General features: G+C 34.4%; 2 protein-coding genes and 2 non-coding genes across 4 annotated transcripts; 1 reads left to right on the plus strand and 3 right to left on the minus strand.

Moving 5' to 3' along the window:
• Positions 1 to 24,289: 24,289 nt before the first annotated feature.
• Positions 24,290 to 28,199, minus strand: LOC131639625 (myosin-binding protein 3-like). Its single transcript, XM_058910110.1, has 4 exons — positions 26,805 to 28,199; positions 26,457 to 26,684; positions 26,175 to 26,303; positions 24,290 to 26,087 (listed from the first exon to the last, which is right to left on the minus strand). Exons 1-4 carry the CDS (start codon positions 28,012 to 28,014, stop codon positions 24,844 to 24,846), a joined length of 2,811 nt encoding a protein of 936 aa, XP_058766093.1. The 5' UTR covers positions 28,015 to 28,199; the 3' UTR covers positions 24,290 to 24,843.
• Positions 28,200 to 45,952: 17,753 nt separating this feature from the next.
• LOC131639613 (senescence-associated protein AAF, chlorolplastic-like) lies at positions 45,953 to 50,416 on the minus strand. Its single transcript, XM_058910095.1, has 13 exons — positions 50,189 to 50,416; positions 49,171 to 49,557; positions 48,945 to 49,043; positions 48,757 to 48,830; positions 48,460 to 48,536; positions 48,284 to 48,355; positions 47,914 to 47,982; positions 47,761 to 47,807; positions 47,285 to 47,414; positions 47,120 to 47,188; positions 46,922 to 47,025; positions 46,750 to 46,825; positions 45,953 to 46,488 (listed from the first exon to the last, which is right to left on the minus strand). The coding sequence occupies exons 2-13, from the start codon at positions 49,494 to 49,496 to the stop codon at positions 46,351 to 46,353; spliced, it is 1,281 nt and encodes a 426-aa protein (XP_058766078.1). The 5' UTR covers positions 49,497 to 49,557; positions 50,189 to 50,416; the 3' UTR covers positions 45,953 to 46,350.
• Positions 50,417 to 69,739: 19,323 nt separating this feature from the next.
• On the plus strand, positions 69,740 to 69,813 carry TRNAN-GUU (transfer RNA asparagine (anticodon GUU)). The gene has a single exon. It is a non-coding gene; the product is annotated as a tRNA-Asn (tRNA).
• A 77-nt stretch (positions 69,814 to 69,890) lies between these two features.
• TRNAS-AGA (transfer RNA serine (anticodon AGA)) lies at positions 69,891 to 69,972 on the minus strand. The gene has a single exon. It is a non-coding gene; the product is annotated as a tRNA-Ser (tRNA).
• Positions 69,973 to 72,089: the final 2,117 nt, after the last annotated feature.

Raw genomic sequence — 72,089 nt, forward strand, 5'->3', positions numbered from 1 at the left:
GGTTATGTGCAAATTTTATTTATTTCGTCTAAAAAAAAAAATTTATTTCAGAGATATTATTATTATTTTGAATTTTGGTGACATATATAAATATTTAATAATACTCTATTTGAGAATATAATGTTTTTGGGTCATATTCTCAAAATTTCAGCCTGAAATTTATTGTATTATTTTTGCCAATTCTAAGAGAACATGAATGTTTGGCTATGAATCGGTGTTTTCTTAGATTTGATTAATGTTGGTAGCGTTGAAAATTATTTGGGAGAAAATTCGCTTGCTAGTTATTAAAGAAATCACTGTATTTCTTGATTTTTACTTTTATTCCAGATTCTCTTGTCAAATATAGTATATGATAAATAGTGTGATTAATTATAAATTATATTTATTGACTTATTGGTATTTATATTATTGATTATTAAAACCATCATCCTTTAATATTCTATCCTTTTAAAAATGTTTGTTTTTTATATTATAATTAATAATTCTACCATGAAATCCATTTGGATACATACACATATTTTATTGACGGTAAGTCTATGCTAATTTATAGCATAATTTTAGGAAATTTTAAAGTTTTTCTAAATCCACCGTATTTGTGATGAAAGAAAATGGTAACATTCTTGAATTAATCTTTATTGGCATTAATATTGCAATAATATTATATTAATTTTGTTAATTAAATATAATGTTAATAATGTTTAGTGTGTATTCTTTGTTTATTGGATACATAATTTTTCCTTCTATTATGTGTCAATAAATTGATTTTAATCATATTCTAGTAAATAAAATTTCTAAGAATTTTATTTATAAAGTTACATTATGATTTGTTATTAATTTATGAATTATTTAAGATGACGCTTTGATATCTTATAAGTCATTAAAATTTATTGGTTGCTCGGACAAAGATGAATGTCACATTCTCTTTAAAGGGGTTAGTTATAATTTAATTATTATTTTTAAATATTTTGTGACATATTATATAATGCATATAAGGAGAAAATTGTTACTAATATTTTGTACTCCTTTTAAAAAAATATAAAATATGCATTTATATAAAATTGTTATTTTTCTAGAATATTGTGAAAATTAAAACTCTATTTATTATCATAAATTGATTTTTTGTTATATACTCAAATAAATAAAATTTAATCTTATAAGTATATTTGAAATCTTATTAATTTGAGAGTTTTATTCTAGATAATACCGCTTAATTTGTATAATTGTAATCTCACCTATCGTGGATACAATTATACAAATTTTTCTATTTTGAATAAAATATAATCAATCTTAATTTGTATGATTGTAACTCACCTATCGTTGGTATAATTGTATAAATTTTGTTTACTAAAATAATTAAAATTATTTTAATTACAATTATAATAAATATTATATTTATACCCTATCGGGTTTGTTATTACTAATGTAATTTTTATTCAATGTACTTCTAATGTATGATTATGTAAATTATGATTCGAATATCCTATTGGTATTAGAATTTTGGTGACATAATATTTGTACATTGTTGTTATATTTCCCTTTTTAAGACATGTAATATTTTAATTTTATGAAATCCAATAAATTATTTTAAATATATTTTATTAAAATGGATTTCAATTCTCTATGTATTATGTAAGTGATTGACATACCCTATCGGTGTGACATTACTTGACATGATCATTGTGTGATAGAGAAAATAGTTGAATATTTGTTTAAAGTTTTTTAAAATTTTTTAGTTAATAATTCAACTATTATTCTCTATCAAGTGGGAGAATTTAACATGTCAATTGTATAGAAATGAGAAATAAATATTATTTATTTAACATAATATTATTTTATGGAGACTTATATTGAGGATAGTGTAGTCTTGTGTTATTGAAGGAAATTTACGACTACTTGTGTTGTATCCTCAAAATATTAATTGAATTAAAGTTTTATATTTTCCGCTGCGTATAACATAATATGTTTCTCAAATGTGTGTAGTTATATACTTATATTTGTAGGATTTGAGTTTTGAGTGAATTATTAAGATGTTGTATATAATCCTATGTTTAAAATTATATGGATTTGATGTCACTCAAATGATGGAAAACCTTTTATATGACCATCATATTGTTTCATGTGAAATTATATCTATAATGATATATTATGTTTATGTGCAAAATATGTGGTTGAGTTTGTAAAACTCTAGTGATGATATATTATACAACCACTTCTCTGTATAATTTTGCACTAAAAATAAAATTAGTATCCCATTGAATAATCAGAGTATTTAATATTAGTGGGCTCTGATAAATGTATATCCATTGTTTTATTTTGGATCAGTGGGAGTGCATGTGTACACAAAATAATATAATCAAAAAAAAAATTATTATTCTCATATTGTCATATATTCTTTTATGCAATATAAAATATGACATATTCTAAAAAGACTTCAAAATGTACAATAACTCTAAGTCTTATTCTAGTATACTGAGATATATATTATTCTCTTAATCTCAGGAAACATCATAATTGGATGTTTGGGTCGATATTGAAAAGACACAATAATTCCCTAACATGCAATAATATTGTGTAATTCTATCTTCAGTAGTCCACTCTTGTCAGGTCATAATATGAAAGTACAAGTAAATATTCATACTCCTATCGAGTATGATATTGTATTATGAAGGTACTTATGCTTAAATGTAATTACTCTTGTAATAGGATATTCCTATATGTAATTACTATTCGTAGACCTATGTGGATATTCTATGACCTATAATTTAAAACTCATTAGTATAATCACTTCCCAAGACTTATACACATGAGTAAGTCTTATGATATTTTGGGTTAGTGGGAGTTTATTAATAGCATTTTCATATGCTTGGGCCATTGTTTATAACATATTACTTTTAACTTAAATATGTTACTCTAAATTCATCGTTGTTGATTTAAGTTGTGAGTTTAAACTTGTATGATTTGTCTTCCCTATCGGATACAATTTCTGCAACATTGAAATTTACTCCTCTTTGGATTGATTAGTGTTTTGACCATTATTGGTATTCTAATATTAGAATCAATATTTTTAATAATTAATTATTGTCATCCAAGTGGGAGATTGTTAGATTAATTATTTAATTAATCAAATATGGATTGAAATAATTAATTATTTAATTAAATATATTATGGTCAAATGTTATTAAACACTAATTCTTGATGGATTGTTTGATTGGGCTTTGTGCCTGAATGGACCGCGATGGGTTGGACCATTCAGTTAAGCCCAATGAGAGGTCTCTGCCCTCAACCGTTTAGTTATTTAAGCGTTGCCCCATTAGACGATTAACACACTGTGAAAACCCTAGACGACAATGAGGGTAGTAATCCTCTCATACTCATTCTCTCTAACGGTGTCTCAATTCAAAAGGTCTCTCATAATCTCTAGCCTGAACCGATATTCTCTCCAATACATACAAGGTACACGGTTATTATTATATTGATTATTCTTTGATATATGATATGCTATAATTTGTATCTATTCGATTAAGTTAAATCCATCATTCCCAACCAGGCCTATACAGTGTCACCATTTTGTAGCATACATACAAAACCAAATCAGCCCATGTCCTGATACATTCATAAAGAACCATATAATTCAAGCCAAGAAATCAGCTAGCAATACACATTACCATACACTATCAGTACATTTATACACGATTTGGAATCTTCATCAATTTGGGGTTTAGGGTTCTTTACCAATTTGGGAATTTAGGGTTCTTCACCATTTTTCAGAAGCTTCTACGTTCAAAGTTTCCACGTTTAGAAGCTTGAGTGTTTGAAGTTATTAAAAGTTAGAATTTTGAAACTAAAATTTGAACGGTTCGGTTCGTAATTAAATTCAAAGTGGTTAATTGATTATCGGTTTGGTTCTAGAACCATTAATAAAATATAAGTTCGGTTCACTAACTATTATAATGGTTTAATTAATGTAACTCCAGTTCGGTCCGGTTTGACGTTTTTTTTAACAGTCATAGGTACGTGAGTGCCCGTCTGTCTGTCTTTTTAATGCGCATCCAGAAAAACATATGCAATATTTTTTATTTAAATTCAATTTAAAAAAAATCATGTAAAAGTTGATAGTAAAAAGTTATGTGAAAATTAATATAATGATTTCAATGAGACTTATTATATAAGTTACACAAAAAATAAGAGTAAATACTTATTATATAAGTTACACAATAAATAAAATAAGAGTAAATGTTTAAAAAAATGTTACACCAAAATCAAATATTCTCTTTATATATTTTATAAATATAACATTGAAGATTTCTAAACAAATGAATTGTTATTTTAATTTTTTTAGTTTTAATAGATTTATAAATTTAAAATAATTAGATATTAAAACAAAAAAAAGGCACATAAACAATCATATCATATTAAAAAGTTATTTGGAAAAAGCCATGTGACAACATAATATAATATTTAGAGTTTTTTTTTCTTAAATGACTCAAATACGTATTAATATTAAGATAAAATTTAGATACAATTTTTTATTGTAGTTTATATTATATTTTAATTAAAATATGATTAGTATATAATTTCCTCTGGTTGTTTCTTCCTATTTTCACTTTATAAATATTTGTTATATTTTGATTGAAAAATTCACACCTAAAAGAATATATATAAATTTTCTACTTATAATACTAACCCATTATTATGTAATAAATTACTATTCCTAAATGGAACTATTATTTTATTTTTGATTGTTTCTCATCTATTTTTTACTTTTATTTTTGTTTTATTTAAGAAGATTTATTTTTATTAGGTGTCCTATATTATTTTCAACTTCCATTTTTCAACCCGAATGTCTAGAATGCATGGAACCTGTAATAAAATATATTCTCTTAATTTTTTTCTTGGGCAACCTAATAAATTCTAAATAAAAAAAAGATAGGCACAAAAATTGCAGGCAGGAAATCATACGTGCAACAGAAAAACTAAATAATATAAACTCTCCAAAATATCATATGCAACCACAATCAATTACAAAAACACATCGAATAACACAACACAATTTTATCGTGGAATAACCTTCGTTAACTACAAGTAAAAAAACTACAAGACCCGTAAGCCACTTAAAATCTCCACTATAATCAACAATGGATACAAACAAGGTTTTCTCTAACACTAGTTAGAGGTATACATCAATATCATCACGATTTGCAATCAATCTTAAAATACAAGAATCAAGAGAGACAAAAACAACCCAAAAAGATCAAGAAATTCTGACCTCAAAGATGGACTCAACAGACCGACATAGAAAGCTTAGAATCCAATCACCACCGTTTAGAATATGCATCTTATAAGTCATGAACATTGTGTCGAAATTTCAAGACGACCCGACCATTGGATTTTGCGCAAGCTCCGATTTTGTGGGACTGAACAGTGTTGAAATTGGGGATGCGGGATTTTGATGTGGTTGCTGATTTTTCTCTCTTCTCACTACTTTTCTTTTGATTTTTTCGCACTTAAACCCTATTCCGCTTTGTTGGATAATAACAGAGACTTATACACATATGGGTCACTAACCCACATCCAATTGGGCCTCTCCGAATAGGATGGATAGCCCAACAAGCTCCCCCGACCGACTAGTTGGAGGGCAGCACCAATCCGGCTACCATGCGACAAATCTCAAACTTTCCCATAGGCAACACTTTTGTCAACATATCTGAACCATTGTCATCAGAGTGAATCTTCTCAAGCTCCATCAACTTGGAATCTAATGCATTACGAATCCAATGATAACAAATCAATATGCTTCGACCTCGAGTGAAAGGAAGAATTCTTCGATAAGTGAATGACACTTTTATTATCACAAATACTTTTCTTGTTTCACACAAAGTTCCATTGTAAATTTCCTCAACCATAACAACTCTTTTGACGCTTCAACAACGGCTATAACCTCGGCTTCGGTAGTAGAGAGTGCAACACATTTTTGCAATTTTGATTGCCTAGCCACGACTCCCCCAACAAAATTCACCATATATCCCGAAGTAGATTTTCGATCATCCAAGCTCCTGGCCAAATCCGAATCTGTATATCCAACCAACATAGACTTCTTGCATCCCAAAGTTAGTCCCAAATTCAAAGGCCACGCAAATATCTCATAACCCACTTCACGGCCTCCCAATGATCTTTTCTCGGATTTGAGAGATAATGACTAACCATTCCCAGGACATGAGAAATATTGAGTTTTGTATAAACCATGACATACATCAAACTTCCAACGACCGACGAGTACGAAATATTCTTCATACTCAACTTTTCTTCATCTGTAGATGGACATAGTTTATGACTAAGCATGAAATGAGAAGCAAGTGGAATGCTCACCGCTTTAGCCTTATCCATACTAAAACGCCGAAGGACTTTCTCCACATATTTTTCTTGTGACAAGTACAACTTCTTTTCATTTCGATCTCGAACAATTTCAATACCAAGAAATTTCCGAGCCTCTCCTAAATTCTTCATGGAAAAAGATTCACTCAAAGTGTTCTTCAACTCTTTAATTCTTGAAATATTCTTTCCAACAATTAGCATATCATCCACATAAAGCAAGAGAATAATGAAATCACCTTCAAAGAAATTCCAGAAAAACACACAATGATCGGACTTGGTCATCTTGTATCCATGTTTAATCATCATGAGATGAACTTTTGATACCATTGGCGAGGTGCTTGTTTCAAACCATAAATACTTTTTTTTACCAATTTGCAAACATAGTCTTCTTTGCCCTTTTCTAGGATTCCATCTGGTTGCTCCATGTAAATTTTTTTATGTAGATCACCATGAAGGAAAGCCGTCTTCAAGTCTATTTGCTATAGTTTCAAATCAAGACTAGCGGCTAGCCTAAGAACCATTCGAATATATTGCATCTTCACAACTAGAGCAAAAATCTCGCCAAAATCAACACCTTCTTGTTGTTTAAAACATTTTACCACCAAACGAGCCTTGAATATTCTTTGAGAAGTACACTCATCTCGCTTAATCTGATAAACACATATATTCTTTACTGCTCTCTTACTCTTTGGAAACTTCACTAACTCAAAGGTATTATTCTCTTGCAATGATTGCATTTCATCCTCCATGGCATCCATCCACTCCTTTTTGTTCTCATCCTCCAAATTTTTTTTGAAGTTTTTGGGTTCTCCACCATCGGTAAGAAAAACACACTCGTTCGAGGGGTATTAAACAAATGGTCTTTTATCACGAATAGACTGCCCAACTCATTAGAAGCAACTAGTTGCTCAACACTTTCAACCTCTTGATCAACCTCATTTTCAACATCTTTCGTAGCACCTACATCAACAATATCATTAGGATTTAAAACATTATCAATTCAAATCCATACCTTGATTTTCAATTGGAACATCTTTGAAAGTGATAGGGGTAGGAGCAATAGTAGTTGAGTCTGTATCAACCATTGCTTCATCTTCAAAAATTGGATCTTTATTCTCAACTTTGTCGATGTTCTCAATGGTATAATCCTCCATGAATACGACATCACTACTATGAATAATCTTCTATTGAGCTAGATCAAAGCATCGATACCCAAACTCATCAAGTCCATACCCAACAAACACACATTTCTTTGACTTCTCATCTAATTTTGATCTCTCATCTTTCGAAATATGCACATACGCCATGCACCCAAACACCCGAAGATGGTCGTAGGAAACACCTTTACCACTCCAAACATGATTTGGAACATCAAACTTCAACGGAATACATGGAGTGAAGTTTAAAAGATGTACAACTGTGCTCAATACTTCTCCCCAAAAGTATTTCGGCAACTTTGATTGAGAAAGTAAATATCTCACCCTTTCCACCAAAGTTCTATTCATTCTTTCGGCTAACCCATTCAATTGTGGTGTCTTTGGAGGAGACTTTTGACGACGTATACCTTGATCTTAACAATACTTGTTGAAAGGTCCTATATACTCTCCCCCTGTATCAGCTCAGATACACTTGAGTTTTCTCCCTGTTTCTCTTTCAACTGATGCTTGAAACGACTTGAAGGTATCTTACACTTAATCTTTCGTGCCCACTATAATCAAGCTTTATATGTGGATTTTGCGCAAGCTCCGATTTTGTGGGACTGAACAATGCTGAAATTGGGACTGCGGGATTTTGATGTGGTTTCCGATTTTTTCTCTTCTCACTAATTTTCTATTGTTTTTCACACTTAAACCCTATTCCTCTTTGTTGGACAATAACAAAGACTTACACACTTATGAACCACTAATCCACATTCAATTGGGCCTCTCCAAATGAAGGGATAGCCCAACAAAAATAAGAAGACTAAAGTCAATATCACAAACCTAACAAATTCTAAAATTAAAAAATCCTAATTTATTTCTACTGAAATCCACACCTAAATTAAAATGTTCCTCTTAAATTTAGAATAGACAACAAACAATCAAAATGACGAAAATATTTTATTAAATATTTTTGATTAATTTATATAGTATTCGATTGAAAAATATTTTATTTTATTTTATTTTTCTTACGGTAAGAAATCATTTTTCTTTAAGTGTTATAAAATACTTTTTGTTTACTAAAATGTTAAAAAGTATTTATTGAAAAGAAATATATTTTGTAGTTTTTAATTAATTGTAATAAAATTTTAATCCCATTAATCTTTTTCCGATTTCTATATGCGTAATGTTTATTGAGAAAAATTATTTTATATAAAATACAAAATTATATTTTTAATTTTTTTTCTTTTCTTTTATATTTATCTTCATCTTTCTTTCCCTTTCTCTTCGTTATATTACATTTTTCAACCATACAAAGAGTAAACAATATAATAGGACCAAAATAATTTATTTTTGAGTTAATAGTAATTTACTTCTTATAATATTAGTGTGTTTCGGTTTATCCCCATTGTTATCAAAGATAGATTTTGACAACGATTTTTTTGAAAAAACCGTTGTCAAAAGGTAGGGAGGGAGAAAAGTAAAATTCGTGGTATTCCAATTTAGCTGACTACTATGAGAATTCATTGATTATCATGATGTGGAAGTTATATGATTGAAATGAATCAAAAAGACTTGAGTATGAAATCTGTGCTCATATATTCTCTTTATTCTACTTTTCTTTTTCACAAAATTCTATATTTAAGAGTCTAACTTGATTACACCATGAAAAAGTGGAGAGAGCGCCGCCTAACAGTTAGGTGGCTATTCTCTTTCCTTTAGACGCTTTTTTTTTTTTTTTTTTCATAAAAAATTGTTTTCCTTTGGTGCAAGGGCACATATTTTATTTGCTTGTTTAGCCGAACAGAAATTAGTAATAGATTGAAGAAAATGATTAGAAAAGGTTTTCCGGGACAATGATAGAAGTCATGATAATTAGAGAGTATCTACAAAATTAAGACTACACTCAAATAAGTAAATAAGTGTCGTGAAATTTGCAAGTTTGTGAATAAGTAATCTCTCAACGTTACTCTGTGTCACATATATATAGAACCATCACGAGTTGATTAAGCACGAGATATGGGAGATTGTTGAATAAATAACAAAGGTGGAGAAGAAGGTGATGCCTTGCTTTAATGCGGTGTTTCAATTAGAATCGTTTAAGTTTTTTGAGGCCTTATGTTGATTAGTTATAGTTCAACCATAACAAAAATATTAGAGGCCATATTTAACCAAATTTTAATAATGACATGGATTTATGAGGCCCTTTTTAGGTATATTTTAACAGTAAAAAAAAATTGAGGCCCTGTGCAGTAGTCCACATTGCACGCACTCAAAGATGGTCTTAGTTTTAATGTAAACGTCTACATGACGATCTCTTGCTATTGGATTGAGTTGATTTTATCAAGTCTCTGGTTAGTCTGAAATAGTGCAATGCCACATATTTCAATTATGACTCCTATTGTCTATTATGGTTGAGAGTAGTTAGGTTTTAAGAATATCAATGGTTTTCTTATTCATTCGATTTGCTTGTAGTCACAAACAACTTAATTTTTCATTTGATCTACATCCAATGTTTATTTAGATACTTGAAATATTAGAGAAAAAACAAGGGTTCCTATTTTTGCTTTGCTAGGGCGTGAACGTCCTATACCATTGGCCATGCATGATCGTGTAATTGCTGGTAATTTCGAAACCGTTAGTGGAACATTTTCTTCCTCTCGTTCGTTTGCAGAGATTCTCCTTATAATAAACTTCCCCAACCTTGTATCAAAGTGATTCCATTTTGTGTTGAGATTAATCAACGATCGCCATGTGGTGGGATTTAAAAACCATCTCCATGGTTGGTTTGCAATGAACAAGGGAGTTAACCCCCTCATTGCATATGACTCGTGATAGAGTTAGAAATCTGGTCTAGAGAGTTCAGTTTTTTAAATTTTAATTAATAGTTATAATAATATATATTAACAAAATTTTATTTATACAAAACATTACAAGAAAAATGGACTCTAGTGATGTGATATTGCCATGTGAAACTACGTCGCTAAAAAAGGATGTTGCCACGTGATTTTTACGTCGTTAAACATTTAAAGTAAAAAATAATGAAAATAAGGTTTTCACACATCGTGGTGGTGGTTTATGCACCTATCCTTATGTACATGAGTGACGTGATTTTTTACGTGGCAAAGTTGTGGCGTGATTTTCACGTCCATAAACATTTAAAATTATTAAAAAAAATGAAAACCAAGTTTTCACGTGGTGGTGGTAGTTTCTGCACCTATCTCTATGTACATATTAGTGACGTGATTTTCACGTGGCAAAGTTGTGACGTGATTTTCACGTCGCTAAACATTCAAATTTTTTTAAAAAAAATATGAAAATCAGGTTTTCACGTTGGGGTGATTTTGAAATTTGGGAAAAAGACGTTGTGACGTGAAAAACACGTCGCTAAGTTGTTTTGAAAAAAGAAAACAAAAGAATACATTTACTCTCTCTCTCTTTCTCTCTCTCTCTCTCACACACACACACACACAAAATTCATTTCCACCATCCACCATCCACCTTCCACCATCATCTTCCTTTTTCTCCATTCTCTCTTCATCACCTTCCATCATTTTCTTCCTCTTTCTCTCACACATTTTTTCAAAGAAAAAGACAAAAACAAAAATGTTTCAAATCGGCAACCCAAATAAACGGTTTCAAATGGTGGTGATGGTTTCAAAACGAATAGCAATAACAACAAAAACGTTTAAAATCGACAATTCAAATCAACAGTTTTAAATGGTAATGACGGTTTCGAATTGAACAACAACAACAAAAACATTTCAAATCAGCAACCCAAGTTGTGGTGTTTTGAAACAAAAACAACGACATAAACTTGAGGAAACGTGGTGGTGGGAGTTTTTGCTCCATTCCCTATGTACATATTAGTGACGTGATTTTCACGTGACAAAGTTGTGGCATGTTTTTCATGTGGCAAAGTTGTGTCGTGATTTTCACGTGGAAAAGTTGTGTGTTTTTCACGCTGATAAAGTTGCGACTTGTGTTTGTTAGAACAAGATTTGTTCTTATCAATTATCTTAGTTTTGATGATAACAATAATATGAATTTTGCTTAAGATAATATGGTACTCTAATCCAATGCAATTTCCCTTTCAGGAAATATATAAAGAGTACGCATAATTCAGCGCTCAGAAGATGTGTCTCAAGTGGTTCAGCATGCAACATCAGAACATGGTCTGGCAAGACATCAGAAGATGGTCGAAGCAGAATCAGAACATGGGTCTATGAAAGCATCAGAAGAACAAGAGATCAGAAGCACTGAAGATCAGAAGATGGTATCACGCTCAGAAGCACTTCAAGATCAGAAGATCAGAAGATGCTGTACACCAAGCTGTTTGACTCTGATGATATTCAAACGTTATATTCACAAACATCAGATCAGAAGGAAGTACACGTGGCAGACTACGCTGACTGACAAAAGGAACGTTAAAGCTACTAAAGGCAACGTCAGTAGACACAGCGTGAACAAGGCTCGAGGTAGTTGACAAAAGCGTATAACATTAAATGCAATGCTGTACGGAACACGCAAAGCATTAAATGCACTCAACGGTCATCTTCTCAACGCCTATAAATATGAAGTTCTGATGAGAAGCAAGGTAAACGATTCTGCACCAAAACAACTTATATCAAACTTGCTGAAACACTGTTCAATCAAAGCTCAGAATCTTCATCAACTCACTACATTGCTGTTGTAATATCTTAGTGAGATTAAGCTTAAACTGTAAGAGAAATATCACAGTTTGTGATTATCGCTTTTAAGAAGCATTTGTAATACTCTTAGAATTACATTAAGTTGTAAGGAACTAGAGTGATCGTGTGATCAGTATACTCTAGGAAGTCTTGGCAGTTGGCTGAGCAGTTTGTAACTAGAGTGATCAGTTGATCAGAATACTCTAGAGAAGTCTTAGGAGTGAACTAAGCCTAGAGTGATCAGTTGATCAGAATACTCTAGAGAAGTCTTAGGAGTGAACTAAGCCTAGAGTGATCGTGTTGATCAGTAGACTCTAGAAAAGTCTTAGGAGTGAACTAAGCAGTTGTTCCTGGAGTGATCAAGTTGTGATCAGAAGACTCTGGAAGACTTAGTCGTGGACTAAGTGGAAAACCATTGTAATCCGTGCGATTAGTGGATTAAATCCTCAGTTGAGGTAAATCATCTCTGCGGGGGTGGACTGGAGTAGCTTCGTTAACAGCGAACCAGGATAAAAATAATTGTGCATTTTATTTTTATCGTCCAAGATTTAAAGTTACACTTATTCAATCCCCCCCTTTCTAAGTGTTTTTCTATCCTTCAATTGGCATCAGAGCGCCGGTTCTAAGGTGCAAGCACTTAACCGTGTTTAGAAAAGATTCAGGAAGAGAAAAACGCTTCATTTAAAAGATGGTTGATGAAAGTGAAAAGTCTACACCTACACCTGCATCTACATCTGGCTCTGCTGAGCAATACAACGGTAACAATGGTTATACTAGACCGCCGGTATTTGATGGTGAAAACTTTGAATACTGGAAAGATAAACTGGAAAGTTACTTTCTGGGTCTAGATGGTGATCTATGGGATCTTCTGATGGATGGTTACAAACATCCAGTAAATGCCAGTGGCGTAAAGCTGACAAGGCAAGAAATGAATGATGATCAGAAAAAGCTTTTCAGGAATCATCATAAATGCAGAACTGTTTTGCTGAATGCTATCTCTCATGCTGAGTATGAGAAGATATCTAACAGGGAAACGGCCTATGACATATATGAGTCCTTGAAAATGACTCATGAAGGAAACGCTCAAGTCAAGGAGACAAAAGCTCTTGCCTTAATCCAGAAGTATGAAGCCTTCAAGATGGAGGATGATGAAGACATTGAAAAGATGTTTTCGAGATTTCAAACTCTGACTGCTGGATTGAGAGTTCTTGACAAAGGATACACCAAGGCTGATCATGTGAAGAAAATCATCAGAAGCTTACCCAGAAGATGGGGTCCGATGGTGACTGCATTCAAGATTGCGAAGAATCTGAATGAAGTTTCTCTGGAAGAGCTTATCAGTGCCTTGAGAAGTCATGAAATAGAGCTGGACGCAAATGAGCCTCAAAAGAAAGGTAAGTCTATTGCATTAAAATCAAATATCAAGAAATGCACTAACGCTTTTCAGGCTAGAGAAGAAGATCCTGAAGAATCAGAATCTGAAGAAGAAGATGAACTGTCCATGATTTCCAGAAGGGTAAATCAACTCTGGAAGAGCAAGCAAAGGAAGTTCAGAGGCTTCAGAAGTTCAAAGAGATTTGAACATGGAGAATCTTCTGATGACAGAAGATCTGACAAGAAGAAGGTCATGTGCTATGAATGCAATGAACCAGGACACTTCAGGAATGAATGTCCAAATCTTCAGAAGGAGAATCCCAAGAAGAAGTTTCATAAGAAGAAAGGTCTTATGGCAACCTGGGATGAGTCAGAAGATGAATCAGAAGATGAGCAGGCTAACTGTGCGCTGATGGCGACAGAAGATGACGGATCAGAATCTACATCAGAATCAGATTCTGAAGAGGTATTTTCTGAACTTACTAGAGATGAGTTAGTTTCCGGTCTAACTGAACTTCTGGAACTCAAGTCTCAGATTAGTCTCAAATACAAAAAGCTGAAAAAGCAATTTGAATTTGAAACAAAGAAGCTTGAGTTGGAGAATTCTGAATTAAAAGAAAAACTTTTAAAATTATCCAATAATGTTGGATCTCCTTCTAATTCAGAAAAATCCACTCCTAGTCTAAACCATATTCTGAAAGAATATGATTTAAGTTTCAGGAAGTTCTTATCTAGAAGTATTGGCAGAAGTCAGCTAGCTTCTATGATATATGCTGTGTCTGGAAACAAAAGAGTTGGCATTGGTTATGAGGGTGAAACCCCATACAAACTTGAACCTGTTGATGAAATGAAACTCACATACAAGCCATTGTATGATCAGTTCAAGTATGGCCACTCTCATGATATTAGGCACACTTCACATGCACAAAGTTTTCACATAACACACACCAAGAAGCATGTGACACAACCTAGGAAATATCATGAAACTCATATTAAAAATTATCATGCTGTTTCTCCTATTGCTTATAATGTTAAACCCAAGTTCAATCAGAACTTGAGAAAATCTAACAAGAAAGGACCCAAGAAAATGTGGGTACCTAAGGATAAGATTATTCCTATTGCAGATATCCTTGGCTGCAAGAAGGACAAAGCACAACATGTCATGGTACCTGGACTCTGGATGCTCGCGACACATGACAGGAAGAAGGTCTATGTTCCAAGACCTGGTGCTTAAGTCTGGAGGTGAAGTCAAGTTCGGAGGAGATCAGAAGGGCAAGATAATTGGCTCTGGAACTATAAAGTCTGGTAACTCTCCTTCCATTTCTAATGTACTTCTTGTAGAAGGATTAACACATAACCTCTTATCTATCAGTCAATTAAGTGACAATGGTTATGATATTATCTTTAATCAAGAGTCTTGCAAGGCTGTAAATCAGAAGGATGGCTCAATCCTATTTACAGGCAAGAGGAAGAACAACATTTATAAGACAGATCTGCAAGATCTTATGAGTCAGAAGGTGACTTGTCTTATGTCTGTTTCTGAAGAGCAGTGGGTCTGGCACAGGAGATTAGGTCATGCTAGTTTGAGAAAGATCTCTCAGATTAACAAACTGAATCTTGTCAGAGGACTCCCTAATCTGAAATTCAAATCAGATGCTCTCTGTGAAGCATGTCAGAAGGGCAAGTTCTCCAAACCTGCATTCAAGTCTAAGAATGTTGTTTCTACCTCAAGGCCATTAGAACTCTTGCACATTGATCTGTTTGGACCAGTCAAAACAGCATCTGTCAGAGGAAAGAAATATGGATTAGTCATCGTAGATGATTATAGTCGCTGGACATGGGTAAAATTCTTGAAACACAAGGATGAGACTCATTCAGTGTTCTTTGAATTCTGCATTCAGATTCAATCTGAAAAAGAGTGTAAAATCATAAAGGTCAGAAGTGATCATGGTGGTGAATTTGAGAACAGATCCTTTGAAGAATTCTTCAAAGAAAATGGTATTGCCCATGATTTCTCTTGTCCTAGAACTCCACAGCAAAATGGAGTTGTAGAGCGAAAGAATAGGACTCTGCAAGAAATGGCCAGAACCATGATCAATGAAACCAATATGGCTAAACATTTCTGGGCAGAAGCAATAAACACTGCATGCTATATTCAGAATAGAATCTCTATCAGACCTATTCTAAATAAGACTCCCTATGAATTGTGGAAGAATAAAAAGCCCAACATTTCATATTTCCATCCTTTTGGATGTGTATGTTTTATTCTGAACACTAAAGATCATCTTGGTAAGTTTGATTCCAAAGCTCAAAAATGTTTTCTTCTTGGATATTCTGAACGCTCAAAAGGCTACAGAGTATACAATACTGAAACATTGGTTGTTGAAGAATCAATCAATATCAGGTTTGATGATAAGCTTGGTTCTGAAAAACCAAAGCAGGTTGATAATTTTGCAGGTTATGATATTGACATATCAGAAGTTGTTGAGCCAAGAAGCAATGCATCAGATGCAGAGCTTCTCAGAAGCAAAGAATCTGAAGATCAAGTATCAGCTTCTCTGGAGGATCTAAGTATTTCTGAAGAACCATCTGTCAGAAGATCATCCAGACTCATCTCCGGTCATTCAGAAGAAGTCATTCTTGGAAAGAAGGATGATCCAATCAGAACAAGAGCATTCCTTAAGAACAATGCAGACTGTCAATTAGGTCTTGTATCTTTAATCGAGCCAACTTCTGTTGATCATGCTCTAGAAGATCCAGACTGGATAATTGCAATGCAAGAAGAACTGAATCAGTTTACAAGGAATGATGTTTGGGATCCTGTTCCTAGACCAGATGAATTCAATATAATAAGCACAAATTGGGTCTTCAGAAACAACCTCAGAATGAGAAGATGAGAAATTCTTACGTTTGAGTATCCTTTGAAATGAATTTTTTTTTAAGAAGTTCTGATAGAAATCAATTAGAAATTGTGATTCAGTTATTACTAACGTTTCAGTGTCTAAGTTGATTCAGAATCTCTATAAAAGCAAAACAGCTATAACTGGCTATCCAGATGGTAAACACGTGTTCACTATTTCTGGACAAGCGTGCGTGCAGTTGAGGGGACGTCTACTTAGGTAACTGTGCAAATCACGTCTTTTGTCATTATTATCTCTCCTCATGTCACGTAACATTAAATGCTTTTCATCATTTACTCTCTTTCAGTTTTCTTTTTATACTCTTCAAACGTTTCTTTTCCCTCTCATATCTCTCTCTCTGCATCCGGTTTATTTTTTCGTCTCTCTCTCTCTTTTCATATCATAAACCCTAGCAGTTTCCAACATCTGAAAATTCATCATGAATCCATCGTCAAGCTCTGGGAATCAAGACAATGATAGGAAACAGAAGAGAAAGGCATCTGCTGAACCAGAAACCAAACCTAAAAGGGTCAGGATCTCCTATGACCCTCTCAGAGTGTATCAACCCCTTGACGGTTCCTCTCAACCAACCCCCTCTTCAAAGACCTCCACCACCTCTTCCTCCTCATTCATCCTCTCGGAACCATCTTCTTCACCATCTGATATCTCCTCTCCTTCAACCCTTCCATCAGATATTTCTTCATCTCTCTCATACCCTTTTCCCACAAGAACACCTAATCCCTATAGTGTTGTTCTTCCCGACTCAAGGTTCACTGTCAACCCTCCAACCCCTACCACTCAAACATATCTGGAGCTTTTACATGCTGATGTAAATGGCTGGTTGGAGATCCTGGGTGCTGCTTACCTTAACCATCTGGATATGTATGCTATGAGCAACCTCTGGGATACCTTTCTTCAGGACTTTCTGGTGAAGGCTACTGACACTAAGAGAAGGATCTTGTCTGAAGCTCCTGGTCCTCGTGGTCGTCAGTTGGAAGTGGGTGAAAGCAGCCACCACTGTCTCATCAGGAACAGAAGCGTTCTTGAAGAGAAGATACCTGCAGATGAGTTGGGAGAAGAAAATCTCTGCAGAGATATTGTGGTGTGGAAACCCCGGTCTTCTGTGCTCTGGTTTCCTGTGCTGACTGGAGATTTTCAGTGGCTGTTCAACTGGTTCAGAATGAACCCCTCTGAAAGAGCACCTCACATGGTCTTCCAGTAGTGGTTTATCGTGCTGGAGATGCTGGTCCTTCTCCTCCAACCAACCTAGCAGCTATTCTTCAAGCATTGGAAGATGGAACTTCTGAGCTGCCTGAACCAGAATATGCCAAGGCTCCTTCTGAGTCAGTCTCAGATGAGGAAATGGAAGATGCACAAGCTGAAGATCTTCCAGAAGATCACCCTGCTGAGATTGCTGTCCCTCTGGGCAGAAATACTGGTGCTTCTTCTTCTGGTGAAACCTCAGCTCTGATGGAGACCTTGGAAACTCTTCATCAGAATCAAGCTATGCTGGCTTCTCGTTTGGACGCGCAAGAAGCAGCCAATGCTGAGTTTCGTTCCTTCATGACAAGGCAAGCTACAAGGACTGACGGGATTCATGATGTTCTGGCGCGGATTTTGCGTAGGCTAGGATCTTAGTTTTTTGGTCTTTGTAGTTTCCTTTCCTTGTTGCATCTGTTTTCCTACATTCCTGTCTTGTAAACTTTTTGATTATCAATGAAAAAAGTTTCTTTGCTTTCACATTGCAGTGACTCTATTTGTCGTTCTATGCATCTGAATCTTTTGAAATATTCTTTTTGATGTTATGACAAAAAGGGGGAGAAGATAAATGATAAATGATTTGATTAAATCTATCAGTTGCTGGGTAAGGCTCCCACACATTCACTAACAAGAACTGCAAGTTCTATATGGTTTAAGTGTTTTGCAGGTACAGAGAAGTGAAGTGAATCTTCAGAAGCAAACACTAGAAGCAAAACCATAAGAAGCGTTATTCTGTAAAAGGAATAAGCTCTTGGAAACTGAAGCAAGCTGAGTGCTGTCAAGCTTCAGAGATCAGAAGCAAGAAAGAAGAATGAATCAGAAGCACTAATAATAGAATTTGAATATCATTGTCTATCCTGTTCTGACAAAATTCTATTTGCTCTGATACATATAATGTTATGGCTCTGATACATTATTTGCTCTGATACATGTTTTTAGCCTAAATGCTCTGATACATTTGGCTCTGATACATATCATGTATTTGAATATACATTTTATGTTCTAACTCGTTCATGCTGACTTTTGTCGTTTAGTTTTTGTTCTGTAACATTTCAGGATGTAGAGATGCTCTGATGATGCTCTGGTACATTCAACAATGTTCTGATACAAATCTAGCATGAAGTGATGTTGGTAGACATTCAAAGTTCTGAAGCTATCCGAGGGAAGCAGAAATCAGAAGATGTGAATGTTCTAAAAGATCCAGAAATTCAAGTTCTGAAGCTGTCCTGAATGGAAGCAGAAGTCAGAAGCTGTGAATGTTCTGAAGATCAAAGAAATTCAAGTTCTGAAGCTGTCCACGATGGAAGCAGGAATCAGAAGCTGTGAATGTTCTGAAGATCAAAGAAATTCAAGTTCTGAAGCTGTCCAATGGAAGCAGAAGTCAGAAGCTATGAATTCTCTGAAGGCAGAAGCTTATATGATTATCTCTACCGAAATAATCAGGGAAGTCTTTTATCAAAGTTCTTCGAGTATTTATTTCAGGGGGAGATTATTTATCTCAGGGGGAGATTGTTAATCTCAGGGGGAGACATATTCATATGCTTATGCTATAGCTGTGTAATTTGTCTTTTGCCGTCTATTCTTTCTGATCGCAAATTCATATCATTTATATATGTTTTTGTCATCATCAAAAAGGGGGAGATTGTTAGAACAAGATTTGTTCTTATCAATTATCTTAGTTTTGATGATAACAATAATATGAATTTTGCTTAAGATAATATGGTACTCTAATCCAATGCAATTTCCCTTTCAGGAAATATATAAAGAGTACGCATAATTCAGCGCTCAGAAGATGTGTCTCAAGTGGTTCAGCATGCAACATCAGAACATGGTCTGGCAAGACATCAGAAGATGGTCGAAGCAGAATCAGAACATGGGTCTATGAAAGCATCAGAAGAACAAGAGATCAGAAGCACTGAAGATCAGAAGATGGTATCACGCTCAGAAGCACTTCAAGATCAGAAGATCAGAAGATGCTGTACACCAAGCTGTTTGACTCTGATGATATTCAAACGTTATATTCACAAACATCAGATCAGAAGGAAGTACACGTGGCAGACTACGCTGACTGACAAAAGGAACGTTAAAGCTACTAAAGGCAACGTCAGTAGACACAGCGTGAACAAGGCTCGAGGTAGTTGACAAAAGCGTATAACATTAAATGCAATGCTGTACGGAACACGCAAAGCATTAAATGCACTCAACGGTCATCTTCTCAACGCCTATAAATATGAAGTTCTGATGAGAAGCAAGGTAAACGATTCTGCACCAAAACAACTTATATCAAACTTGCTGAAACACTGTTCAATCAAAGCTCAGAATCTTCATCAACTCACTACATTGCTGTTGTAATATCTTAGTGAGATTAAGCTTAAACTGTAAGAGAAATATCACAGTTTGTGATTATCGCTTTTAAGAAGCATTTGTAATACTCTTAGAATTACATTAAGTTGTAAGGAACTAGAGTGATCGTGTGATCAGTATACTCTAGGAAGTCTTGGCAGTTGGCTGAGCAGTTTGTAACTAGAGTGATCAGTTGATCAGAATACTCTAGAGAAGTCTTAGGAGTGAACTAAGCCTAGAGTGATCAGTTGATCAGAATACTCTAGAGAAGTCTTAGGAGTGAACTAAGCCTAGAGTGATCGTGTTGATCAGTAGACTCTAGAAAAGTCTTAGGAGTGAACTAAGCAGTTGTTCCTGGAGTGATCAAGTTGTGATCAGAAGACTCTGGAAGACTTAGTCGTGGACTAAGTGGAAAACCATTGTAATCCGTGCGATTAGTGGATTAAATCCTCAGTTGAGGTAAATCATCTCTGCGGGGGTGGACTGGAGTAGCTTCGTTAACAGCGAACCAGGATAAAAATAATTGTGCATTTTATTTTTATCGTCCAAGATTTAAAGTTACACTTATTCAATCCCCCCCTTTCTAAGTGTTTTTCTATCCTTCAGTGTTCCTACGACGTGTTTCCCCACAACTTAATTTGAATGTAGCGACATGATATTTTAGGTTGTGACGTGATTTTTACGTAGCAAATTACCGTATTTTGTAGTGAAAAAGATTATATATACTTACAAATTAATTGCATAAAATCATTAAATTAGTTATCAATTTTGTTACACACATTTTTCGTTAGTATTTAAGATAATACAACAAGGACTAGCTAAAGATAAATGAACTTTTCTAACATAAAATAACTCTTCAATGATTTAAGTCTTTAAGCTGAATAAGTAGAATGTGCAACTTTGAACATGTACATGTACAGATTACTATAAGATTACTATAAGTTCTTTGGCATTTTTTAAATAAATATTTAAGTTTCATCAAAACTATAAAATACAAATATCTAAAAAAAACTATTACTTCTAATTTTATAAAACAAATTTAGAGTGTACTCCTCTCAAATTCTCATATTCGAAACTCACTTGATAGAAATTACTTATTAAAAAAATAAAGCAAATTAAGCAAAATATTTTTTATCAATATTTCTTAATTATTAGTGCACTTTTCTAGTTCCACATGTTCAATTGAACCCCCAATATACATTGTCTCTGCCGGTGCATATGACCTCCATTCCAAGTTGCTCGTTGTTTAAAGAGACTTTAAATTCTATTTTAAATTTCAATTCAAAATAGAATTTAAAGTTAGGGTTTAGGGTTTAGGGTTTAGGGTTCAATTGAACCCCCAATATACATTGTCTCTGCCGGTGATATGACCTCCATTCCAAGTTGCTCGTTGTTTAAAGAGACTTTAAATTCTATTTTAAATTTCAATTCACTCGCTCTAAACAAATTTAAAGCTTGGTCTATATGATCCTTACACATTTAGCCTGATCGCTTTCGACTTTCTATATGGGAGCTGGACTTTAATGTGTAGACAAAAAAAAAACACATGCAAGTATGTATCCGCCTCATGGATCTCATATGTTTTATGAATAAGATCAAAGGGTTTAGCAACTTTACTAAAACCTCTTTGATAAAATAAATTCCTATATTTCTCCAAATGACATACATCACAAATTCTCACAAATTTTGTTCTGGACTAACTCAATTGTTTCAATTGGTCCAATCGATTTTTTGGCATTAACCGACTCAATAAGCATTGATCCAACCCACTAAAACTGATGGAGAAGACGTCTTCCCATTGACCGAGCACGACTGGAGGTTAGCCGAGCACACTGGAACTCCATCCCCGACAACGGCTAGTATCTCGGGCACGACTAGTCAAGACCTAGTCAAACAACCCCCTATATTCTGGGCCGGAAATCACGCATAAGCCCACGAAGATAGGAGATCCACTCTACTCCAACAGAGCATTATAAATAGCCCTCTACCTCTAGAGGGTAAGGTAATCCAAACTTTGTCCAAAATCTCATACTTTGTGTTGTACCTTGTTCTCTTACTTACTTTGGCATCGGAGTACCTTGCAGGTACAACCCCTTTTTCTCAACCATCACCGAAGATCAAGCCTACCATTGGTGGCCATCTGTTCTGCCTGACGCGAACAAATTTCATTTTAATTTACAACAAGAAAAAGAAAATCAGAGTGTAACAAGGCCATTCAAGAACTAGAAAGGTGACCTAACCTAAAAGGCCATAGAGCCTTACCCGGTATAGTGATCATAATTGACGTATAAATGTTTGCAGAGACATTCAAAGTCTCATTTGGCCGATTTAAATGGTAAAGCCCATTAATAAAATCCGAAGAACCAATTATCTTCAATGATTGAGGATTTTGGATGATACAAGTAGAACTTGTAAAATTAACAAGACAATTCAAATCATGGCATAATCAAATCAAATTTAAAGAAAAGTGAAGAGTAAAATGATCATTTGTAATGAAAAATTAAGGTGTAAAATGAATTATACCAATATGTTTAGCTGTAGGAAATTTTCTATTAGGTAGCCTAATGTTAACAGGACTAATATCATGGTAAGAATGAAATTAATGGAGAAAATCACATATATGATCACTAGCTCCTGAATCAATGATCCAAGAACCAAAAGTTAAATGGTTGACAAAAGAAGAATATACAATTGTATTACCTTTGTTAACAATTGATGAATGACCAGTTGAATGGAATGAACTCACATGATTGGAAGCATGAGCATTGGTTGATTGGTTGCTAACATTTAAAGTCCGGAGAAGTGATAGAAAAGTATTGTTTTCTCAGTGGTGAAATGAGGTGTAGGTTGATGATCAACAGAAGAGTCACAACGTGAATCAATAGGAACATTATCAGTACCATATGAAGTGGCATTGTGAAACGTGGAACTAGAATTTCACTGCAAATGAGGGGGAACACAATGTTCACGATAATATGTATCAACTATGTACCAAATTTACCACTAAATGTGCCATCTCTTTGTCCAGAGTTTGTGTTTCTAAAACCAGATTTCCAATTATCAATTGCATTAGCAAGTACCTTAGAATCCTCTATAGAGGCGGTAATAGGAGTAATGTGGCGTTCATGTTGTATATAACCATAGAAAAATCTTGTTTAAGCTATGTAAGGGATCTAACCATAAAATTTGAGATTTAGCAACATTGAATTCCTCATTTAATCCAGTCAAAAAGCGAATGGCATACAAAAGATTATGGTTAGACCTAGCAATTCGCATAACATCACAAGAATAGGTATAGGCATATACATCTCTAATTTTTCCCATAAGATTTTGAGATAAGAAAAGAATTTAGTTATTGTGCGATGATGTTGCTTCAAAGCATACATTTTTTGTTGTAATTTAGAAACTCGAACGAAATCTTCTTTTGCAAAACTTTCTTTGAAATCATTCCAAACGTCAATGGCGTTCTCCATAAACATGATCGATTGACCAATAGATTTAGAGATAGAACACATAATTCGAGAATGGACCAGCATGTTGCAACGAGTCCAAGCATGAATACTCAGATTAAACAAATATATTGTAGTAGGAATTCTTTCGTCAACAAAATCAAACTTTATTTTACCACCGAGAGCTCTATGAATTGATCACACATATTTATGGTAATTAAACCCCATTGAGAACAAGAGTGATAGAAACAAAAGACGAATCATCACCAGAATGAACATATAGAGACTTGTTTGATCCAAGACGGGATCAAAGGAACTAGAACTACATGCGTTGGTTCAAAAATTAGTAGTGTCACGAGGAGTCATGGATTCACAAACTCGATCTCGATGGTACCTTATTAAAGAAAATGCTAAGAGCAAAAAATGTAATTAAATGAATAGATAGATAACAAACTTCTTTGGTTGAAATGACTCTTCAATGCTCTTGAAGTGTACACATGAGTTCAACATATATCCATTAGATCAACTAAATTTTATTTAGCCAATAACTATTTCCGTGACAGTTGTTTATGCCCAAGTTTTTCAAAATTGAAAATCTTGATATCTTACTTGCATTTATTAAAAAAAAAGAAAATTTAATAATTAAGATTGATAACAATTAAAAAAATAATAAATAACTTTTTTTGATTTTGTGTTTTTTTATTAGGAATCTAATTTTTTTAATTAGAATCAAGATTCTAATTATTTGAGACTTTGTAACCTCCCTTATTGAGTGAGTGTCAAGGCTTTCTTCCTTTTAAAGACTAAATGAAAGGAAGTGAAACATAAATTTTGCAATTTTTTAGAAGGGAGTTTGAAAAGTAGTATCAAATAGGGATTGTTATTTACAACCTATGTCTTACTCACATGTTTTGGCGAAATTATAAATAAATAAAAAAATCCTAAAAGTCAGATTTTAAAATTCAGAGGCGCCAAATACACAAAAAAGTCTGTCTAAAAACAAAACAAATCATAAGTAAATATGTGTTCGGATTTTGAAATCCAGATTAACAACACCACCAACCAATTATACACAATGATCCACACATGATTTTCTCTCGAGGTTTATAAGCCCATACTTTTAAGAGATGTTTTCTCTCCTCTCATCCAGCAAAATGATGGGCCTCTTATAATTTTTGTAGCAAGCCCATAGTCACACTTTAGCTATGAAAATGCTTCAACTTTGTAGTCTTCATATTACCAATTTAACAAACCATGACATAACACCAGAAAACTAGATTTAGATTCAATATAAAATGCATATACCTCATACCTACTACAAGTCTTTACATGGTGAATGTAACTCAACTATAGTGGATGGATCATTGTCCAAATTCTTCAACCGAAGTTCAACATTCTTAAGATCACGAAGATGTTGCAAGATTTCTTGTAGCAAATCCTTTCCTTCATCTCCTCCATTTTGTATAGATCCCATACAATGTTGTAGAAACTCTCTATCTGTTTCAAGAGCTTGTAGCCTCTCGTAAACACGATCAACTTCCTCTTCAACACACACTTTCATGCTATCCATTTGACTCATTATAGGAACTGATTTTTGCATTTCATTTGATTCACTTTCCAATTCTCTATCAAACGCAAATGCTTCTTCATCATTTTCATTATCAACTTCATCTAAATATGGAAGTAACTTCTTCGCCAAGCAACCGATTGTTTTTCTTGGAGAATTCTTATCGTATGAAATTCCATTAGAATAGTCTTCTTTGTCATCAAGATATTCTTCACCATCTTCCAATGAAATTATCTTTTCCTCTAATGCTTTGAGTTGATCAAGAATAGAAGCTTTTTCTTCCTCAAATTCTTCTAAAGTACTATCAAGTTCACTTACATGCTTTACACAATCTAATGCTATCTCTTCCAAGTTAGAAACTGTTTCAACATTTTCTTCTTTTTCTTCATTGTTAAGATCAACGGATAGTTCATCGGTGAATCCCGTGTTGCAACAAGAACAAGAGTCTCTACTTTTTACACTTCCATCTTTCATTCTTCTCAACAACCTTAACTTCTCTTTTGCCTCATAATCCATAACTTTTTCCCTATACTCTTCCACTTCCTTCTCAAGTTCTTGTTTCTCTTTCTCTCTTTTCGTTATCAAATCGTTCAAAATCTGTAAAGCTTCTTGATCATATTCAGCTTGTTCTTCCATCATTCTTTGGTATTGCAATGCTTCCATCTGCATTGCTGCTTTTTCTTCCTGCAGCCTTGTAATCATTGCCATTGTTTGGTTTGTAGCTATTGCTGAGGCACTTCTCTCTTCTTCTAGTTCTTGATATATAGCACTAAGGGCTATTTGTTCGGCTTTTACTGCTTTTTTTAGCCGGTCGATTGTTAAAACAGGATCGCCGTATTCTACCTCACTTGCAACACTTCCATCCATAGATTCTTCTACTTCACATGATTCTGAGAATTTGGAAGATTGATGGCTTGTTTCCTCCTCAACTTTTTCAACCGATACTGTTTTCTCAGCCATTTCATCATCATTTACACCGGTTTTATCGGTATCTGAATTGTTGCAGTTCAATTTCAGTTTAGAATTAAGTGCTTCACATATAGAAAAGATAAAAATAAGCAACTAGATACAAAACTCACATATATTGTTCTGTGCAATGAAATCATCAAATGCATTAGGAACTTCAGTGTCATCCTCACTTGTAGAAGATTGATCTTCTGGTATGAATTGATTTGAGCAAGTTAGTTCTTCAGATGGAGGCAAATCATCTGTGTGAGCAAATGTTGAAGTTATAAATAACTACAACTTTTTGGATAAACTGCTGAATTAAGCACTTATCATATAAGTGCTTATGTTTAATCTATATCTATAAGAAAAGATAAAATAAAGTCAAACAGTTTTTATATAAGCACTGTCTGTACCTGGTGGAGTATTTTCTTGTTCTTCTTCAATATCTGCTTCCAAACTTTTTTCATCATTGGATAAACTGTGAGACATTCTTAGATTATTCTGAGAAATGAATTTTTCAAAGGCATTTTCAGCTTCGTCGTCGTCGTCGTCGTCATCGTCATCATCATCACTTGATTCAGATTCATCATCTTGTGTACATTCATACGAGCAGATCGGTTCTTGAGATCGAAAAAGATCAACTGCATGAACCAAAATCTTGTGAATTTATGGTCACCAATAGAATCATATCATGCATTTTGTAACAAAACAATTGTAAATAAAGTACCAAGAACTCTATAAATCAAGAAATTTTTTTGTACCTTGTGCATTTTCTGCCTCTTCAATACTATTATCATCATTCATAGAAGTTTGAACTGCTGAATTCTGATTTAACCCTTCAACTTCCAAAGTTATTGAATTTTCCAAACTTTCTTCAAGTTCTCTCATGTTTCTTTTCTCTGCATTCTCATTCATTGTGAGTAAAACCTCCCCTTCAAAGACATTCGAATGCGGTTCAACCAGTGACTCAGTGACAAAAGTTTGAATCATCTCAATCCCCTCATTCAATTTGCATGTCTCAAGATTTAAACAAGTAATTGAGTCTATTAACTTAACCGGGATCAACCGGTCGTCTTCACGGGCTACGGAATTCTCAAAGTGCATATTGATGATTTCAATTGATCTATCTTCCAAATGTGAAGCCTGCATAAAAGGAGTATCAACAAATTGATGAATGAACTCATCATCACCACTTGGATCATCTTCCTTCTCATCTTTTCCTACATCTTTTTCATCCGAATTCAAATTTGAAACCGAACTCGATCGATCCTCCGCCACTTCTCTAAGGATAAAACTTTCAATATCAGAAAATATCTGATGCTCATCTAATACCTCTTCATCATGAACATGATCAAGATCATGATCTTCTCCATTGTTTATCTCAAATTCAATGTATTTACCCTCACCTTCTTTATCATCATCATCTTCTATTGATTCAACAATGAGTGAACCTTTGCCAAGATAGTTCCCATCTTCCCAAGAAGGCTTCAACAGCAAATAAGAAGGATAAAGATATCTATTCAAGCTCTCATTGCAGCAAGAACAGCTATCTACATTCTCTCCATTTTCATCATACTTTTCATGACTTCTCAATGAAACAAAACCAATCCTATGATGATTTGGTCTAGAAGCCAAACAACTTTCACACATGCTATTTGTTTCTGCTAATCTTTGATGATTTGAGCAGTAACCAAGATTTGAAATCTCAGTTGCATGAGTCTCACAAACAACATCACTGTAAAAATTGGAGCTACTATTCCCTTGGTGAAGCACATTATCAAGCCTTGAACAGAAAATACAAGGTGGTTTAAGGCCAAAACATTTGGCAAATTTAGTGATAAAATAACTGAACAAAGAGTTGAGAAGAAGAAGGAGGATTAAGATCCATTCAAGAAATGCATAGACTAGAATTACAACTATTTTGTTGGTGTTTCTATGTAACATGGTTGCAAACTTGTTGGTAGCAGCCATTGATTTTTTTTTTCAAACAATGTTTGTTGAAGAAATGCATAAACACTAGAAGGAGTTGAATAGTAGTGTAAAGAAAAGAAAAATAGGTTGAAAAGAAAAGTGTTATGTTTTGTGCTGTTTTTGACAGGAAAGAAAAGGGTTTGTAATTGGCAAAAGAAACATGGTCTGAGAAAAATGATAGTGATTCTGTAACTGTATCAGTAATAATTGCCTTTAGGATAAAGTGGATCTCAGCTGTGGTGTAATATTTATCTATGTTGTTTCACAGCCAACATCATAATTACTTGTTAATATTGTTTTATGGAGGAAAAAAAATTAGAAGAGTTCACTCTCAATTTTTGTAATGAGAACATCTGAGTTTGTTTTAAATTTAAAAAAAAAAAATTGTTTTAAAAATATATAGAAATTTTCTTAATTCAAAGTTAATGTGATTAACATTATCAATTAGAAAATAATATCACACATGTAATAATATTGATGATCTTAGGTTAGACAAATTAGAGACATATTGAGAATTGATTTAGTTTTCTTAGTTTGTAATTATTAGATGCATATGTTGTAACTATACACTATATATTCAATGAAATATCAAAGCAAAGGACATTACTTACATAGTTCTAGTCTAGTTAGAATTTAATAGAACTTGTCCTATTATCGTTTTTGGAATAGGTCTAGTTGACGCTTCCATGTGGGTGATCTAAATATTTTTTCGCTGATTGATTCTTGGTTGTTATTGTAAGTCTTAATTGGTTACTGATTTCATCGCGGGTGATTACTAATCTATTTGGTAACTGTCATTTAACTTTTAACTTTTAGTTTTTAGCTTTTTTTTCAAAAGCTATTTAAAGTAATTTTTAAGCTTTTAGCATTTAGCTTGTGACTTTTTATTTTATTTATATCCCTATTATTTTAACAAAAATACAATTTTACCCTTATATATATATATATATATATATATATATATATATATATATATATATATATATATATATATATATATATATATATATATATATAACAGTTTTTGCGTTGTATAATTATATTCGTGTCGATTAACAAAAAAAATGCAATATTTAATATTTTTTAACGACATTAAAATTACATGCCTTGTAATGAAAGTAGAGATAGTGTTGCTAATTTTTAAATTTGTGAAATATTAAGAGATAATTATTTTAAATTAGTATAATTGAATTCAAAATCGTAATGGTGTTATTTTATATATTTTATTAAATTTATATATAAATTTTATTATATAAGTTCATTTAAAAATTTATATATAATTGTTCGATATATTTTGATGTTATTTTTAATTTTAATATATATTAATTTTTTTTGCATGTGTTTGCTAATATATGTATTTTTATTTTATAAAAATTAATTGAATTATATAATACAATAATATAATGAGACTATCAATTTCTTAATTAAGAATGTCCTTTTATGTCATTTTGTATTTATCAGTTAGTATAACAGCTAATTTACCAAACACTCAAATTAACTTATCAACTATCAGCTACCAGCTATCAGCTACTAGCTATCAACTCCTTTTTAGTTCTTGTTTAGCGATTCAGTTCAAACCTTTTGTAGTAACTTATTTACGATCCAGTCATTGTATTTTCTTCAAGGGAAAAGTTACCATTGGTTTAGTGTGTGCCTGCTTCATTTTGTACGTGTCTTAGTTTTTATTCTGAGTCTTGTTTGTTTTATTATGTCAGTCCCCCAGTTGATAATTATATAGAAATATCATATCTATGTTGTATATTTGAATCCGTGATATTCTATTTATTCGTCTTTAAAGAATGAATAAAAAGTTCAATTTAATTCTTTAATTTTTTAAACCGTCTCATTTACGTTATTTCCGTCTATTTTCCTGTAACAGTGTTTACTTTTGCATATGTGGCATTCTAGTTTGCATCTAGTCATCATCTTCTTCCTTTCAAAGCCACCAAAAACCAGAAATTCTTATTTATCACACCAGAAACTGATGTTGTTAAAAACCCATGTTCTTTCTCTCTGAACTCTTCATCTCTCTGACCTACATTTCAATTTTCTGCTAATTTTTCTTTGATCTTTCAATTTTGAAGCTTTCAAGGTTCAATTCAACCATTGTGGGAGTGTGAAACCCTCGAGAATTCATCAAGTTGAAGCCTTTCAGAAGTCTCAATCGTGTTCAACAAATTTTGTTCACCTAGGTTTTCTTGATTGCTCGGTGTTGGTGATTTAGGGTTGCGATTGAAAAGGCCCCAATTTAAATTTCTGCATTTCTGGGTTAATGATTGTTTCAATCGTGTTCAACGTAATCCCATTGCAGCGATAGTGAAGGCGAGTTAATCAGAATGAACAACTCCATGAACAACAACAATGCAATCGAAGAAACGAAAAAGAAGCGAAAAACTACCTCCAATTTGATGGCTCAGGTGACAGTCTTCTTTCGTTCGCTGCACTTTTGTTTCCTTTCTCTTCTTCTTCTTCTTCTTCTATTCCCCTCTAGCTTTGCTTGTGCTGCTTTCGTCGTTGTGGCGTTGATTTGTTATTGGAAGAGTTGTGTCAATGTTGTTGAGTCACTATAGATGCGGGTAGTATGCTTGCAGGTAATGGACGCTTAAGTAAGTTTTGCTTGGAGGAAGATGATGATAACTTTGCAGAATTTTGGAGGAAGATGATGGGTTGTTGCAAAAGCTACAGGTTGATGAAAATTGGTGAAAGTTTGTGTCATCTGAGAGAGAACTTTGGAGAATTAGGTTGAATCCGTGGTTTTTTGTGATCCATAAATTTCTGGACAATGCTGTGAATTTTGCTATCCATAAATTTGTGGAAGAATGTGAATTTGGGATTTTGTTGCTATCCATAAATTTTGGATTTTTTCCAGACAAAGTGGTTATGCAAATTTGATGAGTTTCTGGACAATGCTATGAATGTTGCAAGAAACTGTGGCTTTAGATGAATACTTCGCCACATCAGCGCCAATTGTATGCCAAGTGGACATTTATTTTGACTTTTGACTAACAGACCTAACGGAAAGGACTAATGTGACGCTGTTTAAAATTTAAAGGATTAAATTGAACTTTTAAAAATTAAGGGACCAAAATGGACCCCGAGATAAAGTTAAAGGACGAAAATGAGTATTTTCCCCATAAAAAATTATCAAGTCTTGTTTTTTTATTAACATTGAATTTATAGCTTCGGAAATAGAAAGAGACTATTTTTGTCTTCGTTTTAAAGGCAAAAGTTATCCTACTTGAGAATCTATAATATAAGAAAGTTAATGGTCGTGGAAAAGTCTATAGTACCTTTATTTGATTTTTTGCCACCACATTAAAATTGTCTTTATTTGGTCTTTGCACAATAAAGTTCTTAATTTTATTATTAAAATAATATAATCTTCATATTTAATCAAAATTACCAAATCTCTCTTCATTCTCTATTTTTTTTCTCTTTCATCACTTTCTCACTTCTTTCTTCCACGATTTTCTTTCCTTACCCTTTTCTCTTCATTTATGCATTTTTCAACAACAATATTAAATATCAAATGTTTCTTTCAAATGTTTTAGGTTTTATTGTTACTTACAATTTTAGATTAGTGATGTTTCACATCTGTGAAATCAATAATATGTTTTAGATCTGTGAAAAAGATAAATGATTTTTTCAGATCTGTGAAATAAAAAAGATATAGAAAATTTGAAGGATGGATGGTGTTTTTCAGATTGGTGAAAGCAAAACAACTTCTCTATTTATTCTGCCACCTCATAAAAAATGGTATACCGAAAAAAAATTATAGTTGATCTAAATATTTTTATATACGAAAATTTACTGTTGAACCAAATATTTTTATAAATGATATTTGTATACAGGAAAAATCTATTATTTTTATATATAAAAAATGGCATTTATAATCCAAATAATTTTATTAAAAAATGGTATACGGGAAAAAAATCTATAATTGATCTAAATATTTGTATATATGATAATTTACTATTGATCCAAATATTTTTGTAAATGATACCTAAACCAAATTAAATTTTGTACATGAATTTTTTTATTATTGATCTATATATTTTTATGTACGAAAAAAGGTATTTATGATCCAAATATTTTTTATTCAAAAATGGTATACGGGAAAAAATCTACTATTGATCAAAATGATACTTAAACAAAAATGAAGTCTTTATACGAGAAAATAATCTATTATAGATTTATATATTTTATATACGAAAAATCTTATTTATGATTCAAATATTTTTTATTCAAAAATGGCATAGGCCAAAAAATCTATTATTGATCTAAATATTTTTATATACGAAAATTTAATATTGATCCAAATATTTTTATAAATGATACCTAAACAAAAATAATATTTGTATACGGAAAAAATCTATTATTTACGAAAAAATGGTATTTATGATCCAAATATTTTTTATTCAAAAATGGTATACGGAAAAAAATCTTCTATTGATCTAAATATTTTTATATATGAAATTTACTATTGATCCAAATATTTTTGTAAATGATACCTAAACAAAAATGAAGTCTGTATACGAGAAAAAAATCTATGGTTGATCTAAATATTTTTATATACGAGAAATGGTATTTATGATCAAACATTTTTTATCCAAATATGGTACACGGAAAAAATTTGTTACTGATCTAAATATTTTTATATACGAAATAATCAATTATTTATCTAATTTTTTTTCTTTTTTAATATTTTATATAAAATAAATGATGTATTCAAATGCGCGTAACAAAACATAACTCGTCCGAATGCATGGGTTTGTTACTAATTTTAGTCAAAAAATTATGTCAAAGGAAAGTGATTATGAAATTATTCCGTGGATGTTTCTAAGGTATCGATTGGGAACATTGTTTTAGATATGTGGAAAACTAAACGTGTTCAAATTATTATTTGAATTCTCGATACTATTGATCCCCATATGATCAATAATTTGTGCTTATTTTCAGCTGCTCGAGTAATGTTGAACTATTTGAAATATATTTATTAGAACAAAGCAATGAAAAATATTTAGTTGGAGTTAGAGGTAGTCAATACAAACAAGGTAATTTGTCCATTCAAGAATGTTATTCTAGTTTTTTAAATTTGTGAAAAGATCACTTTGATATTATTCACGTTGATGTTCTCAACACTAGTAAGTGGGATCAATTTTTCAAGAAGTTTTGTATAAATTTGAGGTCGTCAGTGATTTGATGAATATAAATCATGTTCCTTCCTTAGATACCTATGTTGCTGAACTTTTTAGGGATGAACAATATTTCGTAACTCAAGGAACCATGTCTCATGATGCTCTCATTTTAGAGCATGTGACAATTGCATGTGATGCTCAAAGTATAGGTAAAGGACGTGATATGCGACGATTCCAGTGTTTTTCTTGCAAACAACTTGGACATATTGCTCGTAGTTACCCTACAAAATTTTGTAATTATTGCAAGGACTGGGATCGTATTATCTCTTATTGTCCCATGTGTCCTCAAAGACCAACGCAACACATGATGCAAGAATTTCATGCCACTACAATGTAATTGACCCGTTCATTATGGTGCATCTAATGGCGATGCTCTTCATCCTAAAATAATTCAATAAATAGTACTTTTTACTCTTTCAACATTGGGAATTCAATATAAATATTATAATGTTTCTTGTCCATCGTTTATTGATTTTTGTGTTTCTAATCGCATGACAGGTTCCATCGAACATTTTCACAATTTACATTCTTATCAAGGTAATTAGAAAATTCAAATTGTTGATGAAAATAATATATTTATCACTGATGTTAGTGACATCAACTCTAATTTTTGGAATGTGCTTTTATCACTTGGTCTCGCTTCCAATTTATTGTATGTTAGTTAATTGGTGGATAACAATTGTAATGGTAATTTTTCTCATACGTGTTATCTTGTGCAAGAGCATGTGTCAGGGAAGGTGACCTACAAGAAGCCTAAAGTGGAGAGATTATTTTCACTCAAGTTTATTTCTAGTCGTTTATCTCTTGCTAGTAATAATACTTTGAATTCTTACGAGGATTGACATTGAAAATTAGGTCAGCCCAATTAAATCGATTTGTCACATTTGTTTAAAACAGGTTTGTAGAAAAATTCCTGTGTAACAAGGTTGGAGAACCCTTAGTTCTCCGGTTAATATATTCTTGCTTACACAAAAAAAAAAAAAGGTTTATAGAAAAATAAAAATCTGGATACTAATATCTCCATTTCGTATTCTGATTGCAAATTGGCTAAAAGTAAAATGTTTCCTTTTTTGTTTGGTGCTCATCATGATGTCATTCGTTTTGAGATGATTCATAAGTTTTTCATCTATTTGGGGTATCGAACAACTTGTAGTAAGTTAATTTTCCTTTCACTTCACATGTATCTAGAATTGATTCCAATTGTTATGAACAACACAGCAAAAAGCTAAAGAAAAAATGTAACCAACAAACTCTAGACAGTCCTTGTTCTATGAATTTGATATGGACCACACCACGCGTATGATGGTCCCAACCACTTGTCCATATAAAAATGGCTATTAGGTCATACATTTCTTATATGCCCAATTTCTATTAACATACGCTCAACATCATTAATATATGAATACCCCAAAACTTTATAAACACAATTTTATATCCACATTAACTAATTAATCATGTGGAAAAAAACATCATAAGGAGCAGTGGGTGACTTGGGATTCTTGTATTAAAAAATGTAAAGTGAAGGGTAGGAAGGAATGATGGAACAAGGGTGTCAAAGTGGTGGTTGGCATGATGAAAAAGCTAAATTGAAAAGAAAAAGTGAGTTGAAAGAAGGGAAGGAACTTAATCAATTTGAAGGGTACTGTGACAGTGATTTAAGGTCTTTTGTATAAATAAAGACTGGAAATAATGTAATGTGGGGATATCATTCATGGTCCTGCCTTCAGCTTTTGCTTTTTAGGTCTCGTTTTTCTTTAACTTTTCAAAAGTTCTTTCCTGGATTTATGATGTAAAGAGATGTTAATGAAATAATCAAATCTTGTTAATTGATATCTTTAATGACATTTAAGGATGTAGTTGAGATGTTAATGAAGTAATCAAATTTTGTAAATTGATATCTTTAATGACATTTAAGGATGGTTGAGATAGCATTAAGCCATGTTTGCTGATTAAGATATTTTTGTAGGCCAATTGTTCTTATGGGCTTTCAATCAATAGCGGAAAGACTTGTCCACTTGTACTTGACCCTTATTTCCTTTTCTTTTTGAGTAATGTTCACTACACCCATTGTAGTTCTCCATAATCCCTATAGAAATCTAAAAAAATCTTTTGTCATTGGTGAAGATTGGATTCTGGATACACTACAACACAATAAATCAACAATTTCTTCGTCAAAAACACATCACCATCCAAGTTAAAAAATAGTTTGAAGTTTGAAATCCAAATACATCTTATGGATTTTAGAATCCGTAAACATTAGACGGAAAAACGAATGTTGCATTACTTTGTAAAGATAGTACTCTTCATTTGTAATACAAAAAAACTTTAAACCCTTCCAAACTTTTCTTGCATTCTTAATTAAGATTTTCACCTGAATTCTTGTAGGATTGGTCCTGAAATTGAAATTCGAATTCATTCAATGTTGATTGAAATTTTCTTATTTTTTATTGGTTATAGTTATGGTGCACCTTAATGTTATGATTAAACACCCCGATGCTATGATTAAAGTTAATGTCTTTAAGGATGGCGATCCAAAATTATCCAATAAGTTGTTAACGTTGATATTCGAAAAGAATTTACCGTAAACATGAGTTTACTTTACGTGAACATATGCTTGAATGGGTTCGCGCTGAGACTGTCAAATTAAAATTTAGCATTGTTATCGGGATGTTGGATTATGGTTCTGATATAAGACAAACATTTGTTACGATGAGATGTAAAAGAATGGTCAGTATAAAGAACATATACAAAAGTTGAAATGTGATAACACCGAAACAAGGAAATATGGATGTCCTTTTAAGTTTCCTAATTAAAGCTTCAGTGAACATGTACGGCTCCCATATAGAAAAAGGATTGAAAGGTGGGAAATGTGATGACATTAAAACAAGAAAAATGTGGATATCCTACTTCTCCTTGATTTCAATTTTTTTTGCTCAATCATTTTCCACACAGTTAGGATTCAGTATGGGTGTGAAGTGTACCCTCCAAGTTTTTTATCATAATTATATGTACAATTTACCACTTAGTTTTTGGCTTCTTTTGTACTTTTAATATTATAGACAGTGGCCCAAGGATCTTTGTTAGTAACGTTCATGCTTCTTTTGGTTCTTATCAGGGCTCAATGGGGAAAGGTGATAAACACATTATAGTAAAGGACTTTCTAGTATGGGACACGAAGAATACGTGATCCTGGGACCTTGTTCCGAAGAGGAGAAAGTTAACATGGCCACTGGGTGGCTCGCTCGTTCCATATTTCTATATTCATCTTCTTGTTATTTTTATTTATGGGTCACAATCCCTTTTGCGCAGTTTGATTCCAAGATCTTTTCAACCGCCAATGTCGCCCCTTCCAAAATTACGCCCAACATATAGAGTATTATTAGGGCCTTTAAAGTTATGTGTCGTCGGATGGAGGCTACTCCCACTGTGGGGATTTTTTTCTCCTACTTCAATGCTAGGCTAATGCATACAAGAAGTTGGGGGACTCTATTCAATCTTCCACAGAGAAATGTATTGGCGCCTTACTTCAACCCCTACCTTGATTTGAAGAATAAGTCTGTCGAAGCCAGGGGCGAGAAGGTGCTTTGATGGTTACGACTAAGTCGATGGGTGCTTTCTTCTTCCCATTATCCTAGACGAGTGATTCAAAAGTTTCCTTTAGATTCTCTTCTGATGATCTTACCTCCCCCCCCCCCCCCCTTAAGTGGAAGGTGGTTCAAGAATTGTCAAGGTTCCAATACATGTGCTTCTTTACCCTAATCTCCTTGGATCTAAAGGATGATGATAATGGGATAGATGACTATTTAGGTGAGTCGGTTATTAGGCAACCTTTGAGATTGTACCCTGAATATTTTCCTAACTGTTTTTCTTTCGTCCTTTGCCTAAGAAAAATGTTAGTAGTCTCCCTGGCTAAGAGGAAGAAACGTCTGGAAATGTGAGAGGTTGAGAGGAGACCAATTGCCTCCCCTCTCTATCTCCCAACTAATCAACTTTCAAGGAAGGCTTTAAATCGCATCGAAGATTTATTTATCTTTAATGAACCTTCCTCCAAGATTCTAGAGCAAGGGGAAGCTTCTTCTCAGGTCCATAGGGATATACAATTAACAGCCACTCTAGATAGTAGTGATGGGGGAGATACTTGACTAGTTAGAGATGTTCCTCACCCTTTCTCATCCCTCTTAAGAGACATTCTTTTTGACATTTTTCAGTTGACTAAGATCCGCCTCCCCTACTTTGGGGATTTTCCCACAGGTTATCTGAACCTCTACAACAGATCATTTGAGGAGTTGTCCTATGTGGCAGAGGCTCACTTAAGGATTATCCTAATAAGGTGGGTTCAATCACCTGACAGTGTTTTTTTAAACCATTGAACCCACCTTATCCTTATAAGGTGGGTTCAATGGTTTAGAAAAACACTATCAGTGGTGCTTTTGACATCAGTGGCATGGTCATCCTGGGTCTGCTGGTTCTCCAAAATCTCCTCATAAGTTGGCCTATATGGACGTCCAAGAGCATCTGGTGTCAGGATAGGGTGTGACACTGTGTAGAACCATGTCACATACCCCTCTATAAAATGCCAACTGTTGGATGCCTTCGTCAATCGATTGTCCTGTGACACGATATGATGCTCCCAATCCTCAAAGATGTCATTGAGATCCCGACGAACAATGGTGTCGGGAGCAACCTGAGATGGAGATCTGGATATGGTCTGAACATATCCAAAATCCTGCATGCATCGCTCTGGAAGATACCTGGCCATAGTATCGGTCCCACATACCAGCCACCCGGAGTATAAAGAGATGGAGTCGAGTGGGATAATATCTCTGTGATCCTCAAACGACGTCCATAGGATGTCATCATGAATAGTCCTATCAAGATACATCCGAAACGGTAACACATCTTGATTCCCTCTACGGGGGAGATACATGGCAGCCATCATCATCTCCTCCGTATAGTCAGTATCAAAACCAAAACCATGAATACGGTGGAAGTGAGAAATGATCCATCCCTGAAAAATGAATAAGAGACATGTTGGAAAAAATTATTAATAGTAAAATAAATTAATAGTGGGAATGAAAGGTACCATCAACAGTGTGTAAGAGCCTAAAAGTTGTCTCGTCCTCCAGTTAGAGGTTTCATTCATTTTTTGGTATAGGTATACCAAACAGTCGGCCCCCTAGTTCCACTTCCCCACCGTATCCAAATCCATGAAGTACCTGAGGGATGTTACATCCATGTAGTTAGCACTTTTGTCCATAAAAGGGACGTGCCAACCAAAAACATGAATGAAGCCTCATTCTTGGTGGTACTGAACAAAGGTGTCATCACCCTCATTCTCAGAATCAGTTGAAGCAATGAGATGGTCGTGATAAAGGTCCTTCAAGAATTAGAACCCGCATGTGTCCCATTAGTCAAGGAACTCTGCTCAACTACCTTTCCTGGTTGAGCATCTAAATAGTCAACCATCCACTCAATGACAACATCACGAGTGATGCGGGAGTGGTTAATGAGCCTCCCTCGAATAGGAAGATGTAGTAGGCAGGTGACGTCATCCAGAGTAATCGTCATCTCTCCAACAGGAAAGTGGAAAGATGACGTTTCCTTGTGTCATCTTATGCCCCTTGCATTCCGTGGCTAATGGTGTTATAACCCGAACAACAAAGTTTGGAAAGTCCGGAGGCAAAAATGACCTCCTTGAACCGATTCGCATTAAGATGATGCAGAGTGAATATTTTTTTAGTGTGGTTCAGGGACTTTAGTACTGTATGTTCCTGTAAAGATAAATAATATTAATATCAAGAGGGAGGTGTAATAAAAAAAGTAAAACTGTAATAAAAAGTGTAACAAAAAATATTCTTTTTAAGTGGAAACATGTCAGACGACATGATCGGAGTAATATATCAAGAGGCAGGTGTCAGAGGACCCTCCTGGGTAAGCTGGGGTAACATAAACGGGTGCCGGAACACAAACCTCCTCGGCTGCAGGAACATGAATGTTCTCTGGTGCCTCCTCATTATCCCTATATGAGGATGTACAAGATAGACAACTCTTGGGAGCAGAAGTGGATGGTCCCTCCACTTCCTCCCGCGGTACCCGACTGCGTTCTCGACCCCTCTTAGCCTGTTCAACTCTCTCACACTGAGCGAAAGCCGTTTGGGTTGGTCTGTCGAGTCTAACTTTGTTCGGATTGTCAGCCATGTTCCTGAAAAAAATTAATTAGTACTCAAAGGGAGGGAATAAGAACAAGTTTGAAAAAATTTTAAAAAAAAACAACGCAGGCATAATTTCTGAGGTGAATCTTCAAAACCCTTCAAAGGTGTTTTTCGGTGATGCACTTCCCAAAACACCTGTGACAACCATTTTTGAACTTCACCCTCAATCACCAAAAAGCCTCATTTTTTACACCAAACAACCACATTTTACAAGTTATACTTCAACCTATTAACTTTAAATGATTTTAAACAACTTATTATTAACATACAAAGTAGAAAAATGAATTTTGAAAAACTTACTCAAATTTGAAGCTTTGAAAGTTGTTGAAATGAGTTTATATTAGGAATTAAAATGAGTTGCAATCTGTTGGAATGAGTAGAAATCAGTTGAGAGTTGTTGAAAGTTGAGATTTTGGGGGGTTTTGGATATTTGAGAGTTTGTGTTTGAAAACAGACAGAAATGAGGGGTTTCTATCATGAGTTTAATGTATATGCCCTAATTTGAAGATGCATCTCCGAAACACCAAAAACTTAAAAAATAAATTTATTTGGATATACATCTCTTAAACACCTTTGATTTAAAAAAAAATGTATTTCGATAATGCATCACCAAATAAATCTCTAAAAAAATAAATTTTAATACGTTTGAAGATGCATATCCGAATTCAAAAATTAAAAAAGAAATTCTAACATAGACTCCTAATAAGGTTAAGGATCCATAAAAAAAATTACCTCACATTTTATGCCACTCTTTTGTAGACTACCTCATAGTTTAGGTGCTTAGAGTACTGCTTGTTTCTTTCTTTCTCTTTTTTAATGGTATTGAGATGAGTTATTCATTGTTATATGGAACAAAATTGATTCCTTTGGTTCCAAAAATAAAAATACATTTCCTTATTTAAAATGCATTTTGAATTTTTCACAAGAATGTGTGAGCACTATTAAAAGTGCGAAAAAATAATGCCTATTTTTTTTTACCCCACCCTCGTGTACTTTTGAAATACTCTAAGTATCTTTTTACACTTTTCCTTATCTTCTCTTGTACACAACTTCTCCAGTTTTTCTTAATATAAAATACATTTTTAAAATATTTAAAAATTATAATGTTTTTTTTTTAAATTAGCATTTTTTTTAAATGCAAATTCTGAGATTTATGGAATATAATTGTAAAAAAACAACCGAAAATCTTCAGAGTTCTACAAAATATAATACTACTTTGGATACTTTTGTCTATTGTGCAGTTATTTGGTGGTGAGATGGGGAGGATCAGGTTTGTGCTATAGAAAACATCATTTCACATATTTGTAGATACTTGAAATTCACTTAACTAATTTATGTTAGCTACACAATTTTGGTTTCAGAGATTAGCTCTTGCATTTTTGTGGCTACTTTACTTTATAACTGATAATTCCAAACATAACTTCACATAGATTGTTGTGAAAAACGATACCAATAACAAAGTATAATAGGGAATTATAGGGGAGAAAATAAGAACACAAGAATTGGTTATAACTGCTATTCTTTTACTTTCTCTTAAAACAAGATTACAAGTTTACAAGAATAACAAATAACCTCTCTCACCCTAAATTAGGATTTGCAGCTTAGCAATGATGAGAGACTAGTATGCTATTTATAATAAAACCTAACATACTAACTAATGGGCTTTTTTCACAAGGCACATTACACAAGCCAACTTAATAAACAAGCTAACTTAACAAATTAGGGTTTAAACACTAAAACATAATTTAACATGCTAACAACTCTAGCATCTTCGACACAAGCATGTGAACAACCTTCGACATCATGCTTAACCCTGTCGAACCAAGAAGCTACCCTTCGGCCATACTAGAGTTCGATCCAATATCTCACAAATCTCCACCTTGGATCTAAATCTACAACATCAAGGGAACACACTAGTTTTCTTCATGCAGCTTTATCAACTGCATACAGTGGAAAAACTTGCAACTCGGCAATGTCTTGGTGATCATATCAGCAGCATTGTCTTCAGTCGAAACCTTCAGCACTTGGACTTCTCCACGCTCGATTACTCCTCTGACGAAATGCAGCCTCACATCAATGTGCTTAGTTCGCTCATGATAGGCTGAATTCTTCGACAGGTGTATTGCACTTTGATTATCACATTTAACAGTGATACCTCGACCTTGAAGTTTCAGCTCCTTCGCAAAGCCTTCAAGCCACAATGCTTCTTTCACAGCTTCAGTTAATGCAATGTACTCCGCTTCAGTGGTTGATAGAGCAACAACCTTCTGAAGTGTTGCTTTCCAACTAATTGCTGTGCCAAACATAGTGAAAACATATCCAGAAATAGATTTCCTGGAATCCATACAACCTGCATAATCAGAGTCGACATATCCTTCTATTACTGCTTTACTATCTTCACCCAAGGCTCCACCATAAATTAGAACTCTGTTCAGAGATCCATTTATGTACCTTAAAATCCACTTCAATGCTTGCCAGTGAGCCTTTCCAGGATTCGCCATGTACCTGCTTACAAGACTGACTGCGTAAGCTATGTCGGGTCTAGTACAGACCATAGCATACATCAAAGAACCAACTATATTAGCATATGGGATGCTATTCATATAGGCTATTTCGACATCAGTACTGGGACACTGATCAACACTCAGCTTGAATTGAGGGTTTGTTGGAGTCACAACTGGCTTCGAATTCGACATACCAAACTTTTCAAGAATCTTCCGTAGATATGCCTCTTGAGATAGACATAACTTCGACTTCTTTCTATCTCTTCGAATGTCAATTCCAAGAATCCTGGAAGCAGCTCCCAGATCCTTCATATCGAACTCCTTATTGAGTTCAGCCTTCACCCTCATCACATCTTCAACATTGTTGCTTGCTATGAGAATATCATCCACATAAAGTAACAAAATAACAAATGAATTACCAGGTCGAAATCTGAAGTAAACGCAATGGTCGAACTGACTTCTAATGAAACTTATGTGTGCCATGAACTTGTCGAATCTCCTATTCCACTGTCGAGGAGATTGTTTCAGCCCATACAAAGATCTCTTTAACTTGCACACATAATCTTCCTTCCCCTTTTCGACATACCCTTCAGGTTGCCTCATCAGGATCGTTTCATCTAGATCACCATACAAGAACGCAGTCTTCACATCCATCTGTTCCAGTTCAAGATCGAACTGTGCCACCATGGCAAGCAACATTCGAATGGACCTATGCTTCACAACAGGAGAAAACACATCATTGAAGTCGACACCTTCTTTCTGAGTGAAACCCCTTGCAACTAACCTTGCCTTATATCTTTTCAACGTCACTCCTTCAATTCCTTCCTTAACTTTGAAAATCCATTTACAGCTGACTAACCTTGCCCCAACAGGTTTCTTGATCAGTTCCCAAGTATGATTATCATGAAGAGATTTCATCTCATCATCCATGGCCTTCAGCCATTCAGTCTTATTTCGACTCCTCATAACTTCCTTATAGTCTCTAGGTTCTTCGTCTAGAACCTCACTTGCAGAGATTAAGGCATAAGCTATAAGATCTGCATATCCAAGTCTTTGAGGTGGCTTGATGACTCTTCTCGACCTATCTCTCGACAATAGGTAGTCATCGTCAGTTTCCTCAACTTCAGCATCTTCTGCTTCTTCTTCGACTTCATCTGGGATATGCAATTCAGCATCAACATGCTCCACCTCAACAGGAATCTCTACCTGTTCCAGCTCTTCGTCAGATGTTTCTGTACTTCGACCAACATCATCAGTTTTCTTAAAAGCCATTTTAGCTTCATTAAAAACTACATCTCGACTGGTGATACACCTCCTGTGGCCTGGCTCTAGGCACCATAGCCTATAAGCTTTGACTCCTTCAGGGTATCCCATGAACATGCATTTGAGAGCTCTAGGTTCGACCTTGTCTTGCCTAATGTGAGCATAGGCTACGCAGCCAAATACTCTCAGTTTGTCGAGATCTGGTGGATGTCCCGACCAAACTTCTTCAGGTGTCTTCATATCTAACGCTGTCGAAGGACATCTGTTTATCAGATATGTTGCTGTCGAAACAGCCTCAGCCCAGAACACCTTTGTTAACCCCGCACTAGTCAACATGCATCTGACTCTCTCCAAAATAGTTCGATTAAACCTTTCAGCCAAACCATTTTGCTGTGGAGTACCTGCAGTAGTTCTATGTCTTGCAATACCAGAGGCAGCACAAAAACTGTCGAATGCCTCATTGCAAAATTCAAGGCCATTGTCGGTTCTCAACCTCTTGACCTTTCTGCCAGTCTGATTTTCAACCAGAGTCTTCCAACTTTTGAAATTCTCAAAAGTTTCATCCTTAGTCTTCTGGATGAATGCCCATAATTTTCTAGAATAATCATCTACTATGGATAGAAAATACCTTGCTCCTGAATGTGATGGACACCTTGCAGGCCCCCAAAGATCAGCATGGATGTAATCAAGGGATCCATGTGTTCTTTGTTTGCCTTTGTTGAACTTCACTCTGCAAGATTTTCCAAGTACACAGGGTTCACAAAACTTCAGCTTTTCGATTTTGTCTCCACCAAGCAGATTTTGTTTCCCTAATTCGACCAGACCCCTTTCACTGACATGGCCCAATCTCATGTGCCAGATTTCTGTCTTCGACAAAGGTTTCGTGGATACAACATTTGTCGAACCACTTACGACTTCAGCCTCAAGGGTATACAAGCCTTGTTTCTTCACGCCTCTCAAGACTTCCTTCGACCCCTTCATGACTCTTAGGATGCTTTTCTCTCCTTGGAAAACATATCCTTTCTTGTCGAATTCACCAAGAGAAAGCAAATTTCTCTTCAAATCAGGAACATACCTGACTTCAGTCAACAACCTTATTGACTCATCATGGAGCTTGAATCTCACAGATCCAACACCTGCAATCTTGCAAGCCTTGTTGTTTCCCAGCAATACTGATCCACCATCTTGATCACATAATTCCTCGAACAAGTCTTTGTTTGGAGTCATGTGCCAAGTGCAACCTGAATCCATAATCCACTCCTTCTTAGAGTCACTGCTTGAAACCACAAGAACATCAGATGATTCGAAATCATCTTGAACAATGGCAGCGTTGCCATTATCCTTACCTCCATGATATTTGAAGCGTTCAGGGCACACCTTTCTTGTGTGACCCTCCTTCTTACAATGGTAGCATCGAATGCCAGATGCTTCGCCACTGTAAGTCTTCGACTGGCTTTTGCCTTTCTTCTTGTCGAACTTACCATCCTTTCGTAAGAGTTTTCCTTTAACGGCCAAACCTTCGCCAACAGTCGAAGGTTTATGCTCCTTTCGTTCATTCAAGTCCTTAGAGTACAAGGCTGATTGAACTTCTTCAAACGTCAGGGACTCCCTTCCATACAAGAGAGTTTCTTTGAAGTGAGCATGTGATCGAGGCAAAGAACACAATAGTAACAGCGCTTGATCTTCATCATCGATTTTCACATCAATATTTTCAAGATCAAGAATCAGCTTGTTGAACATATCCAACTGCTCAGCCAATACTTTGTCTTCAATCATCTTGAATGAATACAAAGCTTGCTTCAGGTAGAGTCGATTTACCAGCGATTTGGTCATGTACAAACTTTCAAGTTTCACCCATAACCCTGATGCCGTCGTCTCCTTTGATACCTGCCTGAGAACCTTATCACCAAGGCTCAACAAAATTGCGCTGTGTGCCTTCTCAATCATAGTCGTCTTCTCCGCTGCCGTTAATGCAGCATTCATGGCTGCCTCTCCCTTCAACGCTTCCAAACAACCCTGCTGAACCAGTAGGGCTTTCATCTTCAAGCGCCACAGACCGAAATCATTCACTCCGGTGAACTTTTCAATCTCATACTTTGTTGACGGCATCTTCTCCACGCTCACCGCACCAATTTGTTGTGAAAAACGATACCAATAACAAAGTATAATAGGGAATTATAGGGGAGAAAATAAGAACACAAGAATTGGTTATAACTGCTATTCTTTTACTTTCTCTTAAAACAAGATTACAAGTTTACAAGAATAACAAATAACCTCTCTCACCCTAAATTAGGATTTGCAGCTTAGCAATGATGAGAGACTAGTATGCTATTTATAATAAAACTTAACATACTAACTAATGGACTTTTTTCACAAGGCCCATTACACAAGCCAACTTAATAAACAAGCTAACTTAACAAATTAGGGTTTAAACACTAAAACATAATTTAACATGCTAACAACCCTAGCATCTTCGACACAAGCATGTGAACAACCTTCGACATCATGCTTAACCCTGTCGAACCAAGAAGCTACCCTTCGGCCATACTAGAGTTCGATCCAATATCTCACATAGATATTATACTAGCAGTCAGTTTATAATCAACAATGACATGGTAAAGATGTCTTGAATTCAAACTCAGCAATTGCACAGAAAATATCTAGTTTATACCCCAAAAAATCAACAATTTTCTTGGCACGTGGAACCGATGTTAAATGATTTAATGCATTTTAATGGCAAAGAAAAAGTCTAAACAAACCATTTGCAGGAAAGTTCTTCATACAATAAAGTAGATAGTTACAAATATGCATCTCAGGAAAGCTCTACAATTTGTAATGCATATAACTAGCATATTGGCATCTTACACATGCACATTTTCCATGGTGATCATATGGTTTAATCCGGATTTGGATTTGGTGCAGTACTGCATAACACAGTTTTCAATCTCAATTGTCCGATTTTAAATTAATAGTTGTGATCGTCTAAATTGAGTTTGTTATTGTGTAATCTAAACCATTCAATCTCATATCACCGGCCGAGATTGTTTACTATGGAAATGGAATCCAAATCCGGATTAATCCTACACTAGTTAGAATCCTAGGGAAGCATTCATGCTATACAATTTTTAATTGGTATCTTAAATATTAGATTCTGAGCTTTCATTTTTCTTCTTTGGTGCTTTCATCCATCATAAACCTCCAACTATCCCCTTCTTCTATTTCCCATTGCTTTTTTAGTTCATGAATAGCTTTTGAGGCTGCAGCTGCAATGGCTGGGTTACTATCCTCTGCCAGCCTCTGCGCAACATAAATCAAATGCATCAAATTAGCTCAACGGAAAACATGAAACTGTTTTGTTAAACAAACTAATTAAGCGTTCATAACATAACTGTCTGCATAAGTAATAAGTTGTTTTCATAAGCTATCTTGAAAGTTTTGCAGAACTAAGATGAAAACAACTGATGAACATGTCGGAAGTTGTTTTCATAAGACCTCCTAAATAGTCAAAACGCAAACAGGCTGATGTTTATTTTTAAGAAAAAATGACAAATCACCCACCTGTAATGCCCCCATCCCTGCATTTCCGAGAGTCCACATAGATGGTGCCGATGCCAGTGCCTTGGCTAAAGCTCGTCTAGAAGTTTACATGCACACATGGAGGAAAGATGAATATAAACAACGGTCTTTGCATTCATGATTGCTCAAAGATCAAACATCAATGGAAGCTTACCTAGTACCGACATCAGGGGAGCTAGAACACTCTGCCAACAAAGATACACTTTGTTTACCATCCATTGCATCAAGGTCTATAAGAGTTGTGATAAGCAGCTCAAGCTGCTCCCAGTGGAAACGCGTATTCAATATCAATACTTAAATAGTGAAAACGAGTATCTATCATAAAAAAATAAAACTTTATAGTGAATCTAACCTCTTCAGGATCAGTGTAATCAATTCCATCTGCTTCAGAAAGTGCTGACGCCATACTCCAGTAAGCTTCCTATATGATGATTGATATGTTTTGGAATCCATACTTAAGTAGGGAATGTTTCGTATAGAAACAGAATGCAGAAAGAAAATGAAGAAGAATAAAGACCTGAAGAGCATTAATACGTTCTGCTGTCACATCCCCGAGAAAGGAATTTGTCGTTTTTCCGTTCTTTTCAAGCATGATCCGGCCTCCGACATTATTTTCTGAAAGAGAGCCCTTATTTCTGAAAATAGGACTGCACCAAAACATTGTTAGCAGAGCAACCGAGGTTCAAGAGAAAACAGATACGAAAAACACAAAGTAACACACGGCATTTTATCGCGGAGTGCAGCCAATTGTGTCTACGTCTCCAACTGGGGAGTAGCTTCCATACCTTTCTATGGATCAAGTTACAGAGTACAACTTGTGTTTAAATACTACGGTCTAGTATATCAAATTACCCCTGAACCGTACTACAGGGGCTGCGCCCTCCAGGAAGCCCACTTATCAGTAATATCCAAGAAGCATCATATGAAACATTATAGAATTCATTATATGTATGCATGTAAGTATAAGAAGGCATTCAAAGTTACTTGACTTACAAGTTATACGTCTTGCTCACCATCATGTCATGGATGTTTTTGATCAACTGCAATATTTATGTAATAGAACAAACTATTTATTTGGAGCAAAAACTTTTGTTTTTATGAAATAGAAAGTTCCAAAGTAAACACATGAAGAGCCTAAAATATCACCTCCAAGGACATAAGGGCATCTTCCATGGCACGTTGCTTGGCACGGAAGTCAGCAAGGCGTAAATCAGCCTGAAAGTATAATAAAGATTTTATCAAAAGGAGTCTTGTATTTTCCGGCCATTCATTTGAATTATAAACTATGAAGCACATACACTCACACGATGACACAGGTAATAAATTTAGATAATGAATTAATTGAATATAATCACATGTTTGGTTGTCGTGTCGGGCACACCAGGCACACCTCCAACAAATAATGAGTACACAAGTATCACACGACGCAAATTGTATCAACACTAATTACATATCAAACCAACCAAGAGTATCAGTTGCAAATCAAAACTGATAAATTAGAGATTAACAGATTTACCTCTAAGGCCCCATCACTCCAGTGCTCATCGGCAGCACTTTTCAATCTGGATTGAGCTATATCCTTCAAGATCTGCAGAGCATATAAAATATAAACAAAGATAAAAGCATTATACTATTGAAAAAGTACTCTTTCATGTTAAACCAGTAAGATTGAAGATTTGAGACGATACATACAGTAGCAATACGATTAAGGCGCTTAGCTTTTTCCTTCACACCACGGTCGATTTTCTCAGTATCCTTTCTTGCCCGAGCTATGCAGCATAAAGGAGAATGTAAGTTGACCATATAAGGTTGTGATAGGAACTAGATCAAAAGATAGAACAACACCGTGTTTATTGATATTACAATTGTATTACGTTCTATGAAGTATTGACACATACACATAGTTATTTCAATGGATGAAATTAGTGATGCAAAGTAATTAAAGTAATATAATATTACACATTATTTAAACAAGGTAAATGAGCTAACCATCAAGCTTGAGAAATTCTGTCCCTAGAAAAGCAACATCCTGGCGTGCACGCGCATCCATCCTCATTATGCCCCTGAAGAAACAGAAATAGTGGAAGTAAATTTCAAACATAAATAGTATTTTGTTGGCGGACTCAAACAGGAACAGTATTGTTAGGATATAATCAGAATCAGGTTGCTGGAATTACCGCGACAGAAACCTTGCATCGTTACAGGCAAATTTATAAGCTTCAGCCAAGCCACGAGCAGAATTAGCGCGGTCATTTTTCCCATCTTCGGCGTTTCTTCTGTACATGTGAAAGGATCTCTAATAAGTAAGTTTGAATCTTCCAATTTTCTTTTGTGATAAAATTACAGGCCATCGTCAAAAGTTAAATGGTAACTAGATTATCATTGATATCTTAATTTTCTTACCTAGTTAAATCAGGAACATCATCATAAGTCGTAACACATTCTTTCTCTTCAGTATTATTTGCACCTGTTGATTTACATGAGACAATAGAAGTCTTGGAGATTAAACCTATTGGTTTTCCATTAACAGACCAGTCATTGGACAAGGTTGATCTCTCATTGAGGAAAAATCCATTGTTCAGATGTCCGTGTTCAAGTCTAACTCTTGAAAACTGAATCCGGTCGATCCTTGCTGATGAGGGAAAATAATGTTTTCTATTTGTTCTACAAAGTGTTGTCCGATTAGTCAAGATAGGACCGCTTGAAACTTTGTTTGTTGCAATCGCCATCAGAAGATCAATGAAAGAATGAAATACACCTATCTTTCATGGCATTTGAAATATCTCTATTCTGTAAAAGTAAAACAATAATAAGAGAATGGAGACATAGAATCTACTTTGGTATGGTGAATTTTACACTATCTAGCACTGACACCTCTGAAAAATGTGTGTTTGTGCAAGTGTCAGAGTCCGAAACCAACACCAAAACACTTGTGATTATGTTTAATTTATTCAGTTTTTAAAATTATTATCGGTGCCACGTGTCAATGTCATGTTTTTAGTGTCCATGTCCGTGCTTCAATGGTTTTACAATCTATGAATACTTATCGAACACAATTTCCATTGAACAACAGGCATAGGTAGAAGTACCCTAGGTTAGTTAGCTGATAATAATTTCCATTATTAGATGCATAAACACTAAATTAGAGAAGATAACTCAAATTCTCAAAACACATATAAAAACTTAATTGTGTGTAACCTTCTTTTCAAGATCCAACCAAATAACTAGAAACTGAAACTGAACATCATCAATTCAAGTATAACTAGAAAGATCTAAAAATTTGAAGTAGATAACTAAACTACAGGAGTACAGATTCATCATACAATAAACTAAAGTTAAGAAATACAAAACTATGATTAGGAAACTAAATCCAACCAAATAATCACTTAAGATAAAATGGTGAAACATTGTCTTAACTGACCTGTGGAAGAGAAGCGTAGTTTATTAGTTTTTTGAAGTTGTGGAGTAAAAATATGTTTATATGAGTGATGATTTTGAGGGTGAAGAGATTGAAAGAAAGGAGAAGAAAAGTCGAAAGGAATTGAGAACCACAAGGTGAAGGTGTGGACCATTAGAAGGACAACAAGGAAGAAAAACACAAAAGAGAGCAACGGGGGGCATAATGGGATAGAGACCAAAAATGTGGAGTGGAGTGAAACTGAAGAGAGTGGAATGAAAATCCACGTCAGTTTTTGTTTGAGACAGACAATGTTTTTATCTACTCTAGTTGTGGTCCTATGAAAATGTGTGATTTTTAATTTAGTTTTATTAATAAATAAAAATGACTGATTTTGTTTTTGAAAAAAACAAGCTTAACAATTTAATGTATTTGATTTGGATAAGGTGTTTCAGAGTGAGTTTAGATTTTTATTTTATGTTTTTCTCTCCTTATTCATTATTTTTTTTAATGAGTTTTTAAGCAATAAGTCACCATGAAGGCGATTCTATCGTTCTTGAAACACTATTGACTTAGATAATTCTTCTCCATCATCCTTGCAATGGATATCTCTCGAACTCACAACGTGTTTCCACAAACTAAATATACCACCCTACCACCCTGACTACAAAGGTGCCATTCACGGCCAAAACAAACAGGTCCTTCGTAGAAGCTTTTTCGTAATGCGTGTAACATTCCAACAAGTCAACTTCTAGTCCTTTGTGTTAAAAGGAGGCATGCTCTCAATCTCTATTCCTGAAAATGAGTGCCTAGTAGGTGAGGATTCTGGCAAACACAACCTCCGTGAAAGAATCTTTTGGCCCAAAGGTTATTCACTTTTTACAGTTTTAAGTTTATGTAGTAAACTAACAACAATGTGACACTCCCTTGGGAAATATGGTATCACCTCTCATGAAATGATTCTTTAATTTCTCATTTTCAAGTTTAAAATATGTTCGCAACGTTAGGGCAATGATCTCTTAGAACTTAAATTTAGGAGTGTTGAAGTTATTCTCTTGGACAATAGACTTCATTCCAAACAATTTCAATCAAACATCCGCTCAGGTTTGGGGGAGGATATACGAGCTCTCCCAACAATATATTAGAGGCCCAAAATTGTATTCGACATTGCTAGCAGTATTGGCACACCAATATGGATAAACTCCACTTCAAATAGGTCACATTTTGATCGAACTTTTAAGCACTATGTAAGAGTCCAAGTGGATATTGACCTTCTCAAGGAACTAAGATATAAAATCTTGGTTGAAAGAATTGGTTATGCATTCTATGTGGATATTGAATACGAAAAACATCAAGAGTTATGTCACTTATATAATGTTATTGACCACTCAGACAACAGTTGTAGAAGGAGAGCAAGAAAAGACATGGATACAAGAAAAAGGGATTTTAGATAAGGGGATTTTAAATATCAAGATAAAAATGAGAGTTAGCATAATAGGAAGCATAAACTCTTATGATTGGGAGTTTTTTATGTAACACAACTTAATGTTACTAATGATATCATAAAAGACATTCAAAGTAAAAATGAAGCCTTCCTAAAAGATTCATGGGCCAACATGGAATATTTTAAATACAAAGATGATATCTTAGAAGAAGAATAAGACTATTTAGAAGCAAACTTGCATCAATTTCAAATGGTTCTTTCTAAATCACATCAAAAAATAGGGGAAAAGATCCAAATTAGGGAAGTTTATCCAACCAGATCTGAAGTTGGTGCAAACGAACTTACCTTATGAAGTGTTTATATTAGGATTATAAGGGTCTAGCCAATCCCCCGCAAAATTGGATCTCAAAATATCATTAAAACACATAAGTTTGACTTTTATTTTATTGCATAAACATGGATGAATATGGTGAACTTTCCTTTGGATCTTTGGAATTATGCTAACCTTAAAGTCTTTGTAATCAACTATAAGGATCAACTTACTCCAAACCTTTGGTACATTTGCAAGAAGTCCCTAGTGAAGGATAGAAAAACACTTAGAAAGGGGGGGTTTGAATAAGTGTAGCTATAAAAACTTGACAGATAAAAATAAATTGCACAGTTATTTTTATCCTGGTTCGTTGTTAACTAAACTACTCCAGTCCACCCCCGCAGAGATGATTTACCTCAACTGAGGATTTAATCCACTAATCGCACGGATTACAATGGTTTTCCACTTAGTCCGCAACTAAGTCTTCCAGAGTCTTCTGATCACACACTGATCACTCCAGGAACAACTGCTTAGATACCCTCTAAGACTTTTCTAGAGTCTACTGATCAACACGATCACTCTAGTTACAATCTGCTTAGTTCACTCCTAAGACTTCCTAGAGTATTCTGATCAACACGATCACTCTAGTTCCTTACAACTTAATGTAATCAATTCTAAGAGTTTAAAAATGCTTCTTAAAAGCGATAATCACAACTGTGATATTTCTCTTAACGTTTAAGCTTAATCTCACTAATATATTACAAAAGCAATGTAGTGAGCTTTGATGAAGATGAAGATTCTGAGTTTAGATTTGAACAGAGTTTCAGCAAGTTGATATTCACAGAATAGATGTAGAATTCGTTCTTAAAATCGTCAACCTTGCTTCTCATCAGAACTTCATATTTATAGGCGTTGGAGAAGATGACCGTTGAATGCATTTAATGCTTTGCGTGTTCCGTACAGCATCGCATTTAATGTTATACGCTTTTGTCAACTACCTCGAGCCTTGTTCACGCTGTGTCTACTGACGTAGCCTTTAATAGCTTTTAACGTTCCTTTTGTCAGTCAGCGTAGCTTGCCACTTGTACTTTCTTCTGATCTGATGTTTGTGAATACAACGTTTGAATATCATCAGAGTCAAACAGCTTGGTGCATAGCATCTTCTGATCTTCTGACCTTGAAGTGCTTCTGAGCGTGATACCATCTTCTGAGCTTCAGTGCTTCTGATCTCTTGTTCTTCTGATGCTTCCATAGACCCATGTTCTGATTCTGCTTCGACCATCTTCTGATGTCTTGCCAGACCATGTTCTGATGTTGCATGCTGAACCATTTGAGACAAAGCTTCTGAGCGCTGAATTATGCGTACTCTTTATATATATTTCCTGAAAGGGAAATTGCATTGGATTAGAGTACCATATAATCTTAAGCAAAATTCATATTATTGTTATCATCAAAACTAAGATAATTGATCAGAACAAATCTTGTTCTAACAATCTCCCCCTTTTTGATGATGACAAAAACATATATAAATGATATGAATTTGCGATCAGAAAGAATAGACGGCAAAAGACAAATCACACAGCTATAGCATAAGCATATGAATATGTCTCCCCCTGAGATTAACAATCTCCCCCTGAGATAAATAATCTCCCCCTGAAATAAATACTCGAAGAACTTTAATAAAAGACTTCCCTGATTATTTCGGTAGAGACGATCATATAAGCTTCTTGTCTTCAGAGAATTCATAGCTTCTGACTTCTGCTTCCATTGGACAGCTTCAGAACTAGAATTTCTTTAGATCCTTAGAACACTCACAGCTTCTGATTCCTGCTTCCATCTAGGACAGCTTCAGAACTTGAATTTCTTTGATCTTCTGAACATTCACAGCTTCTGATTTCTGCTTCCATCTAGGACAGCTTCAGAACTTGAATTTCTTTGATCTTCTGAACATTCACAGCTTCTGATTTCTGCTTCCATTTAGGACAGCTTCAGAACTTGAGTTTTCTGGATCTTTAGAACATTCGCAGCCTCTGATTTCTGCTTCCCTCGGATAGCTTCAGAGCTTTGAATTTCTACCAACATCACTTCATGCTAGATTTGTATCAGAACATTGTTGAATGTACCAGAGCATCATCTGAGCATCTCTACATCCTGAAATGTTACAGAACAAAAACTAAACGACAAAAGTCAGCATGAACGAGTTAGAACATAAAATGTATGTTTGAACACATTATATGAATCAGAGCCATATAGGCTGAAATAATGTATCAGAGCAAATAATGTATCAGAGCCATAACATTATATGTATCAGAGCAAATAGAATTTTGTCAGAATAAATAGACAAATATAGATCAAATTCTATTATCAGTGCTTCTGATTCATTCTTCTTTCTTGCTTCTGATTTCTGAAGCTTGACAGCACTCAGCTTGCTTCAGTTTCCATGGTTTTGCTTCTTGTGTTTGCTTTGAAGATTTTCTTCACTTCTTTATACCTGCAAAACACTTAAACCATATAGAACTTGCAGTTCTTGTTAGTGAATATGTGGGAGCTTTACCCAGCAACTGATAGATTAATCAAATCATTTATCATTTATCTTCTCCCCCTTTTTGTCATAACATCAAAAAGAATATTTCAAAAGATTTAGATGCATAAAACGACAAATAGAGTCACTGGAATGTAAAAGCAAAGAAACTTTTCATTGATAATCAAAAGATATTACAAGAAGTTCCTATGTTTAACAAGATGAGAAACATTCCTAGCAAATACATAAAAAGTCATCCCAAGAGGAAATGACTACAAAAATTAAAAACAGCACCCTAGCAGGACACGCTCGGTGTCAACCCATCAAGAATCCCTGTGGACTCTTGTCTTCCAGACTAGAACCTCCACTGTAGGAGAGATCCAAGTGACCAAAGAGGAAGAGAGGGATAGTTCACAGACAGAGAGCTAATGTTGCAAACGGGGCTTTCCCTTAACATAGAAGTTAAGAATATCATTCTTAACCTCCTCCCATAACTCAAGAAAGTCTTCTGTCTTTGGGTGAAAGTTGATAACAACATCAAAGAAGAGGTCTGACTTGAGAGGTATTAGGAGAGCCATCCCGAGATATGCAGAGATCTGTCGCCTTTGAGTCATAGATCTTCAACAGGCTTAGGGTGAACGCTAGGTTTGAGTTAGGATTTTAAAAAAAAATGTTTGAGCAAGAGACGAAAAAAGAGAGAGAGAAAAACTTGATGAGGAATGCAAAGAGATAGAGAAAGATGAGAGGGAAAGAGAAGAGTTTGACGAGTATTTAAAAGAAAATAAAATGAAACGAATGATGAATAGCATTTAATGTTACGTGACGTGAGGAGAGATAATAAAGACAAATGAGGTGACTAGCACAGTTACCTATGGTCGGCGTCCCTTCAACTGCACGCACGTTTATCCATGAATAGTAACGACAGGTTTACCATCCCGAGATAAAAACGTAACAGCTGTTTTGCTTTGAAAGAGGTTCTGAATCAACTTAGACAATGAAACGTTAGTAATAACCGAATCATAATTTCTAAAAGATTTTAATCAGAACTTCTGATAAAAAATAATTCACATTCATTTCAGAAGTTACTCATACATAAGAACTTCTCATCTTCTCATTCTGGGCATAAATCCATACTGATGTTCTTCAGAATGAACTTAAACCTATCTTCAGCCAGGGGTTTTGTAAAGATATCAGCCCATTGATGGTCTGTATCAACAAAGTTTAAAGATATAACACCCTTCTGAACATAGTCCCTTATGAAATGATGTTTTATCTCAATATGTTTAGCTTTTGAATGAAGAATAGGATTCTTAGATAAACATATAGCAGAAGTATTATCACAGAATATAGGAATGTTACTCTCAAATATCTGATAATCTTCTAACTGACTCTTCATCCAGAGCATCTGTGTGCTACAACCAGCAGCAGCGACATATTCTGCTTCTGTTGTTGATAGAGCAATAGTTGCTTGCTTCTTGCTATACCAAGAGATCAAATGACTTCCAAGAAATTGGCAACTTCCTGAAGTACTTTTTCTTTCAATTCTGTCTCCAGCATAGTCAGCATCGCAGAATCCTACTAAGTTGTATTCTTTAGATTTTCTGTAAACTAAGCCAACATTAGTAGTACCTTTCAGATACCTTAGAATTCTCTTAACAGCAGTTAAATGAGATTCTCTAGGATCTGATTGGAATCTAGCACACAAACAAACACTGAACAGAATGTCAGGTCTAGAAGCAGTCAAATATAGAAGAGATCCAATCATACCTCTGTATAACTTCTGATCTACCTTCTTACTCACCTCATCCTTACCTAGGATGCATGTTGGATGCATAGGAGTTTTGGCTTCTTTGCAGTCTAGAAGATTAAACTTCTTCAGAAGTTCCTTCACATACTTGGTTTGGTGAACATACGTTCCTTCTGATGTTTGATTTATTTGTATTCCAAGGAAATATTTGAGTTCTCCCATCATGCTCATTTCAAACTCAGCCTGCATAGACTCAGCAAACTCCTTTCCAAGTGTAGCATTAGATGTTCCAAAAATAATATCATCTACATATATTTGACAAATTAAAATATCCCTTTTAAAGGTTTTACAAAAGAGAGTAGTGTCCACTTTTCCTCTAGTGAAACCATTATCCAGAAGGAAAGAACTTAAGCGTTCATACCAAGCTCTGGGAGCCTGTTTCAATCCATACAATGATTTCTTAAGTTTAAAAACATGATTAGGAGACATAGAGTCTTCAAAACCAGGAGGTTGATGGACATAGACTTCTTCATCTATATAACCATTTAAGAAGGCACTCTTAACATCCATCTGATAAAGAGTGATGTTATGTTGAGTGGCAAAAGAAATTAATAGACGAATAGATTCTAACCTGGCCACTGGTGCAAAGGTTTCTGTGTAGTCAATCCCTTCTTGCTGACTATAACCCTGAGCCACCAGTCTGGCTTTGTTCCTTACCACTTCACCTTTCTCACTGAGCTTGTTTCTGAAGACCCATTTTGTACCAATTATATTGAATCCATCTGGTCTAGGAACAAGATCCCAAACATCATTCCTTGTAAACTGATTTAATTCTTCTTGCATAGCAATTATCCAGTCTGGATCTTCTAGAGCATGATCAACAGAAGTTGGCTCGATCAAAGATACAAGACCTAATTGACAGTCTGCATTGTTCTTAAGGAATGCTCTTGTTCTGATTGGATCATCCTTCTTTCCAAGAATGACATCTTCTGAATGACCAGAGATGAGTCTGGATGATCTTCTGACAGATGGTTCTTCAGAAATACTTAGATCCTCCAGAGAAGCTGATACTTGATCTTCAGATTCTTTGCTTCTGAGAAGCTCTGCTTCTGATGCGTTGCTTCTTGGCTCAACAACTTCTGATATATCAATATCACAATCTGCAAAATTATCAAACTGCTTTGGTTTTTCAGAACCAAGCTTATCATCAAACCTGATATTGATTGATTCTTCTACAATCAATGTTTCAGTATTGTATACTCTGTAGCCTTTTGAGCGTTCAGAATATCCAAGAAGGAAACATTTTTGTGCTTTGGAATCAAACTTACCAAGATGATCTTTAGTGTTCAGAATAAAGCATACACATCCAAAAGGATGGAAATATGAAATGTTGGGCTTTCTATTCTTCCACAATTCATAGGGAGTCTTATTTAGAATAGGTCTGATAGAGATTCTATTCTGAATATAGCATGCAGTGTTTATTGCTTCTGCCCAGAAATGCTTAGCCATATTGGTTTCATTGATCATAGTTCTGGCCATTTCTTGCAGAGTCCTATTCTTTCGTTCTACAACCCCATTTTGCTGTGGAGTTCTAGGACAAGAGAAATCATGGGCAATACCATTTTCTTTGAAGAACTCTTCAAAGGATTTGTTCTCAAATTCACCACCATGATCACTTCTAACCTTTATGATTTTACACTCTTTTTCAGATTGAATCTGAATGCAGAAATCAAAGAACACTGAATGAGTCTCATCCTTGTGTTTTAAGAATTTTACCCATGTCCAGCGGCTATAATCATCTACGATGACTAATCCATATTTCTTCCCTCTGACAGATGCTGTTTTGACTGGGCCAAACAGATCAATGTGCAAGAGTTCTAATGGCCTTGAGGTAGAAACAACATTCTTGGACTTGAATGCAGGTTTGGAGAACTTGTCCTTCTGACATGCTTCACAAAGAGCATCTGATTTGAATTTCAGATTAGGGAGTCCTCTGACCAGATTCAGTTTGTTAATCTGAGAAATCTTTCTCAAACTAGCATGACCTAATCTTCTGTGCCAGACCCACTGCTCTTCAGAAACAGACATAAGACAAGTCACCTTCTGACTCATAAGATCTTGCAGATCTGTCTTATAAATGTTGTTCTTCCTCTTGCCTGTAAATAGGATTGAGCCATCCTTCTGATTTACAGCCTTGCAAGATTCTTGATTAAAGATTATATCATAACCATTGTCACTCAATTGACTGATAGATAAGAGGTTATGTGTTAATCCTTCTACAAGAAGTACATTAGAAATGGAAGGAGAGTTACCAGACTTTATAGTTCCAGAGCCAATTATCTTGCCCTTCTGATCTCCTCCGAACTTGACTTCTCCTCCAGACTTAAGCACCAGGTCTTGGAACATAGACCTTCTTCCTGTCATGTGTCGCGAGCATCCAGAGTCCAGGTACCATGACATGTTGTGCTTTGTCCTTTTTGCAGTCAAGGATATCTGCAATAGGAATAATCTTATCCTTAGGTACCCACATTTTCTTGGGTCCTTTCTTGTTAGATTTTCTCAAGTTCTGATTGAACTTGGGTTTAACATTGTAAGCAATAGGAGGAACAGCATGATAATTTTTAATGTGAGTTTCATGATATTTCCTAGGTTGTGTCACATGCTTTTTGGTGTGTGTTATGTGAAAACTTTGAGCATGTGAAGTGTGCCTAATATCATGGGAGTGGCCATACTTGAACTGATCATACAATGGCTTGTATGTGATTTTCATTTCATCAACAGGTTCAAGTTTGTATGGGGTTTCACCCTCAAAGCCAATGCCGACTCTTTTGTTTCCAGACACAGCATATATCATAGAAGCTAGCTGACTTCTGCCAATACTTCTAGATAAGAACTTCCTGAAACTTAAATCATATTCTTTCAGAATATGGTTTAGACTAGGAGTGGATTTTTCTGAATCAGAAGGAGATCCAACATTATTGGATAATTTTAAAAGTTTTTCTTTTAATTCAGAATTCTCCAACTCAAGCTTCTTTGTTTCAAATTCAAATTGCTTTTTCAGCTTTTTGTATTTGAGACTAATTTGAGACTTGAGTTCCAGTAGTTCAGTTAGACCGGAAACTAACTCATCTCTAGTAAGTTCAGAAAATACCTCTTCAGAATCTGATTCTGATGTAGATTCTGATCCGTCATCTTCTGTCGCCATCAGCGCACAGTTGGCCTGCTCATCTTCTGATTCTGAATCATCTTCTGACTCATCCCAGGTTGCCATAAGACTTTTCTTCTTATGAAACTTCTTCTTGGGACTTTCCTTCTGAAGATTTGGACATTCATTTTTGTAGTGTCCAGGCTCATTGCATTCATAGCACATGACTTTCTTCTTGTCAAATCTTCTGTCATCGGAAGATTCTCCACGTTCGAATTTCTTTGAACTTCTGAAGCCTCTGAACTTCCTTTGCTTGGTCTTCCAGAGTTGATTTAGCCTTCTGGAGATCAGGGACAGTTCATCTTCTTCTTCAGATTCTGATTCTTCAGGATCTTCTTCTCTAGCCTGAAAAGCGTTAGTGCATTTCTTGATATTGGATTTTAATGCAATAGACTTACCTTTCTTTTGAGGCTCATTTGCGTCCAGCTCTATTTCATGACTCCTCAAGGCACTGATAAGCTCTTCCAGAGAAACTTCATTCAGATTCTTTGCAATCTTGAATGCAGTCACCATAGGACCCCATCTTCTGGGTAAGCTTCTGATGATCTTCTTTACGTGATCAGCCTTGGTGTATCCCTTGTCAAGAACTCTCAATCCAGCAGTAAGAGTTTGAAATCTTGAAAACATCTTTTCAATGTCTTCATCATCCTCCATCTTGAAGGCTTCATACTTCTGGATTAAAGCTAGAGCTTTAGTTTCCTTGACTTGAGCATTTCCTTCATGAGTCATTTTCAAGGACTCATATATGTCATAGGCTGTTTCCCTGTTAGATATCTTCTCATACTCAGCATGAGAGATAGCATTCAGCAAAACAGTTCTGCATTTATGATGATTCTTGAATAGTTTTTTCTGATCATCATTCATCTCTTGCCTTGTCAGCTTTACGCCATTGGCATTTACTGGATGTTTGTAACCATCCATCAGAAGATCCCATAGATCACCATCTAGACCAAGAAAGTAACTTTCCAGTTTATCTTTCCAGTATTCAAAGTTTTCACCATCAAATACCGGCGGTCTAGTATAACCATTGTTACCGTTGTATTGCTCAGCAGAGTCAGATGTAGATGCAGGTGTAGGTGTAGACTTTTCACTTTCATCAACCATCTTTTACTGAAGCGTTTTTCTCTTCCTGAATCTTTTCTAAACACGGTTAAGTGCTTGCACCTTAGAACCGGCGCTCTGATGCCAATTGAAGGATAGAAAAACACTTAGAAAGGGGGGGGGGGGGGGTTTGAATAAGTGTAGCTATAAAAACTTGACAGATAAAAATAAATTGCACAGTTATTTTTATCCTGGTTCGTTGTTAACTAAACTACTCCAGTCCACCCCCGCAGAGATGATTTACCTCAACTGAGGATTTAATCCACTAATCGCACGGATTACAATGGTTTTCCACTTAGTCCGCAACTAAGTCTTCCAGAGTCTTCTGATCACACACTGATCACTCCAGGAACAACTGCTTAGATACCCTCTAAGACTTTTCTAGAGTCTACTGATCAACACGATCACTCTAGTTACAATCTGCTTAGTTCACTCCTAAGACTTCCTAGAGTATTCTGATCAACACGATCACTCTAGTTCCTTACAACTTAATGTAATCAATTCTAAGAGTTTAAAAATGCTTCTTAAAAGCGATAATCACAACTGTGATATTTCTCTTAACGTTTAAGCTTAATCTCACTAATATATTACAAAAGCAATGTAGTGAGCTTTGATGAAGATGAAGATTCTGAGTTTAGATTTGAACAGAGTTTCAGCAAGTTGATATTCACAGAATAGATGTAGAATTCGTTCTTAAAATCGTCAACCTTGCTTCTCATCAGAACTTCATATTTATAGGCGTTGGAGAAGATGACCGTTGAATGCATTTAATGCTTTGCGTGTTCCGTACAGCATCGCATTTAATGTTATACGCTTTTGTCAACTACCTCGAGCCTTGTTCACGCTGTGTCTACTGACGTAGCCTTTAATAGCTTTTAACGTTCCTTTTGTCAGTCAGCGTAGCTTGCCACTTGTACTTTCTTCTGATCTGATGTTTGTGAATACAACGTTTGAATATCATCAGAGTCAAACAGCTTGGTGCATAGCATCTTCTGATCTTCTGACCTTGAAGTGCTTCTGAGCGTGATACCATCTTCTGAGCTTCAGTGCTTCTGATCTCTTGTTCTTCTGATGCTTCCATAGACCCATGTTCTGATTCTGCTTCGACCATCTTCTGATGTCTTGCCAGACCATGTTCTGATGTTGCATGCTGAACCATTTGAGACAAAGCTTCTGAGCGCTGAATTATGCGTACTCTTTATATATATTTCCTGAAAGGGAAATTGCATTGGATTAGAGTACCATATAATCTTAAGCAAAATTCATATTATTGTTATCATCAAAACTAAGATAATTGATCAGAACAAATCTTGTTCTAACACCTAGATCCTCAACTTAAATCCATCTCATATCACCATGTTTCTTTTACCATTTTTATAGATGTTATTCAAATAGGCATGAATGTCATTTATGCCTTAACTTGCTATAAGAAGAAGGTTCTGGATAAAGCTCTCTATATGTCAATCGCCTACAGTTATAACATGGTGCTTTGTAGGATATTTTAACTCAATGTTAGGTGATCATGAGCCCAAAGGTAGTCACTGTTCTAAAAGTACTCATAAGAATGACTTCAAAGTTTGGTCAGATCAAAACAACCCGATGGATATTTCTACAAAGTTCTCCTCATTCACTTGGTCCAATGGTAGCTCTGGGAGAGCTTCCGTGGAAAGGAAGCTTGATAGGGATTTTTGCAACCAATTGTTCCTAACTACTAGTTATGTTATGAAAGTATCTACTTTTCCAAGGATGGGGTTTGATCACCATTTCATCCTGTTTGAGGCCTCTTAATGGATCCATGTACTTGTAGGTATTGTCAAGGTGATCCAATATGGTTAAGTTTGTTGATATCAAAGTTGCAATCAAATAATTAGCTATTTGGTTTTTATGATGACAAAACTTGATATCAAACGATATTTAGTGAAGTCCTTGTATATGGAAGATAGCTCAAGTAGTCGAATGTGCTCAAGATATTTTATCAAATATATCCTCTTGAATCAAGATTCCCTTTAAAGATACAATATATGATCAAGTCATCTATTTGAAATCAACGTTGTGGTCAAATGACATTCCAGTGACAACTTATGTTTCAAGGTTTACCAGTGATATATATTATAAAATCTCTGATGATGGTAATTAATAGGAAGATATCCTAAGCTTGATCAAGATGACTCGAGGTTTTTGTGTGATGTTAAACTTAAAGATAATGATGCCAAGACTTGAAGCTTCAGAGTTGTGAAAGAGAGAAAGTGTGAAAGCTCGTCTGGTCGTGTCTATCTGAGTGACCAGTGTCTTGTAAAGGAATAAACGTGTTTCTAGAAATACTATGGCAAAATCCCTCAAATTTTACCCAAACCACCTGAAAATGTTATTAAGGCATAACCTAACTAATTAAAGAAGTGTGTGATTGATTGAAAGACTTTTACCACTATATAATTGATTAGACCTAATTATCTCTTGGTTGATTCTAAAATCGATTGGGGCAGTCTCTTAATGATTGGTAATTGTTGAATATGGAAATCTTCCATTTATGGCTTGAACAATCGATTATTGGGGGTCAATAATCGATTAGCCTAATCGATTATGGCATTCATGTTGCTCATGGATTGTTCCAAATTTAAACCCCAGTTTGGCCTAAAACCCTAATTTGGCCTATAAATATAAAGATTCTCTATCATTTTAAAACATCCATAAAAAGAGCTTTGATCTCACTTTCTCATACTCTCTCATTTTTTAAAAATATCTCGTTTTTCACTTATATTTTGCCTTAATGTTCGACATTACTTTTCTGTCTAAGTGAGGATCAATATTCTGGGTAAATCCTTAGTTATAATTTACTAAGAATGCATTATCTCTTGAATAAAATATTCTTTCATATTAAGTTGTTTGGTTGCGAGATAAACTAGTAAAATCTCTTGTTTGTTTTTGGGGGTTTGTCTAAGAAAGTCTCCATTTGTTTTGTGAGTTTCACCAAGAAGAAACTCTATTGTTTGGTTCGTGAAAATCAGCGGCTAAAATCTCCACAACTTTTTTGAGATCAACCCTATTTAAAGCTATATCAATTCAAAATTAACTTATGTAAAATCTCACATTGGTTCCTGAGCTCAATCTGTGTAAAAGCTCAGTTTGCTAGAGATTAACTCGTATAAAATCTCATCTTGGTACAGATGTAAACCAATGTTAAACCCCGTTATGGTTTGGAGGATAACAAACTTAAAAATCCATCTCAATTCGAAGGATAGCAAACTCAAATCTCTATCTTGGTTAGAGATTATCTAGTAGAAAATCTTAGTTTAGTTTGGAGGATAACCATTTTAAGCATTGTTCGTTATTTGGTTGGAAGTTATCCCTTAAAACTTTATTTCCTTGCATAAGGATGTTTGTGGGCACATCCTTCTAAAAGCTTTCAAGATTAGTGGATACTCTCAAGAATAATTCTTGGGAATAGGAGTAGGTCAATTTAGGTGGAACCTGTATAATTCTCTGGTCTCTCTCTCTCTCTATCTCAACATTTTTACTTTTAAGTTATTTTCATTCCTTTGCTTTTACTCGTTTGGTTTTAAAATATTTTCAAACTTTAATTTTCCAAATGATTTTGTTTTCCCCCCAACATTTTTCAAACCTCCACAATCCACCCCTCCCTCTATTATGTATGGATTCACATGTACAACAAGTGGCATTAGAGGTTAACTTTCATTTAAAGACTAATCGTCCCATGAGAAAGATGATTTCCAACACTTCTAATAAGAGGACTTTCATAAACACACCTCCACCATTTAATGATGATATGGTTTGACTTATGGAAAGTTAGAATTAAAATTTTCATTAAAATTATTAATCTTGAATTGTAGAAAACAATAATCAATGGATTGTTTATCCCTACTCACTATGTTAATGGTGAAGAAGTAGATAAAACTGTTTTCCTTTAGACCAAAGAAGACAAAAGAAATTTTGAACTTCATTTCAAAGCAAACAAACCTTTTGGTTATATCTTTAAGTGAAAATCAATTTCTTTATATCCTTAAATGTAATCTAATCATGTCAAAGAAATAAATGAGGGATACTCTTGAAAAGATTTATGTAGTCTCTACAAGTATTGAACAAAAGGGATTAAACACACGAGTCAACAAAGTTGAAACGTTGGATGAATTTGAATGTTATCTTCACGGATGGTATTCAACCATTAGATATATTGGTAGCCCTATTAGAAACTTCATAGCTAACTAATATTTAATAGATAATAATTGGAATAAAAAATTTGATCCAATCCTTAAATCGAGATATGGAAATACTTGAAATTTTCAATAAAAATCTAAGAAGAAGGAAATCATCGAGAAACTGAACGAGCTTGTTCAATATAATTATGAAGGAATAAACTCAACTATCCTTGAAGAATCTCTAGTACCTTCATAAAAGAGCTTTATTTTTTTTTAAGAAGAAAATTCCATGCCGACAGTTTCATTTGAAAAAACAATATCGATGGATGAACAATTCTCAGAAGATTCGTCATATGATAATGGATAAACTTCATCAAGGATAATATATAAGAAGTTTCATCAAGTAGATTATTTGAAATAAGAAAGGAGAAAAAAGTCTTAGCAAGCAACTTCTTTGAAGACTCAACTTAAAGGAGAAATCTTGAAGAATCAACCTCTGGTAGAATCTCCAAAGATCTATCACCCGATGAAGAAGATGAACATGTTTGCTTGAAGGTCTCAGACGAAGAAGATATTTGTGAGGTAATAGTTTTATCATATAAGAAATTGTTTAAATTAAACTCTAATTTAATCAAGGAATGTGATAAGATATAAAAGAGTAACCTAGATCATAAAGATTATATTGAGTTTCTTGATAATAGCAATGAAACGTTAAGATATGAAGTGACTAATATTATAAACCAAGCTAATAAATTTGTGACTTTTGTCTCAATGAAAAAGGAAGTTAAATAATTACATGAAACCATAAGTAAATTTACTTAATGGAATCAAAACTTAGATTTGATTCTATTTAATCAAAGGCCTTCCTAAAGACTTAAATAGGAAGAAATTAAATCGTCCTATTTATAAATGATTGTTCTTTAATAATCTTGGCCACTTAACGCCATTTTGTTATGATAAGCTAAGAAGGTCTAACATTAATAGTCTTAGACCTCTTAGAATTACTAATGCAACAAGACTTAAAAAGATTTCGGTACCAATGGTGAAAACATAATTTGTTTTTGGGTCATGCTAACGAGTGCCCTAGGGGCACTGGTTAAACATTCCAAATATAAAGAATATTCTTTAAATAAATCATTTATTTAAACTTGCAATACATTGAATACAAGTGTTTTTAAGAAAAACATATCTTTTATTTCTTACAATAGTTAATTATTTTAAATTTTATTACATTTAATAAAAGTATTTAATAAACAAAATATACCATTTAAAACTCTTAACGAATGCCCCCTGGGCACTCGTTAGCATTACCCTTTGTTTATGGATGATTTGCAACTTTAATGAAGCCTTAAGTGTATATTAAATGAAGTTTTGGAAATTAATTGTACACATTAAATTATATAATAATAAGTCTTGCACGTTGACATTTTATAATTGTGATACCTATGATCCAATTATGTTTGTCGATGGTGAACTTCAATGGACGTGATCAGAGTGTTCTGGTTGAGGATGGTTTGTGATGATTTGTGATGATCATTTAACCTTTTAGTTGGTTGAGGTGATAAATTTGTAAAGGATTTATCAACCCCTTGGTTTGAACCAACTCTCGAGTCAAACAATTCATAAAGAAGAATTAACGACAGTGGTTTGTCGTTCCCTTGAATGGGGGAGTTTTTCTCAAGCTTACTTGATGTTTAAGGTGGTACAATTTTTTAAAGGTTAAAAAATTATAAAACTCTAATTAAACTTATAAAAATGTGGCTTACTAAGTTTTCAGTTGTTTAAAATTATTTTCACTAATGAATTGTTTGAGTTTCAAGCATTTTTGGAGAAAAGGGTACAAAAAATAAAGAAAAAGGGCGCCAAAAGAAAAATATCAAAGCCCAATCTGAATCCAAAACCCAAAAGAACAAGGAGGGGTGAAGCTAAAATAAATAATCGATTAGCCTATTCGATTAGGTGCTCTATATGTTTCAAATTTCAAGCAAAATCATATGTATCTCTGCCTCAAAGTAAATCAAATCAAAGCATATTGAAAAACGCATGAAAATTTCAAAATAAATCAAATAATTGATTATCACATACTTTTTGTAAAGTTTTGCTTCCAACATTTTCTGAGACAAATATTCATAAATTTTATGGAGTTTTTTCATGCTCAAACATTCAGAAGCATCGCTATAAATAAGTACTTTTATTTCCTTCTTTTGCATCATTTCTTTTTCTCTTCTTCTTGCACTTTCTCTATTCTTGTTTTTCTCTATGTGTGTGAGAATACTATTTTAGTACATCAAAATCATCATCATGGAACCCAAGAGATTAATATTTCCTTCTCCCACCTATCGCTCCGAAGATTTCTCATCACAGGAACAAGAAGGGAGATTCTTTCAAAAATACGCAAATAAGATAATTTTAGGTATTCATACCTTGCATGAAAAAATATTTCAAGAATGTGGATTCTTCAATAATTTTGAAGAATTAGACTTAAATATGTTCATTTGCATCTCTCTTAGAGAAGTGTATCCACCCTTAGTTAAAAGGTTATACTCAAATATCCACTTCACATATGGAATCAATTACTTTGAAATAAGAAAACACGATATCTCTACCTTTGGAAGAATTTGATGAAGTGATAGATCTACCCCATTATGGACCTCGTTTCTAGCCAGATATACCATAGGAAGGTGACAACTACATGTATAAGAGTGACCTCATTTCTATTAGATATGAATTCTCGTATCTCTTATTTTTTCACTGTGGGCTATGTGCACCAAGATATTCATCTCATCCACTATGTGACAAACTATATACTCTTTCTAAGAAAGAAAAACTTCAATCACTTAACCAAGTTTGATGTTATCGCAATATAGCTGCTTACCAATAAAATTGAGACAAATTGTGCTAGTGCAATGATCTAACACACATTGGGGAGAAAAAGGAAAGCAACATGTCTTCTATATGATGACTTGATCACAAAAAACTTGGAACATGTTAGGTTCAAATTTGAAGAAGAATAAGTGGTGCAAGATGTAACAAAAATAGGAGACGCATCATTATGGTTTATGCACTACAAAATTGTCAATGGGGAGATATTTCAAAAGTCTTCCAAAGGAAAAAAATCTATGGAACAACAAGCATCTGCTTAGCAAGAAGCTTCTATAAATCTAGAATATTTTGATTATGATATCCCGGAAACACTCTCGCTTGAAGACCTACTCAAGGACATCATTAAGAGACAAGCAGACTGATAAGAAGCTCAACTTCCTTGTCCATCACATTGCCCAAGACTTAGAGTATCTACCTCATGGGTTGTTCACTAATGATGATGAGGATATTGGATAGTAGTTTCACTTATGTGTTTAGCTTTAGCAATTAAGTGTGTTTAAATTTTCGTATTTTCCATTTCTTACACTTCAAATTATCTTTTAATAAAGTATTATTTTTGCCTTCTTTAGTAAAATATGCTTAATCTATGTGAATTATATGCTTTGTTTTGGTGATGACGACACTTCATATCAAATGATATCTAGTGAAGTCCCTCAACTAAAGTTTCACATGAGGGACTCAGCTAAAGTCTCTCCTGGGGGACTTAATCTAAGTCTCGCTCGAGGGACTCAACTAAAGTCTCACCTGAGGGAATCATTTTAAATCTCTCATGAGGGACTTAACTTAAGTATCACCAGAGGGACTCAACTTAAGTCTCGCTTGAGCGACTCAACTTAAGTTTCGCTTGAAGAAATCAACTTAAGTCTCATCGGAGAGACTTAACTAAAGTTTCTCTTGAGGGACTCAAATTAAAGTCTCGTATGAGGAACTAAACATAAGTTTTACCGAAATTACTAAACTTAAGTCTCTCCTTAGGGAATCAACTGAAGTATTTCCTGAGTTTCTCCACTTAGGGCCTCATCTGAATGGTTCCGACGAAGGAAAACCAACTAATCATTTCGTCCTTTCTATGCCTTTTTGCTTGAGGAATGTGTATTGTTATATTTTTAAATGATTCATAAAGGGTGACATGGAAGGTGAACGAATCCCATAGCACCTTTTCGATCTCTCGTTTACTATATTGACCGCTTGTTTACTAGATGTGACACCCTTTCCTCAAATACGCCACCACTTCCTGGATAACTCGCCCAAAGCATGAGAATATGAGAAGTGACGTGTCCCAAGTCCACAACTGTGCAAAGAAGGAGCAAGTAGAAAATTAACCATATTCTCTTGAATAATTGAGAATTAATTACCTATATTCTCACGTTCTCTGAAAAGCGATTTCTACTTCATGGGAGTCTAAGGTCCAGTGTTATAAATACCCCAATCTTAAGGGTGAAAAGCATCCAACCTCATTACAAAAATACCACATATATGACTTCTCACTTCTTTGCATGAGCTAGCTATAAACCTCAACAAACTCTAAAAATCTCTAACAACTCTTAATCACTATGATTGTCACATATTATACTTTTATCAAGTAAACCTAATATTCCAAGGCTAAGTAATATATGTGGAGAACATATATTATTAAAAAAATACTATATAGGCACACAATTCTTACACATACACTATTATGTTATTGTTCTACATTCCATAATTTTGTATGGTGTAAATATTGTTATATTTTAGTACTAAGATAGCATAACTATATTATTATTCCATCATAGATTTCTTACCATTTTTCTATACATAAAATATATTGTTCTATTCATCATGGGCCACTAAACTAGACTATTATGTAGAATTAATGATGACATATAAGGTTTTATTAATAAAATTAGAATTAGCATATAACGACGTTATCATGTACTTCTTAATTACTATCTTCTTCAAATTGAAGATCTTGAATATTTCACTAATTGCATTTTTTTTCCTCTTGTCTTCTCAATGTATCGTGCATTTTATCATTGAAATTATACATTGTTAAATATAATGCTCTTAACTTGATCCTTCCATTTACTAATGTTGTCATTGAATCATGCTGCAGCTGGTTTCACTCATTGCGGAGGTACTACGTGTAACGTGTGCAATGTTGTTAATGGATTACATTTCATTATGAGTTGCATGTATATAAATAGTGGCATTAAGAAGCAACAAACAACAAAGCTGGAATAGCTCAGTTGGTTAGAGCGTGTGGCTGTTAACCACAAGGTCGGAGGTTCAACCCCTCCTTCTAGCGTTTAGTGTTTTATATTTTTTCAATTTCCTTCTTCATTTGCAAAAATCAGAAAAAAATTTAAAGAAATTAAAACAAACCGTGGACGGCAGGATTCGAACCTGCGCGGGCAAAGCCCACATGATTTCTAGTCATGCCCGATAACCACTCCGGCACGTCCACTTTTTGATATATGATCACACCAAAATTTAATTGACACCATTACTTTCCCATTACTGTATGAAATATAACATTTCATAACCATTCTTAGTCCTACAGCGAAAACTATTGAGGTAACAGCAAAAATGTATACAACATCAACATTTTTTTCAATCAACTCAAATGAAGTAGCCTAGTCTTTTATCATTTAAAAAGCATTAGTTCAAACTTGAAACATTTGTTTTCACCACAAAGAAATTGTTACAACTACATAGCTGCACTATTCCTTTTTTTTTTTTTTATGTGCTTTCATTAATTCAAACTCGGTATCAATTAAAATATTGATGCAAAGGAAATAAATTATGTTTGTTTATATGAACATTTTCAAGTCAATTATATAATACACAGATGAGATATATCTTATTTCATACACAAGTTTATTTTTATCACTTAATCATCAAATGAAACTTATTGATTAAGTGGTAGAAAGCAAATTTGCCCATAATAAGAATTTAACGTGGATATGCACATTGGACAAATTTATCTTTTTAATGTAAGACAAAGTAAGTACTCAATATGACACAATAAGAAGAAAAAAATTATACTCATATATTTTGTATTATAGATATTCATTTGAGAAGGGACAACCACTTCATACAAAAAAAAAAGATGGAGAGAGATACATACAAATAAATTTATATATATAATTTGTTGATGGTCGGTCGTAAGAGATGTCCAATCACGAGAAAATTTGGTCCAAAAGCATGTTTATTAAGATGTTGAAGATCTACTGCATCTATGAAAGTCACCCCTAAAATGCGATGTTAATATACTGCCCTTAGGGAGGTACAACTCGCCCACCGGATACTTCTCTATAGCCCTATCATGAGAAATGTGGGATAAGACATTTCTGGAGTATAGAGAAGTCCAGACCAATAACTGATTCAATGATCCACCATTTTACAGGGTGTACGACGACTTTTCCAAGGAAATCCTAGGCCTAAAATGCCTCTATAAATACTTTCCCCCCTTGGAGAAGGGACAGATCTTAAGCCATACATACCACACCTCATATACGCTTGTACCTAAGCATGTCATTCAGTAACCGAGCCTTTATAACACCATAAAATACCTTCGTACATGGCTTCTCGCCATCGTGGGCAAGCCCTAATCACCATACAATGCAAAATACCTACTAAGACCTCCGAGTCCCATGCCTTGTAGGAGGAACACACAATGTTGTACTTTTTGACCAGTACAGTTGCGCCCATCACGAGGCTCCGATAAAACTAACTTGGGTCACACCTAGGGCTGGACATCGGTTCTGATCGGTTCAGATTCAGGCCCAAAGCCCAAATCCGATCTTATCCACGGGTGAAGAAACCAGACCCAAATTTCGACCAATTTGAATTCGGTTTTTTTCGGTTCGATTAAAATCGGGTTCGGTTATTCAAGTCGGTTTTTTTTGGATAGTCCATAAATTGGTCCAATTTTATATTTAAGCCCAATTTTAAATATTCAAATTTTTATTGGTCCAATTTTTTATTCAAGCCCAATTTTAATATGTCAAATTTTTATTGGTCCAATTTTATATTTAAGCCCAATTTTAATTAGTCAAATTTTTATTTTATTTATTCAAGTCAGTTACACCTTTTAATCTCATTTACATATTTATTTGGTTTATTATTGAGCCATATATATCGGAGTTGTCAAAATGGGCTACCCGACCCATTTAGGACCGGCCCTAATGGGCCTGGATTTTTTAGGGCTGGACCAAAAAAGCCCTATTGTAATATGGGCCTCAAAATTACTACCTGAACCCGGCCCTAGATAGGCTTCGGGCTACCGGTCCTAAATGAGTTTTTTTTTAATAAAAAAATTAAAATAAAAATCCATAATATTGACTATAAATAAATAAAAAATTATATTATTCTAAATATAATACATTTTAAGTACTATATTATCTTTTATAAATATTATTAATGTTATTTTATATACAATACATGTCTAAATTGTATAAACTAATACTCAAAATATTTAACATAAGAGAAACTAATAGAATATAAGAAAAGAGTATTGATTATATTAATGTATTAATATTTAAAAGAGAAATATTGAATAGAAACAAAATTTAGTGAAGT

This window comes from Vicia villosa, unplaced genomic scaffold (genome assembly GCF_029867415.1).
Source record: "Vicia villosa cultivar HV-30 ecotype Madison, WI unplaced genomic scaffold, Vvil1.0 ctg.002711F_1_1, whole genome shotgun sequence".
NCBI classification, from domain to species: domain Eukaryota; kingdom Viridiplantae; phylum Streptophyta; class Magnoliopsida; order Fabales; family Fabaceae; genus Vicia; species Vicia villosa.

Excerpts from the sequence above, each read along its gene's own strand:
- LOC131639613 (XM_058910095.1), bottom strand. The coding sequence starts at position 49,496 with ATGGCGATTGCAACAAACAAAGTTTCAAGCGGTCCTATCTTGACTAAT. Across the intron at positions 48,537-48,756 it reads AGAATTTCTCAAGCTTGATG|CTCGGGCAAGAAAGGATACT; the intron begins GTTAGCTCATTT and ends TATGCTGCATAG. Across the intron at positions 47,415-47,760 it reads GTGAGCAAGACGTATAACTT|TCCTATTTTCAGAAATAAGG; the intron begins GTAAGTCAAGTA and ends GTTTTGGTGCAG.
- LOC131639625 (XM_058910110.1), bottom strand. The coding sequence starts at position 28,014 with ATGGCTGCTACCAACAAGTTTGCAACCATGTTACATAGAAACACCAAC. Across the intron at positions 26,685-26,804 it reads AGAGGCAGAAAATGCACAAG|TTGATCTTTTTCGATCTCAA; the intron begins GTACAAAAAAAT and ends TGGTTCATGCAG. Across the intron at positions 26,304-26,456 it reads ACAAGAAAATACTCCACCAG|ATGATTTGCCTCCATCTGAA; the intron begins GTACAGACAGTG and ends TTGCTCACACAG.